This window comes from Mesoplodon densirostris, chromosome 11 (assembly GCF_025265405.1).
Source record: "Mesoplodon densirostris isolate mMesDen1 chromosome 11, mMesDen1 primary haplotype, whole genome shotgun sequence".
Taxonomy (NCBI): domain Eukaryota; kingdom Metazoa; phylum Chordata; class Mammalia; order Artiodactyla; family Ziphiidae; genus Mesoplodon; species Mesoplodon densirostris.
Window position 1 is genome coordinate 84,090,640 of NC_082671.1, and position 72,089 is coordinate 84,162,728.

Below are 72,089 nucleotides of genomic sequence, written 5' to 3' on the forward strand. Positions count from 1 at the left end.
CTTGAAACTGAACCTCTACATGTTCTATAACTATGCTTGTTTTTTTTCACTCCTATAACTAGGCTGACACAATAGAATAAAGCAAAGTAATGGCTTTTATGTTGTTGAGCAAAATAATTCCAAGTGCTATACAATATAAATGCTCAATTGATATTTGTTACCAAATAGTCTGTAAACTGATAAAGATTAGCTAGACACAACAACAGGCAAATACATTGCTTTATATTCCATTCTCAGCATCAAAAGCTATTTCATTGTATTTCTGAATTTCTATATTTGGAAAAAACCCAAAGCTTTCTGAGAATGTGCTGTAAGTGCTCAAGAAGCATTTGGATCTTTATCTGAATCATGTTAGTCACACAACCAAAAAAAAGCCCACTAACCATCAAACAAAAGTCTTAATAAGAAAGCCCAGGAGGTTGGATTATGAAAGAAACCTACCTTTGGCTGAACAAGTTTGAGATTTCTCATTTTGCCTACACAGCTTTGCCGTTCCACCTTGAGCAAAAGTCGACTCCGAGTCCCTTGTGATCTTTGTGACAATGACATCATATCACTGGCAAATTTTTCAATTTAACTTTGCAGACGTAGTAGCAACTTTGTTAATTATGATATTAGCCAGCTGGCAGGTACAATCAGTCAACTGCTGTAAGAAAGCCAGACAAAGAGACATCTAATCATTGCAACCAGAGCAGATAAATTTTGTTCCTTTCTCATACGTGTCACAGATTCTATCCCTTCTGACCCTCTCCTCAGCCATCGACTGTCAAATTTAGATTCCGCAAGCTCCCAGCTTCCCTTTATCCCTGCCTTAGATCTGAAACTCCTGGTTATCAGGAAGACACGCGTCACCAGCTGTCTCGGAGCAGGAAAGCAATCAGGTGAATACTACTTATTATCTTGCATTGCTTTCCGAGAAGTGACAAGATTGATTTGGGACCAAGAATACACTCAGATCTCAGACATGGAGTTCCTAGGGTTTTTAGTTCAAACAGTAGGGTATGTGCAAAGTTGCAATAAGGAGGACTTCAATTTCAACATTAAGGATATGGGATAATAGAATGAGGAGAATTTTAAAAATCTATCAGAGTTCCATTTTCAGATGCCTTTGTATTTTCTTTTCCACCTTTGTGCTACCTTGGTAATGTCTTATGAGCAGATTGTTACCAGGAGGAGCCAGCTTAATGGCTAAATAGATTTAAGTCAACTTATGGAAGCGGTATTCTGACATTAAGAAGTTGTCTCCACCCTTTCCTTTTTCATCAAGAAGAGTACTCTATAAATTCCAACTCCTGGAACATATCCTGACATAAAAGTTCAAATCATATTTACACAGAATAATGAGAAACTAATTTGGGCATCTCTGGTAACAATAGCTTATACAACTTTAGATTGAGAGACAGGTATCATTACATCCTAATACACATTTTCCCTTCTAAAGGTCAGTCTACTGAATCATAGAGAAATGAGTAGATATACACAAACATATACAGAATTTAGTAAAATTTAAATGCATATTAGGTAGCACACGTAAAATTCCTAAAAAATGATATGACAATATCTTTGAAAGTGAAATATTCACTTGGTCAGTGAAGAGCTTGATCTGCTTGGTAACCTTTAAACTGATGTAATATTTACTAAAGAATTATTTTCTCCCATTGAAATGTTTAAGCATCAATGAAGTAAAAAGTTTGCACTACAGTGTTTAAAAAAGAATAATATACACTATAATAATAAAGTTACATTCATCAAGAAATTAGTGGGTCTTTCTGGGATGGAAGAGTTTGGTGAAAAGTTAAAATGCAATTTTGAAGTGCAATTTTACATAGGGATTCTTTATATTTGGTTCCCTAAAGGGGACCAAAATGGTTATCTTGACCTGTGAAAATTGCAGTTCTCATGCACTGTATTAATCAATCATGGTATGTAGCCTAAATTTACATTTTATTTTCACATGAAGATGTTCCTGTAACAGAGGGTCCGAAGTCCCTGCCCGTGGTTTATTTAGGCTAAATTGCTGAAAAGATAAATGTATTTAGATGCAATCTAAAATATATACAATAAGGAAAAGATGATTTAGGGATCCCACAAACTACAGAGAAAGATATTTTCATCCTAAGACAAAGTGTTTCTTCAATATCAGAAAGGTAGGGGAAAATATGGTTTCAGGGATTCTTAAACTATATACATACATACATACATATATATATATATATATATATATATATATATATATATATATATATATATATATCTTTCTGAGAGTTAGATATTCTTTACTCTTCACATCTTGGGCTGATATTAAGAAATGAGTCAGATACCCTAAAAGCAAAAGAACAAAGAAACTGGAAATGTTGGAGAACAAGAGTGTGTTGTAATACAACATCAAGGACAAAGAATCTTAGATGTGGCTTTTAGAAATGTTCTGCTAGGAAGTGAGCTGTGCCCATCACATTCATTGTTGTAGCCTTAGTGACCATCATGGGGTCTGGCACATAGTAGTTTCTCAAGAAATACATGTTGATGAAAAATGAAAACTTCCGTTGCATACACCCTCCCTCAAGGCCTAATTTACTGACTTTAAAAATTAATAATGCAAAAAAAATCACTCCTTCGGCCTTATGTTGATGGCTGTATATTAATTAGGCATATATTCATTCAAAATTATATCTTTAAAATACTGAAAAAGAGTTCATACCTAAAAATAATTCAAAATAGACATTTCTCATAAGATTCCAAAATAAGCATTTCAATAATGCTATCTGCTCCTATGAAAATAATTCTGACTCAGAATTTCAAAGTGAGTCAAAAAGCTCTTTACACTTTGAGAGAAAAAAGAAACTTTTCTTCAGAAAATTCCAAGAGAATAAAATATGTTACATACACAAAGTTTTTCATCACAGTAGTATCTATAAGAGAAAATGCAAACAAACTAATGTTCCCAAAGAGGGAAATTATTAAATAAATTATGGCAATTACTTGTATGCAGTCATTATGTGATAATGAGGATGACTGAGAAAAGCAAATTCTTATGACTATGGTGAATGAAAAAAGCAGAATACAGACTTGTACATACATTGATTACTGTGTACATGAAGACCTGAGAATACATATATTACATATGCTTGACATTATATGGACAATAATCCTAGTTGCAGTACTCTTTGTAATAGCAAAAGACTGAGGATGATCTAAAGAAAATCACCAAAGGTAACTTGTTAAATAAGTTATGTTATATCCATATTTTAGAATGCTGCATGGCATTAAAATGAACAAAGTACTGACATGGAATTATTTCTAGGATACATTTTAAGTGAAAGAAGAGTGGTGCAGAACCATGTGTACTATATGTTATCATTTTGCTTAATAAGGATTTTGTACATAAAGCTTGTATATAAAGAGAATATCTTTGAAAAATACACAAGAAACTACTAACAATGGTTGCTTCAGTATGGAAACTGGGGCTTGGAGAGCAGGAGTGGAGGAAGAACTACTTTTCACAATATATTCTTTGCTATTGTATGAATTTATGTATATATATATTTATTTAAAACATTAACAAATTTAAGACTTAAATTTTTTTTCATTATCCCTACTTGAATATGCAGTCAGTATATCTTTGCTTCTTTACAAAAAAGCCCAGACACCCTCCATTTCCCCATGTTACTGGACACAGTTCACCAGCTTATGTTTGCCCAGTTGATCTGAAGGACACAGCACTGTTTTTCTGAACCATAACATGATCTTGTCAACTTTTGCTTCCAACTCTCATCTCAATGCTATTTTTTCCAGTTCTACATAATTCATTTTTTTTCTTCCAGTTTTATTGGTGCATAATTGCATACAGCACTGTATAAATTTAAGGTATACAGCAAAACGATTTGGCTTACATACATCATGAAATGATTGCCACAATAAGTTTAGTGAACATCCATCACCTCACATAGATACAAAATAAAAGAAAAAGAAAAACATTTCAAGCTATTTTTGATAGCATTTGTTACATAAGTTGATTTTCCTCACCCAGTAAATGCCAAAATGTTGACATTCCTACAGCACCTCCTTTCTCAAAGGATGTCATCCTTATAAAGGATTTAATTCAGCACATGAAAGACAAACTGCATTCCTACATTCTGTACAATTTTAGAGTTGTTCCAAGTAAGGCGTCTTCTATTCATGTTACAAATGTACAATTGTTCGTCCTCAGATAAGCAGTTTGCTCTCAAGGCTAAGTTCCCTAGATGCCAGAAGAAAGTCTACAGCCAAGGGGGCACAAGATGCAACACAGCAGCTACACCCCCCGGTATATAATAGGTTGTGAACTGAAAACCCTAAAGTTTGATGTGGGCTTAAAACTTAAGGCTTTTCTTGTCTTTTCAAATATGCAAATTTGAAAACTCACTGTTAATTAAAAATATTATCTAAAGAAGTGTCAATTGATACCTTCATAGGAATCTTTCAAGTGGCACGTTTTCTCCCTAGTTGAAACAAATAAGGCTTTTTTACTTTTAAAAGGTGATACTACCAGTCACAGATGTTAGCCATTGGAAGGCTTGGATTCACAACAGGGTGATCTTAGGCAACCTTTGGCCTCTACTGCCTCGTCTGTAAAACAGCATCCAACTGGTAGGAGAAAGAAGATGCTTAAATGTGTTATTTGATGTACTAGACACAATGGCCAAGACGTGGGAGCACTTGATAATAGGTGCTCTCATCAGCAGCAGCAGCATGGCCATCATTGTTAATAATAAACACCATTAGATGGTCCACAGCTGCTCTAAGATATGAAAAACTGCTGGTTCTTTTCACTTGTTAATTTTTCTTTTCCAGAGAAAATGTTATCCATGAAATGGGTACGCGTCCATATAGCAATTGGTAATACTTAGCTTATATACCAGCACTTCTCAAATTTCATGATCATGTAATTCCCTTGGCGATCTTGTTAAAATGCGGATTTTGATTCAGTAGGTCTGGGGTGGGGCCTGACAGCCCACATTTCTGACAGGCTCTGAAGTGACTATGGTGCTGCTGCCTGCGGAGTAGCAATTACACACCACTGTGGACTTTACAGAGGGTAAGAATGACATGACAACAAATATTAAACCATATACACATGCACGCAACCAAATGATAATTTTCTTCTTCTCTCTCTCATGCTGACCTCGTAGAGCAGCACTTACATTTCTCAGTCGTGAAATAAAATGCAAGTGTGCAATGAAAGGACAAGTAGAGCTTCCTCTCTACATTAACTCCTGGTGGATACAAGGGCAAGGGGGAAATCCCCAATTATATCATTCATAATGAAAGGATCACATTTATGAAGACTTTTTTAAGTGAAAAGGCAAAAATTTTAACCTTGAGATATTTTAAATGAGTGATAACTGTTATTTTCTTTCTTGTCATAACAAAAGTATAGAGTCATAGTTTATATTTACTCTGGCTCAATGACAAAATAAGGTATTAACAAAATCCCTTTTCTGTGGTCTCTGTGCTTCTCTTGTGTAACTAAATATTCATGTTTCTAAAACAACTACTTAAAGCTAAATGTTCTGATCGGTAAGAATATTATACCCTCAGTGTGCTGATATAGCCTAGCTCTTAACAATTCTGGAAACATTTGCTAAGCTTTCATTATTATTTATATTGCAATGAGCTAATTCATTTGATTTGCTTGAGGTTAACTGGTGAAAAGTGTAACTCGAATATGGTAAAATAATACTTTAAATTCTAAAACCCAGCATACAGGCAAAACCTTACTAGAAGCTATAAGATCCAGCTCACTTTTGGTTTGGTTTGGTTTTTCAGGCTTTAAAAAAAAAAAAAACTGAGATCCATGGTAAAAAAAAATATTTACAGCACAAGCAAGTACCACATATACATTCAAAATATTTTTGAAAACATTTGTTCATGATAACAATACTTAGTCTCATTACATACAACACACTCTAACATTTCTTTTTTTTCTTTTTTCTTTTTATGCTGATTATGATCTACGTACTAAGTTGATCTCAGGACGCACTAATTAGTCATTCAAACTTCTGAGTTGAAAATGACACAGCCTTGGGTAACTTCTGGTTCTCTGGCAATTTATGGGTGCAACAGATATTCAAGAATTGAGGTCATGCAATGACAGTCATAGACCAAAATACATGGTCAGAGAGCCTGTACAAGAGCATTTCAGTGGCAGTTAATAGTTAGAAACCATATCTCCACCAATGCACCTATAAATGTTTTCTTCCCTTCTTTGGAGGATAATGTAAGAAAATCACCTTTCACATTTAGGTAGGATTAACACAGGTCAAATGAATTACCCAATTACTCTTAAGAAGCAATAAGAAAGCAAGTTAATAATTATATGGCTATGAACTGGTGAACGTAAGGAAATGTGCAGGTAGCAATGTAGCGTCTTTCAAATAAATTCTAATACAGTAAGCTGCACTGACCTGAGAGTTACATGGGTGAACCAAATGAACAGTATTCTAACATAAACTGGAACTTTTCAGGACTTGTAAATCACAGAAAAGCATAGAAATAAAGTAAGATTTTGGCTTGTGTCGATCCATTTCATGTGGGCAAGGCCATACCTTTCAGAAGTTCAAGCAGCACAGAATCATTACAATCAGGCATTCTATACCTAGACTAAGAGTGTAGGCATTTTTGTTTCAATTTTACAGAAGAAACAGAGCAATCAGGCATGTGAGATAAGAAACTAAAAGGAATAAAATTAGGGAACCTAAATGAAGTTCATTGAGACCACATATCTTTGCTTGGCTGGTTGCTAGATCTTCTTTTTCCGACGGAAGCATTAGGTAATAAATAAGTAAGTAGGAAAGAAGTAAGTAAGTAAATAAGTAAACAAATACAAGGAAAGCACATCCCAGTTGGCAGTAAGCTAGACAAACTGGTTAGAGGGGAGTAATGCTATCTTTAGTGAGTAGTTTAGAGTAGTTGTGCTTGAAGAAGGATTGAGTAACCTTCCCTACTTCCTTCCTGTACAGTTATTCTCAGATTCCATACGGCAAGTACAAGAATAGCGAAGAAAGAATCCCCAGGCCACTGCTGAATACCACGTAGGGGCTTGAGGGGTACTTCTGAGTGGAAGGAAGTTAGCTGAATATTTTTAAAACAGCAATGTGATAGGGTTACGAGTAGGGATTAAATTCCTTATATACTTTATCTCTAAATACTTCTAAGGGAAATATTTATTCTGACCAATTCACTAATAGTTATTAGTATATTTAGTGTATGTATGTTGGGATAAAGTATATGTTTAATAGACTAGAAGGTCATATCACAATATTCCTCCTTTCGGAGAGAAACCTTTTCATAACTCTCTCAAGGGCTTCTGGCTCTTATGAGACATCAGTTTTTTGCTCAGCTGAAATTATTCTGACAGCTTTGACATGACATTATCATCACAAGATCGTGGGATACTTAAAGACAAATGAGGATTTGTGGGGAATTAAAAATAAAAAGAATTAATACAAGTCTTCAAGATACCAGATTAGAATATCAAAGGTTACTCAGATAAAAACTTGATATTTTCTGGTTCAACTAATCCTACCTTTATATGCTTTAATGTGGGGAAGCAAACAATCCATGCTGTTCCTTCAACATTCCTCCATTCCCACCTCACACAAGTTCACACGTACATATTTCATTTTAGAAATTTGTTTAAAAGAAATGTTATTTTAGCATCCTGTAACCTACTATGATCTTTCCATGTGGATTAGTTCTGATTCTACCTGATTTTCCCTGCAACTCAGTCTTTCAGTCCCATCAAAAAGAGGAATATTGCCCAGCAGGATCTTTATAGTTCTATGATAGATGTTTCTAAGCGAGTTGTATGCCTCTTACTTCAATATAGTCTATTAAGATATTACGCTATCATACAATATACTAAATTGCAAAGATCAGTCATTCTTATTTTCCATGCAAATCTGATCCCACGAAACACATATACACTCATACACACACAGTGAAATACTCTTACGTCTGGTGGTCCCTTACAGAGTAACATCATTAAGTTGCTTTGGGGATTTTTTTCAAGAAAGTTTACTACGACAACAACAACAAAAATGTCCAACGTGAAAAGTGGAGTTTGTAGCTGAGTTTTAAAGGGCAATTTTTATTTGTTTATTTGTTTGTATAATTATCCATTTATTTTAAGAGCACCAGTTAGAATAGGAGTTTGGAAGACTTCGCATGAAGATGAAAAATGAAACAGATGCAATACACAGTTAAGATCAAAGAGTCCCATCAATTCATTCAGAGAGTCAAAATCCAGCTGAGCCTCAGAGCCCTGTCTGCATAATAAAGAAAGGTTGACTAAAACATAAGGATTAAACAGATGAGCTGTCTCCTGCGGAGGCGTGGGAGGGAAGCCCCACTGAGACACTTGTAAGGACACTTTGGAAGCACACACCTGCTCCTCCACAGTCAAACCTACAGGAGAGCAGCCTGGCCAAAGACGTTCCACTTATGTTCTAAATTGCTAGTCTGAAGAGAAAGGAATATATGTCCGATGGACGTCTTTTTATTTGTCAAGATATTTTCAGTCCCGGAAAGTGACAAATTAATAAATCAACTCCATTTTTCCAAGGTGACTTACCAAGTGTTTGCTTTTCAAAACTGAGAAAAAATAGTGCAAATTTTCCTATGTCATGAAACTGTATTAGGAAGATGCGTACCTTGCGATTAAGTTTTTCTTGAGACAATTTTAGATAACACTGGTAAATATATGCTAGTTCCATTTTCCATTTTCAGGAAATTATCGTTTTTTAGTAGCATGAAGTATATCCCATTTCTTTTATGAACACAGTGCTGGGTTATACTCATACCTATGCTAAATTGTATAATTTGGTTCTAAATAGCAAGAATAGAGCACAGAAACCAAATGCACTTCAAGTGCTGTACTTGTGACAAATGTTATATTTATTCTAAAGACCTCACCACAATATTATGTTGTAGCTCCTGATAAGAAACCATTCTGAACAAAAATTAATTTTCTTTTAAGAAAGCTAACCTACTTTAAGAAAGCTAAGACATCTAGGCCTTTAGCAACCTAGACCTGCTGGGATAAAAATTGTGTGGAGTTGCATCAGTAGATGTCACATATAATTTTTAAACTCTGCCTCTGCTATGGATGAATGTTCTCAAGCACTGCATGTAGGGTGATTTAAATATGTAATTAACAGAGCCAAATAAATGGTAAGCATTAGCTTTTGTTTTATTCACCAAAACAAGCAATCCAATTTGAAATGAGAGCAAGGGAGTCTCCGAGGAGTAGAACAAGTTGCAAAATGTCAAGAAGTGGCTTCATGGGGTTGAAGTACATTCTCTGACCTGCTCCCTATTAGTCTAATTACATTATCACTCACTCACTCAACCAGCCAAGCAACACATTTTTAGCATTAGTTATGTGTAAGGCACGATAAGAGATACAGAGAATTACACATGAACCGTAACAATACTACACCGTAGCACCAAATGCATGATGTGGATAAATGCTGCGGAAGTGGACCATTATGGGATGAGAAAATAGAAGTCTTCGTTTAAGAGGTGGGATTAGGTTAGGACATGAGGGATAAGGTAAAGATAGAGGTGAGAGAAGGGAGAGGAGGAAATTGGTTTTCCAGGGGGAAAGAGATACAAGCACAGAGATAGAAGAACCCAGAATCCAGTTTGAGAGAGAGCATGTCATTCAATTGGCTAGAGAGACACTGGCTAGAGAGACATTAAGTGTGAGGTTGAAAAGGTTTAAAAGGTAATTATTAGAAGTCTTTGTTAGTACTAAACTAGTTTCCTCCAGTCTTTCTCAAGATACGGTCTGGAGAATCATCTGGCATTCTTATTGAAAACCCAGATGATCTGACCCACTTCAGACTTTGTGAATCAGAATCTTCAGGGATGAGAACTGAGAAACTGGATTTTTGAACAAGTTTGTAAGTTACGATACTATTTTTAACTGCTTAGAAGCAACAGGGAATACTTAAAGCGTTTGGGGAGAAGTGAACTGAAGGATATATTAGAAGGACTTAAGGAAGGGAAAATTGGGAGACAAGAAGAAAGTCTGGGCAAGAAGTCCAAAACAGAATTTCTTATTTTAACCTAGATGTGTGGTGATAATAATCACCTTTGCTCCAAGTAAACATCGATATTTTCATTTCTCTCAAAAGGCCTTAATCCAAAATCTTATCAGAAATTCCTACATATCAATATTCCAATATGTTTTAAAGACTGACTTTGAAGATCAACTGATTTTGGTAAGACATTACTATTCCCTTAAAAAAAAAAAACTTTTTAAAGTACACTATTCTACCTCTGATAATTCTGTTTTAGGTGCCCATTTTCAGAAGGTCTCACTCAATTCTAACCCTTCAGGTAAATACTAGTTTGGTTAATCCTTAGAGAAATTAGAAAGCCATCTATAAATACTATCATAGTTTTAAAACTAAGAGAATAAATAATATTCATTGTTGATGAAGGTATTGAGAAAAGAGGACTATTACTATCCATTTTGAGAGTTTAAATCGACACACTATTTCAAGGGGCAATAGGTAAAACCTAACAAAATTTTAAATGCCCATACTCTTTAGCAAAAGAAAAAGTGCTTCTAGTAGTCTAGCTTAGAAAACCAACTACAGAGACGCATGAGGATAGATAAATCACACGCACGTGCACACACACAGATACTCATATAATCATTAATATTCAGAAAAAAAGGGGGAGAAAATTTACATGAACATTAATAAGGGAATAGTTACATCAGGTTACATAAGTATTACAGAAAGCTATGCAGTTATAGCTATAAATTCTGAAAATCTATGTTATTGTAGAATAATATTCAAGATGCATAATTTTAAATATAAATTGTAGAAAAATATGTATTAATAATTCAATTTTTAATGAAAAAAGAAATGTGTATTCATACATTTCTTTGCCTGCAGAAAAAGCTCAATTGTGGCGGAATTGGAGAATAGAACAAGAAGTGAAGGGTAGGGCTTTCACTTTTTAATTTACACATGTCTGTATCACTTAGATTTCTTTATCAATGAGAAAATACACTTTTGTAACTTAAAAAATAAACTTAAAAATTTAACTTTGAAGTAGCTAAAAAATACAGTGTTTACAATCTATTAAATGCTTGTCAAGGATTTTAAATAACTTCTGAAAATAGTGTCACTTTTGAAGGTGGTGTGGAGGGGAAACTGGCTTCCTTTCACTTTGATTAATTAATTCTCAAAATTTAATGGAACTGCAGGCTTTTAAAATCATCCAGAAAAGTTACAGATGTACATGCTGACTTCTACTTTACAAAAACCTTTCCATTTTAATTAATCTATCAATCTTTCTACTTGATGGAGGAAACTTTATATTTACATTTTTAAAGAGTATGAAATAAATACATACCCATAATATTAGAGCTCATAGACTAAATTATGTAATTATGCTACTTAATCATTCATTAGATACCTTTCATAAGACCACCTTCACTCATTCTCCAATTTAATACTATTAGGTGCTTAGCTCCCATAAAATATCCTAACTTATATGGGAATACTGAATATGAACATTTATTTTACATTTAAGTGTAATAGCAATTTGTTCTCATAATTTCATCCAACAGATGCTAGTTAAATCATTAACTTCATACTACGTTCAAGAGGGGTTTTTTCCCTACACCAACATAGCAATTTTTTAAAAAATTAACTAATTCATGCATCTTTTTAAAAGTCATGAAATATCTTTGAACTCTCAAACATTATAGGGAAAAACCCCACATAATTTCATCATGAAATTCTATATAGTTAGGTAGATTTATGTATTTCCCAGGTTTAATTTTCCAATTTTTCAGAAATTGGTTTTAATCTGAATTCTAGCTAATTTAAAGAAACATGAGGGGAAAAGTAAAATATAAAATAGTTATGATGTAAAGTAAATCATATTTTTATATATTTAATAGTACCAACGGTACACACGTATCCTTTGCTGGCTGTTATGTTATAGTGAAAGGAACAGCTTTATCAAGCCTATTCAGATAGGAAATAATAAGGAGAAAACTAATTACTGCAGAGTTTTCATAGAGTTTGATGGCAATTAGTAAGTCGTATAGCTCTTATTTTATTTAAATTACTTTTAAAGTCATGTTTTACAAACTGAGAATACTTAAGCAAACACTGAGTTCTTGAACAAAAGTATCCTTTCTGTAAATGTAAAACTGGAAAGTTCAATAAAATAAAATTATAAAAAAGGTTTTCTCTAGCTATATGATCGACTATTGTTGGAGTAGCTTCTGCAGCATTTTGGCATAAATATGTTAAAGTGTAAGATTTCATCTCTTCACTGACCTAAGACTTTTAGTACTTTCTGAATCCAAGGTTACAGTCAGTTTGATACAAAGAACATCTAGAATGGACCAAAAATTATTTATCAACCAAAAGCTTATAGAAGAGACAAAGCATATAGCTATGAAACAATTAGAAAATATTTTTTAAACAACAGTGTTACTATGTGTAGTACAATAATAGAATAAAAGAATGGGCCACAAAAATATTCACCATAATTTCTCTGGTGTTTCCCAAGTCCTCAGGTTCGGTTGTTTTTCCTCATAACTATAACAAACATATAAACACATATGTCAGAATATGCATAAATATTCTTCAGCTTTATCAACGCTAGTGGCTCAACCACTGCCCTGGGACTTAACACCCTGTGGTCATGTAAGAACTGCAAAAATTGAGAATAAGATAGGTAAAGTTCCATGGCACATATTGGTAGCTCGACAAACATTGTTTGCTATGATGATTTTTATTTCTTTCTGCTATCAGGGAAACTTGTTCATTCATTTAACAAATACTGTTGTGCTCCTCCTATGTGCTAGATAGGATGCTTGGTACATTGCTTGCTGAGGGGGAAGAAGATGAATAAATGGATAAGGTTCCTAAACAGACATGAGCTGGTGTCCTTGTTTTTTTTTTTTTTTTTTTTTGCGGTATGTGGGCCTCTCACTGTTGTGGCCTCTCCCGTTGCGGAGCACAGGCTCCGGACGCACAGGCCCAGCGGCCATGGCTCACGGGCCCAGCCGCTCCGCGGCACATGGGATCTTCCCAGACCAGGGCACGAACCCATTTCCCCTGCATCGGCAGGCGGACTCTCAACCACTGCGCCACCAGGGAAGCCCTGGTGTCCTTGTTTTAAAGGTCTTTTTTTCAGAGAAAGTAATTCTATAATCTTTTTTTAGCAATGTTTTCCAGGTCCACCATAGCTTATTTCAACACCTTAAAATACTTACCTTTGTTTTTTATTTCTATTAGCTCTCAAAAAACATAGTTGTACCCTTTACATGCATTAAGCTTATGACATGTGTGCATGTTTTTGTTTGTTTGTTAGATACCTTTTAGGTTATATACAGCAAGGCAGAATAATAAAAAAATTAACACTTGTCCTAGTTTAAGCCTAACCATTAAGAAGCTTAGGATAAAAAGGAAACTGGTTCAATTTTAAATTTAGGCTACATAAGTCATATCAGAAACAACCTGCCCAGGTGTGCTGGGGGTTAATGCCATAGCTTTGGGTTTAAGAACAAGTACTATTAACTTTTTAAAAGGTTTCACAAAACCAGCACCTCCAAAGTAATGAAATTGGTCTTAATTCTTCTTAGTGTTTGTGCAGCTGCAGAACTCTTCATTTTCTCTCAAAATACTTCTACTTCATCAGCAACAGATGAATTCATTAACTTCATTATTAATTCAAATGATTTTTTTCATTTTTGTAAGCCCCAAGGTTGTCTCACTAAGATCAGCATTCTCTCTGTGTGCCATAAAATGTAATCAATCTCTATTATAGGCATGAAAATGGTATTTGTCACTTTGCTGAGAAAAAAAATCAATATATCTTCCAAGGCTGAGCAGGCATTTAATGCAGTGAATTGAAGACTGTGAGAGAAATTTAGCTTGCCAGGAGTTTAGGACAAGCTAATCGAAATCTGAAAAATTCACAGAAGATTAGCCAATGAAATACATAGATATGCCATAGAAATTAATATTTAGGTAAAAGAATAACCTGTCATCTCCAATCCTGATGAGAAAATGGATTTAGACAGGCGAATCTCCAAGGGGTCACCACTTTAAAAAACAAAAGTGAAATCATACACCAAGAAAACATTTCTTGAACATGGCTGATAAATAAGAAAGGCTTCATTCTCTTTTCCTATAAAATTTACCAGGTAAAGAGATACTTTCAAAGTTGCAAAACTGTAAGAAACCTTAAAGGCAAGAAACCTATAGAGATATTCTCATTAGAAATACACTGGCTCTGGGGTTTAAAACATTTTTTTTGTTAATTGAAGTATCGTTGATATACAATATTATGTAAGTTACAGGTGCACAATGTTGTGATTCACAATTTTTACTGCGCTTTTAAATGATTGCAGTGGTTAACTATGGAGCAAAAACGGTGTTGCAGAGTTGGGGAATCAGAAGCACATCTTGCCAGTCTTCCACTCAGAGAGGACCCCTGACACTGATCTGCCAACTTCTGCTGCCTGGCCTTCAGCAAAGAGGAAGCTTGACCCTTGACCACCACTTGTCAACAGAATGACTCTTCTAAATAGAAAATTTGCTGTCTTGAGCTGAAATCTACTTTTTAAAAAACTGCCAGTCTTTGTTTCTAGTCCTATATTTGGAAAAAATGTAAAGTCAGTCTTTTCCTTTCCTTTGAATCCACCCCTTAAATGCTTAATGTCAGCTGTCGCTCCTTCCGGCCCTTTTTGTCTCTGGACATAACCTATCTAGTTTCTTCACCCATTTCTCCTAGCACACCATTCATACGCATGGTTTCAGAAAATTCATGGCATTGTCTTCCCAAGTCACTCCAATTTATCAATATCCCTTTTCATTTGTATCACCAAAAGTAAAGTATGTTTATTTAAAGTACAAAACAAGTATGTTCAATAAGCATAAAATATATTAGAACCCTGTTTACTATAGTTGGAAACTGCAGTATAAAAGCAAATTCCCTCCTTCCTTCTCTCTCACAGTAGCTTCATTGGATTTGTTTTGGGTTGAGTTCATGATCAATTAGAAGAGAAGTTCTACGAAGGCAGGACATCTCGTCTGTTTTGTTTACTGCTCCATCCTCAGCACTGAGCACACAGTATGCACTCAATAAATATTTGGTAAATGAATGTTGTGAACAAAGCAGCCATTTAAAGCTGCTACATCTTTCCTTACTTGCACTGTTGACAAGCCAGGTCCTTTCCATTCTGTACTCATGAAACTGACTTTTAACAATCTAAACATAGAGCTTTGTATCTGGTGAGTACTGTCTTGGTTTTGATCACATCTTGCAATAGCTAACATGATATCCAAATGCATATACGTGAACAAAAGATGACTATAAAGCAATGGCTCTGGTTAGCCTATGAATCAATGGATTCAAAGCCATTTTGTCATTGTCACACCCCATAGTTTTCAACTACAAAGTGGACATCTTTCTATAGGTTACTTTATTCCATTTTTAATCCTGCTATAATTAGTTATTACATTTACTCTTCAAAATGACACTCATCGTTTCCTACATGAGACAACTGAAGCAATTTGCCCTGGTTCACACCATAAGTAAATTCTGGGGTCAGGATTCAAATTCAGGTACCTCAGGACCAAATCCTATATGTTTTTCACTATTCCATGCTCTCCTTCTTTGGAGAATTGAAAGATAACGTGAAAGGGAAAAATGGCAACGAATTTCTAAAGAGAGACCCTCTAGAATAATTTGTATATTCCTGATAACGAGGAGAAGTATGATTTCCTAAAGAGTTTATTATAAGTTCTCAGTAGAAAAAAATTCTACTTAAGATAATTTCCCTTCCCTGCTCTAGAGTTTCAATTAGAGATCAAAATAATAAAAGAAACTTCAAAATTGAAATTTATGTCAAATTTTGAATTTTCATTCTTTATGACTGAAGAAGCTGATAGAGGTTGGAAACAATAAAAAAGTTTACAGGAGGAGAAATAAGATCCCAATCATGGACTCCATGTGAATAATTTGTTTGCACAATCACAAATCAACTGTTAAATTTAACTTTTAAAAATTGTGCATAAAAAAAATTTCACCACATCTACTTGTGTGGTGGGAGTAGGCCAAAATAGACTAGTGATAAATTGAATTTTTTTAAAAAAATTGACCATTTTGGTGGATGTCACATAGAGTAAACACGCATGACAAATATTTCCATCACTTACTGGGTTTCTGGAAGTAACTCCCTATGTAATAAAAGATCAAGGCAGTTTTGACCAATGAATTCAAACAATGCCAATTTAGTGAAAAATATACCCCTTAAATAGGCTAAGATTCTACTGAGACAAACTGGACAATCGTTTGTTTGAATAACGGCATTATGACCATGCAATGTACCAAGCCTTGAAAATTCAGTTTCTTAGAAAATAAAAGCGCATGATGATTTCATCTTCATTTCCAACAAATTTGTGGATACTCAATTCATTTTTATGACTTGTTCAATTACAAAGTAAATAAGTGACTCACAGAAATCACCTATTAGATGGCAATGATGAAAACCAAAGATTTTATTTTCTCTACAGCTTTAGCCTGTCCCTCTCTGTTTTTCATGAATAGGATTTTTTAATGCCTCCATCTGTTGTTGGCACTCTCAGAAAATGTTTCTCATAGTTCAACTGTGACTTTCACCCAAATTACAAAGTTGCTTTATTTCTGAGGTCACCAAACAAATCAAGTTAATTAAATGTATTTCTTTGATTCCCACATGGCAGATGACTAGATCTTTTTTTTTATACCCCCACCTGTTTCACCCTATTCCAGATTATCTTTTTTTTTACATCTTTATTGGAGTATAATTGCTTTACAATGGTGTGTTAGTTTCTGCTTTATAACAAAGTGAATCAGCTATACATATACATATATCCCCATATCTCTTCCCTCTTGCGTCTCCCTCCCTCCCACCTTCCCTATCCCACCCCTCTAGGTGGTCACAAAGCACCGAACTGATCTCCCTGTGCTATGCGGCTGCTTCCCACTAGCTATCTACTTTATGTTTGGTAGAGATCACTAGATCTTAAGAGACAGTTAATCCAAGTCTTCTGTAAATATGTCTCCTCCGTCATAAGTCTCAGAGTATAAATGTGCTCATGTTAACTGAGCTATTCGCAATAATTAATTTACTCAGCAAATCTCTGGTCAGCCACTCCGTGTCAAACACTGCACTAAATTATGGGGATTTGAAGAAATAAGGCATAATCCCTTTCCTTCAGGTAGGTACAGTCTAGTGGGTAAGACATAAACATGAGTGTAAACTTTCAACACAGCGGGGTAAATATAGCATTACAGATAATCATTTAAGGTCACAGATGTCACCGGTACCCAGAAATGTGACTATTGCACAGTAGGCACTCAATAGATATTTGTTGACTACAGGAACACGTGAATGAATCAGGTTGCACTAGGAACAAAGAGAAGAGTCACCTATGTGAAGCTAGGGCACTTGTGCTGGGGACTGGAGTGATGCATAAGGATGAGATGCTTGATTCAACTTATATTTGCTTCTGTAATATTCTAACCTCATTTAGTAAGGGGGGGAGGAGGAAGGGAAAGGTAGTGAGAGAAGGTAAAACCATCTTAATTGTCCATCTAAGAGGATTTTATTATAAGATGATTTCTCCTAAATTTCAGGCTCTCAGCCTGAACCTTGGAGGAAAGCAGTTCTTTTTATGCTGATTACATTGTGGCCCTAAGATATGAAGTAACATATTTGGATTTAAGTGGTTGAGAGCAGAATCAGACCAGCAGGTTCAGTATATACTCCACTTGGTCACACCGCAGAGAATGTATTAATGAAAGAGCTTTTTCTATTTGAAGGCAGACTTCAACAAATTTCTGTGACAGTAAATTGAAGGTTTGACTTAAGATGCCAACAGAGAGAGGAACTCTAGTATCAGCTGTATGCCTACAGTGGAATCTTCCTGAATAAATTTATAATTATCCTTTCTCAAAGATGTATCTTTATTATCCCTTACTAACTAGAATGCAAGTGAGAATTCAAGGAATTTCAAAGATACCTGTTGAGACAAAGTAATGATGGTCTCCTGGTTAAAATCCTATTCAAAGGATGAACTTTCTGAGAACTCATTTTACTACAAAAGCTCAAGAAAATTAAGCCAATGAGTCTAGGTTTCCTCCACTTATGCCACCTTACACAATGATGAATCTAGTAAAGAAGACAAGCTGATTCCTGTCTAAATATTTGTCTTCTTTTAAAGCTGAGTTGAATAAATTAAGTCTTTCTGCCTAAACCTCCAAGATTGTGGTAAAAATAGAAGCAATGTTACAAATCTTGATTATTTAGTCTCTCCCACCCTACATAACTACACGACCGCCTTCAGACTTCTATAATTTGCCCTACTGTTCTTCTGTCATAACCCTGGATCAATTTCTAACTTTGGGTAATTTAACTAATAGCTCTTTCTCTATTCCTGCTCCAAAGCTAGTCAATGATGCTCAAAAAACTTACAGCACTGGGCAGATTGATGCCACTACAAAGGGATGACTTCAGAAACCCCGTCACTTACACCTACTCACCTCTCTGTCCTAGTCCTCCAGGCAGCTGTTAAAAACCTTTACTACTCTTCTTGTCAACTGTCAGCTGACTACCTTGCTTCACTTCCTAAAGAATAAAGGAGCCAAAAGGTAGAAACCTCTTAATTTTACCATTTGACAATTGTCTTGAGCTTCTTTCCTCCTCTCTGGGAGGAGAGAGGTATACATTTTCCTTTCCAAGGTCCCTCTTCCAGGTGGATTGTATCCTCTTCCATCTCCACCAGGAGTTGCTCCATTAGGTAATCTGTCTCTCTTTCATTACAAATGTCTCTCACTACAAATGTTCTCAAATCCCTTACTTTCTCAAGAGTCTTCCTTTGATCCTACCAGTACTTGTAGCTACCATTCTATCTCCCTCCCTTCCTTCAACACCAAATGTGTAGAAAATGTAGGCTGCTTGCCTTTACTGGCTCAACTTCCTCAAGTCATATTTATTATTCCACCCCTTATAATATGGCTTACATTCCCACTAATTCAATCTTTTTGAGATGACCAGAAACTTCCTTATTCCCAACCAAAGGCTGATGCTTCATCTCCATACTACTTGGCAGCTTAGTGAAATGTGGCACCCGTAGGATTCCCTTCTGATCAAAATCCATTCTTCCCTAAATCTTCCCTGGCTTCATTCTGTCTCCTTTGACAGACTCTTCCATTCTACTCATCCTTTAAATGTGAGCCAGTTTGCTAAGTTTCCAGCTGTGGTACTCTTCCAGGCTTTTATCCCTTCCCCTAGACTGGGGGTTTGGGGGAAAGGTACTCGCCTGTTACATAAATACTACAAACACTCCCCTGCCTCAAAAGGTACAAGTAAGAATGAAACAGTCACAGTGCTTTTGAGTTCCATACCCACATTACTAATCTCTGGAGATCTATACTAGGATTCTTTTCAAGTATTTTAAATTTAATATCTATTTCCCTCCCCATCCCAGTAAATTTTTCTCTTCCAGTATTAACCGTAATGGCATTATTATCCATTATAGTCTTCTAAACCAGAATATTCAGTGCCATCCTTAAAGGTTCCCTCTCTCTGTCCCATCACATTCAATTGGTCACTAACTTTTATCAGTACTAACTCAGAAAAGTTTATTGTATCTAGCCTTTTTTCTTCATTTCATCATTATGCTTAAAATCAGCTCTTTATTATTTGGGCATCTAGAAAATGATAAAATCTTCCTTATCTTTCCCTCTTGTTTATCCTTTTAGCCAGTATATGTATTTTTCCACAGTTGGCAGAGTTAACTATCTTAAATATAATAGTAATAATAACAACAACTAAGCATTTCAAATCACAAGCCTGTTTAAAAAACAAAAATGCAATCATATACATTGGCTGACTATTTTCTATGAGATTAAAAATTCAGATTCCTTTCGTTTGCATTCAAAGCTCATCGCCATCTGGCTTCATCACATCTTTCTAATTCATTACCTCTCTTTCTTCACATGTACATACACTCCAAGCTTCACCATATTGAAATTCCCACCAGAATTGTGAGGTACCTTTGCAGGTGTTATTTTTTCTCTTCCTAGAATGCTTTCCCCCCATGTTTGCATTCTGCATCTTTTAGTAAATAGCTTGAATTTCATCTTTTCAGGTAAAACCTTTCCCAGTTACCCCACAGAGTTACTGAAACCAACTAAACCTTCTCTAATTCTTTGTGTGGCAATGTACCCATTTTCCTGTCACCCTGACTTGACAATGAAGTCCTTTAGGACAGAGAATTTATCTCACTCATCTCTGTATCTCCAGACCCTAGCAGAACACCTGGATTATAGACAGTAGTCAGTAAATATCAAGTTAATAAATTTTTTGATACATACATGTTTTACATTAATCACTGAAAAAATAATGATGGGAATTCAGATAGGAAAAGAAACTCACCATTATTTTCATTTCAATATGTCTACCATTTTAAACACAAAGATTACTTTTACAAATTAGGTAAATAGCTTATAAAGACAGTAGATATTTAAGCCATTTTATAAACTATATTTATGGGACAAATTTGGACAGTAAACAAGATTGCTTGATAACAAATACATCACTGTCAATTATATTACAATATAAAATCTTATGTAGTCATATATGTTTATATTTTTCAATCTACCTATCTAATGTATATATATTGAGAATATAATTTACCACTAAATGTATCCACATTTAGTATAACTATAATGGCCACTTTTATTAAAATAAATTTTTTAGTAATAAAATGACTTCATATATACAGAAGTCAATAAATATTTTAAATGGTTCACACCTTCATGTATTAAATTTATTGTGTATTTATCCTCTTGACGATGTATAAGAAAATAAACTGCTTTTCAGGTACCTAGATCATACAATATTTTCTTTCTGTCCTATCAGAAAATTTACAAATCAAACTTTTAACTTTTTTTGGCAATAAGATCTATATAGGTAGAATTATTCTTAAATTCATTTCAAAAACTCATCATGGCAGTGATATCAAAACTCAAATCCAATTCTGAAATTTTTCTTTGTATTATATTGAAATCTCTAGAAGAATAAAAATAAGTAATCTTAGTAAAATGGGAGCCACCTATGTATTATCCACCCATTATCAATGTGCAACAGCAACTATGTACATTTTGTTAGCTGATGGGTCAAAAGAATGACAAGGTTAGTAATACATGGCATTGTCACCATATATACTTCTGGTTTTCATGAAAGGAACCACAGTAAGAAGCTTGAAATATTCATTACTGTAGAAGACAAGTATTACTCTCAGTTTCCACTGTAAACCTTTTCAGTTTTTGTTGTCATATCCAAGCATTTGCTGTATTACAGTAGAAGAAATCCAAACACAGGCCTATGCAGATGTCAATTTTTCTTTAAACTTTTGACAAAACCTGAATTCTTTGCAAGCATTCATTTAGAAGATTTGTATTCATCACTGATTACCTAGGCATTCTTAACTCAGACTGTTTCTACACTAACCTGTGATTCTATAAGCATAATAATGGAGTTAAGTATTAATATTTTCCTGATTGTTTGTTGAGTACCTTAAGGAAAACCATTACATTGATTTTGCCTTAGACACCTCTAAATAATTTGCACAATCTGACAACTAAATGTCACCTATTTCAAAGTATAAATCCCAGAGAGAAAATGAGAACCTAATATTTTCCAGTTAAAATCTTTCATAAGGCATCAACAGCAAAGTGAAATAAAAATGAACATAACACGAAGATTAAAATGAGATGCTCTCAAACAGGGGTGACCAAGGTTTCCAGGAAGGTAATCCTTCTTATATTACTTCCTTTACCATTTCCTTCTCTAATCTTAGCAAGTAAGTCCAAGGGTCATTTGCCATGTTTCCAAAGGGTAGAACTCAGTATAGCACTAAGTGAAAAGAAGGCACTTGTTTTCCCTATCCTCATATCTTGGATATAAAACAAATTGAAGTCTGAAACCATATGTATTAGGATATCCAAGATACGGTGAAAATAAATATAAAAATAAATATAAGTGACCACTTTTAACAAATGTAATTTTGTCTAAGAACAATACTCAGAGCCTTTTTTTGGGAATACAAAAGCCACAGATAAAAACTGGGGGTTTATGATATCACACCCATTACACATGAAGATTATTGTGCTAATAATACTTTTAGGGCAATATTTTAATATTATAATGAAAATGCTAACATAAAATAAGAAGTATATTTTAGGAAATGTAGTCTTTGAAATTTGGACTAAACCAAATCATTAAAGTGTATGTGTCTGTGCCTTCTTAATCAGGTATTTACATCTACTTTCATTGGGCTTGAGATTTAATATAGTTTAATAAGACAGGGCTATACTAATAAATGATTAACAAGATCCACATTTCTTGCTCAGCTTAAGAAAATTTCTGAAAGTCTATTAAAAATAACTACAAGCTGTGCAATTGCATATTTGTGGTTCTAAAGAACACTGAGAGCTGATAGTTAATAAAATGGGTTCAGGAGGCTCAACGTACATGGAAAAAGGCAGAGCTGGCTCTTAGTAAGATGTAAAGAATAAAGAGTAGAACAGAAAGAAGGGATCAGGTGGGATGAGTGAAGAAGAAGACGAAACAAGAGAAAGTAGATTTTGAGTTTGATGTATGTGATGGAACTACCTGAAGATCTTGAGCAAGAGAGTGACATATTCAATACAGAAGTCAGGAAATATGACTCTGAAGGCTGCAGTGGGTTTTACAGAAGGGAAAAAAGATGAAAGACGAAGCAAATTGTCTTAGCAGTCTAGTGACAAGGAACATAAAGACTGCCATTTATATCATTCAGTATTCTAGCGTAGTATTCTTTCTTTGTGCACCAAAGAATATGGCTAACTTATATGACATTGACATTAATTTCAGATGATTAGGGATGTATTTACTCTCCATTATTCATTTAAACCTGATGTCACAGCCCCCAGGTCAGAATTCACAGCTCTTGTGTGTGTGTGTGTGTGTGTGTGTGTGTGTGTGTGTGTTGGAGGGGGAGGGAGTGTTGTTTCACATTGACACACAGGGGACCATTGTTGAATATTTGAACTAGTTACCAACTAGCTTCACATAAACATCTGAATTTCCAACTTTACAATCAGATGATCTTTAAAAATTTAGAAGTTAAAATTGAAAGGCCCGGCATTGCTGTATTTTTATATAACAATACATTGTCTTGGATTTCAGACAGGGCATGCCTTTTCCATTTTGCTGCAGTTCCCACTATTCTATATCATTGCCCTGACTGAGCTCCCTTCAGTGTTAATGTGAAGGGGTGGCTCATTTGAGTTCACAAATCTTAGATCTAGATCTTCCAAAATGGATTTATGTTTTGAAACCATTTTTCCCAAATAGTTTCTCTTGCCACAGAAAGTACTAATCAACAAAGTCTATCATATATATTCACTGTTTATAAAGAATTTTCATATATTAATATGATACACACAGTCATCCCATAAGCTAGGCAAAGTATCGATCACATCCACCATTTTACAGATGAGAGAAAAGAAGTTGTGAGAAACCAAGAAACATACCTAAGCTGACCCTTGGTAAGTGTCCGAGTTGACATTAGGTCTTAGATCTTTCATCTTTTATAATTGGTCTTCCCACTCCTCCAAGCTCCCAGGGGTATATTCCAATTCATATATTCTGGCTTTTACAGAATCTACCCTATTATGAAACCCACTCCTATCTCTCATATTTGCTCAACATTTTTTCCCCACTCCATCCTACCCCCGGACTCCACATTTCACCCAATCTTAGCCTCTATTCACAACTGGCTAGCTTCAATTGCTATTTCAGCTCCAAAATAAACCTCATTTCCCGAGGAAATTTTCTCAGATACCCCAAGTCTTGGATATATTTCCTCACTAGTTAGACCCATTATACCCTCCACCTACCTTGTTGTCACATGCTTAACACTGGATGAGTATCTGTCTCCCTGTCTGGACCTTAAGTGCTACAGGATAGGAAGTAGTGTTTCTCATTCACTGCCATGTCTCTAATCCCTAGAAGAACTGTGTCTGGCACATGTAAAGGCCTGGTGCCAACTTTTTGGTTTTGTGTTTGAAAATAGTGCTTTAATTATATCAGTCTAACTTAATAAATGAACAGCGACTGACATTTATCGCATTTTCTACCAATTTCTTCAGATATTCAGATGTCTTTATTCATGTCAGAACAGTAGGATTCTGGATAGGAATACAGTATGTGTCTGTTCAAGAATAGGATACTGGGATTTCCTCTGGCCACTTGACACGTATAAGGATGTGCTACCTTCACACTTTAGCCGACATATACCGTAGTAGTGGCACCCCTTATCAATGACCCTTAAAGTCTGTGTGGCCTCACCCAGTGTCTAGTTTGTAGCCAAGCATTCTGAGGCAGCCCATTTGGCTCACTTGGGCAAATTTTCCTGTTGTTTAATATAATCTTTTTTCTTTGTTGGCTTTGTCTAAATTGCCAGTTAGCAATGCATGGTGACAGTCTTTATTCTTAAAAGTGCTTATTTACATTTTTAAAAGCACCACACTTTTCCCCTGGAATTCTCAAAAAAAATTAAAAAGGGCGGGGGTGATGTTTTAAAACATTCTCTAATCTCCCTATGGGTTTACTCATTTTCTTTTCTTTTCTTTTAAACAAAAGCCTCTGTTTGGTCAAGGTTCCCATAACTAAAATTGATTAAGTATAAGCTTTTTTTTTTTTTTACATTAAATGTTATCTTAGGTATGCTTTGTCTCGTAGATCTTTGAGGCAAGGCTAAAGTCCTATTTAACAGTTAGGAACTCATTAACTACTAATGAATTTTATCATAGGGGAAGAAGGAAATAAAAATCATCAGCAGATGGTGAGTTTTTGAAACTAGAAGAAAGCTGCTGGCAATCAATATGGCAAAGACAATCAGTAGGGAGATATTGAAAGCATAAATAAAATGTTGCTTTTAGCCACTCTAACTTTTAGCTATTGTCCAGACACAAGGAATATGATGTGGAGAAGCAGAGAAACAACATAAAATACTCCATAAAAACTGGAGTTCCACTGGGAGACTTATTAATAAAGAGTCCTAAGAAAACATGTCATGGATGAAAACCCAAGGAAAGTCACACTGCACAAAAATATTGATATAAGTGTTTACCATTATTAAATTTAAAACTCTTCTTGATTTTTCCATATCTAGGCTGCACATCACTCGTTTTGTGAAGCACCTTCTGATTCCACAGCTCGAGTTTGTCACTTCTCCTAAATTCATAGGCCAGTCAATCCCTATTTATTGTAGCAAGTGCTACAAGGCTCTAAATCTATCTCTGCATCCCTGTGCATCCCCAACCAGGCTGGAAATTCTTTGAAGGTGGAATCAAGTCTTCATAAATGTATATCTCATAGGACCTGGCACATGGTAGGTACTCCATAAATGAATGATCAGTGTATGAATGTTTGCAGCAAATCTGAATAACAGATTAGATATCAAGGTAGGGCACTGCTTAAGGACAAGAACGGAGCTTCATTTGAATTTCAGGGTACTAAGGTCGCCCATGCCATGGTCAGCAAAGGGCTCCATTATAAGGACAAATAAAGGTCCTCTGTATGTTCTGCCATTATTTTTACCTCTACTGATTGCAGAGAGATGGTAACGCAATTTACCACAATGATTGATCCAAACAGATCCTCGAATCTAGCACCTCTTCTGAGAAGTTAAAGCCCAATTAAGATTAACCATAACCAGCACAAATACCATGTAAACACAGCATTCCAAACATCAGTCATATGCTTGGAGGGGTGGGACAGGACTCAGACAAAAGCTAAGCTTTGTCTTGAAATCCGGGATATGATGATGCTAAACAAACATCAAAAATAGCGACTCTGACATTTTCTGTTTATTAAGCCTTTTCCCCTCATCTATTTCCCGCAGATACTTCTACAGATGGCTGTGGAGACAGGCACCTGCTGCAGACCCTGTTCTCCCCTGGGAAACATGTGTTCACTGTTTTTCATGGCCATTCTATTTTAAGACTGGCTTTCAGGAATGCCAAGAAAGGGACCGCTGCTAAGCTAACTTGCTCTGCCCGGCAAGAAGCAGGTGACAAGCATTTCTCTAGTCACTGTGGGAACTAACCAGAAATGTTTGCTTTGCTGGCTTTGTTATCATACTTCTTTTAATTTCTTTCACCTACTTGAATACAGTGGGAGAGAATATTAATTAATCAATACAACAATGAACCTGTCCTCTGGAGAGAAAGTGATATACCTGCAATATAGTGTTATCTCTATTATATCAAATAGGCTAATTTACAGTGGGCTACATTTCTCAGTTATGTAGGTTACAAGAGGATAGGCCTTCACATAATAGCCATATTCTACACAAAATTAATTTAGTTCCCGTGGGTACATTGTTAAGACGTTCTATTTAACTTCAGTTAGATAAAAAACACAAAAAATAGGGCCCCTGACTTTTAACTTTTAACTGTGTTTTAGTATATTTCCAACATGGGTATTATTCAAGGCCTCATGGGTAAATATTGAAATTAAATCTATGGCTACAAGATTTTTGTTAATGAGTGAGGACACTGCCTTATCTTCATATTCCAAAGGCCTAAAGCAGCACTCCTCAAAGCACTGTCCATGCATTGGTGCTGGCATAAGCAGTTTTTTTATTGGTCCACCATGAGATAAAACAGAAATTGTGAGCCAGCATTTAGAAGCGCCTATAGCCATGTGAGAGTAATTTTATGTTTGCTGAATCTAATAATAAAAAATTGTGTTTTATATGTCTTTTCTAATTTTATTTTTCCAGTAATTCAATTCCATCCTATTTTATGAAAGTACTAATCCACATCAGATTGTAAATTAAGAAGGGAAAAAAGGTCCTTTTTGAGAATGAGTACACGCAGAATGGCAGGGATGCCTAGTGTGCAGGGTCAGGCCAACCTGGATGAGATTCCAGCGCTTCCACACAGAGCCATGGGGACAAGCTGTTTCAACCCACTGTGTCTCAACAGCCTCATCTGCAAGATGCATAGCATGCTGTTTATATACCAGGATCTGTGGGAAAATCCAAGAGCACTGGCTGTGATATCAGAGAGCCCTCAGTTTCCTCAACTGTAAAAGGAGTATAATAATACCAGTGTCACAAAGTTGCTGTAAGGATTAGATAACTGGGTAATGTCTGTAGCTCAGTGCCTTTTGGCATCCACCAAAACCCCAAAGTTATCAGTTATTATTATTGAAAGTGTTTTTCTCACATAGTAGGTGCTTGATAAATATTAGTCTTTTTTCTTTTCTCACTTGTGTAGAGGGTGTTATGCCTCATGGGTTCAGTCCAAACTTCTGAGTGAGCTGGGAGCGTCTCAGACTGACCATGCTGCATACAGATGCTCTAAAGAACGATCTGGATCCTTTGAGAAAGAGTTTGTGGATCTAGCCCATCCATACAGGCCCCTTCTGTTTAACGGTAGACATTTCTCCTCTTAGAGTTTCATCTGAGAATTTCTCTCTGGGATGCCTCTGCATTAAATGATACAACGCTGGCAAAAGGCAACTGACAGCAATACCACAAGAATACACAGAATAGCTATTTCAAGTAATAAGGGAAAATTTCAAAGGGAGAGAATCCTATCTCCTCTTTCACAAATTACTAAACACGATGTGTCTGTTCATGTCCTCCCTTAAAAAGGCCACTGGAGGAGGTAGTCATAATGGGTGAAAAGACCAAAAAACCTCTACTCCACTTTTGAGTTTACAAAACACTTCAGTTGATTCATACAACACCAAGGCAGAGCTCTCTCTTCCCCCTTCATTGACCAACTAAAGCTAAGAAATGAAAGGGTTTTCCAACCATACGTTGCCTGTGTAGGCATACCTGAAACATGAACCCAGTCCTTCAAATCCTCAAACCTGGGCACAGAAAATACAGGTAAAGTAGTTACAGAAACGAAGAAGACGATTTCAGGAGCATGTCTCAGAATAATAGTTGGATGTGTGAAAAACTTTGAATCATGAATACAGGTCTTTGGGAAAGAAATACAATGGATAACCAAGAACGAATATGTGGATGGGATGTGGGTAGAAAAAAATGGTTGTATATCCCCAAATAAAGAAGAGAATTAGGAAAAAATGTTCAAAGGACTACCGCTTGTGGTCTAAGGCATCACTAGATTCAAAACCCACAGATACAAATGGAAAAAAACAAACAAACAGAAAAGCTGACAGACATTCCTAAATGACCCCAGGCTTAGAGAGAGGCAGCCTTTGAGGATGTCAGACAACCCCCAGAACAACCTTACCCCTTGGCCCAGTTAACCATTCCCATGCTGGGGAGACTTCCAGAAGGCAAGGGAGAGATCACATCGTCAAATTTCTCTAGCTGCTGTCGGATGCCAGCAATCTCATCAGCTCTGTATTTGATCTTTGATAAGAGGTCAGTGACCTTTACAAGGGCAACAGCTCAAGTGTTCTCCATCATCTAGACCTTTGTGGGGATAAATTTCAGGTCCTTACTTGAAAGGAGGTTTTACTCTGAAAGGCAAGAAGAGAGGCAGGCACCAGGCATTCAAATGGAGGAAGGAGAGAACGAACCTTCTCAATAAAAGCTGGCAATGCTGAAGGTGGATATTGATTTTTCACAACTTTGCCTAAGATTAGCCATCATTCTCTGAATAATGCATCATTTAGAAAACTGCATATACAGGGTATGTGTGTATCTGCATTGACATGCAATAAATAATAGTAATACTAAAGATCATTGTTGGTATTTATTGACCTCTTACCATCTACCAAGGCTTGTACTTTACACTCATTATTCCATTTAATCTTTACAGCAACCAAATGGGGGTGGGTGTGATTGCTTTCCTCATTTGATAGCTGTTTATACAGATAGTAAGTGGGAGAGCAAGAGTTTAAACCAGTCAATCCAATTTCAGTTTAATCTCTTTGTGCACTAAACTTAAGCTGCAGTGTTTTCATCATAACACACACACACACACACACACACACACACGCACATCAATATTCTAGACCCTGTAGCAAAGAAGCCAGAGCCCTCTACCCACTGCGTTTTTAATCTCCTGGTTTAATAGGCACCAAGTACACAAAAACTGGATTAAGAAGGAAAAGAATGCAGCAGTTCATCTTCAGAAAAGTTGGGAAACAAGGAGGGAAACAGTGAAAGTGGAAGGACATAAAACTATGAAGTGTGGAACATTTGTCAAAGTAGAAATGGAAAATGAAGAAGAACTTTCTGTATCTCTGAAAAACAAACACTGAAAATGTAAACTTTTAAAGTGTGAAGGAACTGCTTTAAGTTCAATGAAAACCTACAGATTCCACGAGGCTTTCTGCTAAATTCTGACAATGCTCATCTAAAATCCCTGGGTAGAAAAATGTGCACAGTATTAGTCATTATGGTAGTTTACAATTCACCTATCAATTGCCAATTCATCTGTCTCACAAACTTGTAGATCTCTATTCTGTGTTTTTCAAACTTGAGTAGGAATAGCCAGGATATGTGAGAGTGTTGGGGCAGGGGGTAGAACAATGCTTGGCACATAGGAGAAGCTCAGTAATCGTTCTCTGAATGAGTCATGAAAGGGTAGACAGGGCACTCATCTCGAATATCAGTTTTATTCAGAGGTAAGCAAATTAAAACTTTCTTATATAATAAAACAATCACAATACATAATGGAATAGAATGCAAAATGTAAGTGAATTTCTAAGCTAAAACCCAAAGCTGCAAATTAAAAATGGACTTGTTTTGGCACCTGTTTAGGGCTGCACCTCCATTCCCCAGGGACTCCTTAGAGAGACCCTGTTCTCTCCCCTCCACCATTTTTATTACTTGGCTGAAAAATTTGGACAAGTATATACATATGAATATGTGTGTGCATATATTTAACCTGGATCATGGATCACTGACTTTCATATTTAAAACTGAATTTGTTTAAGGGAACTGTTATCTTTATGTTACGTTAGAGGGAAATGGTGCAGCCTTCCTCTTAGCTCATTAATAGCACAGTGGCCCCTAAGAACCATAGTAGCTGAAGGGTAACCACTTCTTTCCCTCTCTTGTCACCATGACAATTATACTGTGATTCACATTTCATGCAGTTATTTGATCCAAAACAAAAGAAAGACATTTTATCTTCCAGAATAAAAAGACATTTTATCTTTTCATTTAACAAGTTAGAAAAAGAAACACAGTAAGAAAAAAAAGAGAAAAGAAAAAGAAACACAAAAAATTCATCCTTATTCCCCACGCCTCTACCCCACACCCTTGGCCACGACTATCCTGGGAAAGGGTTTGGAAAACCAGAAAGCACTAACTAAACAAATGTGAGGGAGATCTCATGCTACTAGACAACCAGGAGGCCACTTCATCCACTAAAGTACAATGGACGGTAGCCATGTCGAGTGTCCCAAAGACTTTGGCTATACTCATGACAATGTTGCTTTAGTCAAGCAAAGAATTGCACAGTGACTTTGAAATATTTTAAACTTATTGATCCTGAACGTTTCTTTAGAAAATAAATGAGTATCAGAGATTCTTCATGGACCCCAATCGACATTTATAAATAGAAAATCTTTGTCAACTTGAGGCCAAATTGGCTAAAGAATTTGTCTAATGGCTAAAATAGAAGGGACTTCACACTCCTGAAAATATTCCAGGTACAGTCATGGTGTGGACATCCATTGGCCTTTAATCATTCATATATATGTGTGTGTATACATATATGCACACACACATATATATGTATGAAAACAATATATTTATATATTGTTAACACTTTAAATGTTATTTTGCCATTGCACCCTCTGTTAACTTTTGATCCAGTCTGATAAAACAAAACAAACTAGGGTTATACTTCATGGTAAGAAGATACATGTACAGGCTCTAACTCTAGTGAAAGAAGAGGTTTTGTAAAATTTGTTTCAATATATGGCATGTGGGCACCAGCTGAGGAATATTTTGATTTATTCATAAGATCTGCTATGATATTATCAAAGTATTTGCATGTATCTCAAGAGTGCTAGTCTTCCCACCTTAAATGTATATTACATTTATCCCTCCTAGATGACTCTTACATAGTGCTCTTAAGCTTCCTTAAAATATATATTCAGTATAGATGCAAAATTACACTATTCATCCCAACTTCACCACTCACAAGGAAATCCCCTCCGAGGAGACAACTGAACAGCCCACTGCTGCTCAGGCAGAAGGACTAACGCCTTTCCTCATGCCTTCTGCTTCCTAGGCTCTCCTCTGCAAGGACGTGAGAAAAGGCATCCAACGTGGCAGAGCGACAGGTCAAAAGGTCAAGGATCAATACAGTGATGTGCGTTAGGGTATTTACTTGATTAAGTGAGCTTCATAAAATATTTAAAGAGGTTTATACTTACCTCTTAGGAAATACTAATCATATTAATAGAACACAGAGAATTCTCAATTTCTTGTTCTAATAGAAGCAAACAATAACATGTAAAATGTACTGTTTGAGGACCTTCACAAATACCTATATATATATATATATATATATATATATATTTTTTTTTTTTGCAGTACGCGGGCCTCTCACTGTTGTGGCCTCTCCCATTGTGGAGCACAGGCTACAGACGCGCAGGCTCAGCGGCCATGACTCACGGGTCCAGCTGCTCCGCGGCACATGGGATCCTCCCGGACCGGGGCACGAACCCGTGTCCCCTGCATCGGCAGGCGGACTCTCAACGACTGCGCCACCAGTGAAGCCCACAAATACCTATATTTAATGGGAGTTTTCACCCTGCACATTTAGTTTCTGCTAACCCAGGAGTTACTATTAAAACTACTTGGGATTCCTCCACTACATCTTATTTAGTCAGTGGTAGGAAGTAGCCCAATAACATGCTGAGTAGAAGGGGATACCCATCTGGATTGACAAAATGCACCAGAGTTAATCCTCGAAAGTGAAATTTCTGCATCCTATAATCAAGAGTTGCTGGGCATTTGATTAAATACCCCAGGCATTTGGTCCTCAACCTACTTTTGTTTCTCTCCACAACTGGCAAACAAGAGAGATTAGACCAAGAACCTGAAGAAACAAAGTTTGTACTTTAATACAGAAATGCTTTTACCTGTCATGCCTGCTGTGAACGAAGTGGGCTGAGCTTTCAAAATGTTAGTCAGCTTAATTCCCAGTTGGTGGCACTGGGAAAATGTAGCCATGCAGTCTTATTGCTCTGTTTCTGTTCTTTAACTGCCAACTAGAATACAATAGAGGAGTCAAAGGGAAACAAAGGAGAGATGGATCCAAAAAGAGCCCGAAGGATGACAACAAAGCACGCAAAGAAAATGCTAATGAGTCAAAGACACTGCTCACCAAAGTTGGCATCCCAGACTATTTTCACACTAAAGATAATTATGCTTCAATTAATTGCTACTTTTCCCCTCAAAAACTCATGCTTTACAAACTACAAATTATCTAGTGGAAATTCCTCACTGCAACGCTTCAGGAAAAGTCACAGAATGTGCTTAACCCAAAGAGAGAATGGCTACTACCATGTTGCTCAGACATGGATAAGATACATTTTACATATTGTGGGAGATTTTGGTATAAACATAAAGGGTAGTGATGCTGAACACACTAATATTTTTGGAGTACAAAAAGAGCTCATGAGCTCTTTTTTTTTTTTTTTTTTTTTTGCGGTACACGGGCCTCTCACTGTTGTGGCCTCTCCCGTTGCGGAGCACAGGCTCCAGACGCGCAGGCTCAGTGGCCATGGCTCACGGGCCCAGCCGCTCCGCGGCATGTGGGATCTTCCCGGACCGGGGCACGAACCCGTGTCCCCTGCATCGGCAGGTGGACGCTCAACCACTGTGTCACCAGGGAAACCCCCATGAGCTCTTTTTTGATGGAAGACAGTATCTGTACCAAATAAAGGGGACTAGATATTTGAGAATTCTCACATTGTATCTACAGGCACCTGGAACTTTCCATATGTCTGGCTCCTCCATCACCTCTCTGTTGTCTTTTGTACTTTTTTTCTTCCCATGCAGACGTTATATTATTATAACAGTAAATGCAAGGCTGTCACTTACCATGAAATCTTTAGTTTCCATTTTACTTTTAGAATACTTCAAAGTATTCCATTGTCTTTGGTTTGATCACATTTAAGAATTCACACATCAAAAGTTAAACTTCATCAAATGTTAGAGAATCGTATGCCTTTCCCCCACAATAAGAATTATAATGTACTTAATTTATTTTTATTTAAATATGCATGATACACTGAGTTATAATTTACTAAGCTGGAAAGGATGGAAAAACAATAAAAAGAATGTAATTTATGCATAAATAAAATACATTAAATAGCCTCGCTTTAAATGCCTCAAATTGGTCACAGTTGAGACAATGCATATAAAGCTTTATATTATGGGTTTCTGTGTCAAATTGAAATCCAAAACTTTCTTTGGGCTGGGATAATAATAAATAAAATTAAATGTAACCTCAATTTATGGGACATGACAAAATCTTACCTCATTAGATGGGACATCTAGAATGTTGCACTTTCCATGTTATTTTACTAATAATGCAGCAGCAAACTTCTAATAGTCTTTCTTATAGAACATTGTTCTTCTGGGTAATCAGAGTCAGGGTATTAACCAGATGATCCAAAATTAGAATACAAATTATAAACAATTTTTGTTGTTTCTATTGTTTCAGCCAGTCTGAAAGTTCAAGATAAGAAAAAAAGTGTTAAGAATTTTCCACTGGATACCGAAAAGAAAAAAATATTAAGGTAATTCTATATATTACCACGAACATGCTAGCATTTCATATTTTAACTTCTTTATAATCAGTTTTTGATCCCACAAAGTATTAAAACTCAAATTTTGCCTACCCCCAGACATAGCAAAGTGGTGGTAATGTGGCAATTTTCTACTTGGAGGCATGAATTATCTTCCTGGATCATCTGCTGTGCTCAAATTCATTATAAAAATGACCAATTTACCACCTCGTTTCACATGAGGAAGACAATACTACAGAATGTGGGTCCCAGGGTAGAACACAAATGCTACCTGGGGACAGATGAGCAAGCTAAAGCGTGTGTGAGTAACTTGAAATGTTCCAGTTACTCTTTTGCTTATAACACAATTTCTATACTCCCCATTAGGAGCTCCAAAAACACACACTTGGAAGCAAGAGCCATGAGCATAGGTCATTTTCAACTGCCGGAAGCCAACTCACAATATATCGCTTACCTTGTAGAGAGATGGAGCAGCACAGGGCTCATGATAGGATGAGTGATGCATAAGATGTTCTTCAGCTCACTTCCCCTGGGATTTATGCTTCCAAACCTAGGAACACCATCTGCCTGCATGGAAGGAATGCTAAGCAATGCGGTCAAACAACCGACGCATTATGTATAGCTTTTCAACTTTGCGAAATCGAGAAGAAGCTGTAAAATAAGTACACAAATAAGCAAGTATGTGTCTAAAAACCATGGCACAAATTTGCTGGACGAACACACAGTTTAAATAAGGAAGATCAGGGCTCATATTTTCAAGTGATGGGCTCATATTTTTAAGTTTCTGTGAATAATATGCTTTTTCTTAGAAGCTGAAGGACTATTGTCTTCTTGGTTACAGGTTTATGAGAGAGATTGTTTTGTATTGTACAACACAAGTATTCCACAAGGAAATCACTGGATCTGAATTACAGATAAAATGTTGGTCAAAGAGTCAATTTTTTTCCAAAAGTACCCAAACGAATAAAGAAAAGAAGTGAATCTAAGAAAAATATATGAGAAAAATGTATATGCTCACATTCTCATTTGACTGCCTCATTTAATTTTTTTGAAAAAAATATCACCAGTTTTGTAAAGGCATAGTTTCAAATCAGACTTGTTTCTAGTCTAAATTTAGCCTCTGTACCTTGTGTCATATATCTTCAGGCACGAGAAGAAAAATCAATGCCCTTACTCACCTTTGGAAGAATTTCACTGCCAAGTCTCTGTGGCTCTATGGGATCCAATAATCCGTGGCTCAGTATCGATTTTTCTATGACACCTGTAGAAATGGCCTCTCCTTCCTTTCTAACAAAATATAGCAACAAAAGTCGTGTAGTTTCTGAATAAACTAAACAGAGGCTATTAAGCACAACTTCATCCTACAAGGAAATGTGGTTTACATTTTCTAAAAAAAAAAAAAAAGTTACCTTCCCTTGATTTTTCTGAGCCACTTAACAACTTTCTAGGGATAACATGAACATATATGTTAAAAGATAGTTTGAACGTAATTTTCTTAAGTATGTTGCAGCTAACTCATACATTACAACTAGCACTTATTTTTCTAAGAAAATAGACAATGGTAAAGCCTATCAAACTTCAATTCCCAATTTTAAAATATCTCCAAAATCAAAACCCTTTTTAACTATGAGAAACCACAATCATGTCTTGAAAATCAAAACTTTTGATAAAATAGAAGACCCTTCCAGGCAGTGCAGTAGAGCATATCAAATCCTAGGAGAGAGGGTGGGTTATACTTTTGGGTGTGTTTTACAGCATTTTTTTAAAAGAGTTGGGAGAACAGGCAAGAGTCATCACTTTCCTTGAGAAACATAAACACAAAACCGAAATCAAAACCCAAGAAGTCTTGTTTCCAGCATTCTTCACACACCTGATATATAAACCTCAAAGGTACTTGTTTCACCCTGGGCACAGTTCTCTGGGCATATCTTAATACATTCCCCACGGCCATTCTGCACCGAGTGGAGTAACTACGGTTGGCAACCCACTCCATCTCTCACTCCGTCAGCCTGAGAATCTGCAAGTTAAAAATGCAGTGTTAAAAAAAATTCCTTTTACCTTTGCTTTTTCTCGTAAAGTTTCTAGAGAAGAAAACACAAAGCAGGTTGTTTCCCACTGTATATGTGACATGTGATGTCTTGGTTAAAAGTGACACAGCCATGTGGCACTCTGACAGGTCTAGTGTTAAGACCTGACAGATATAAACCTGCAAGAACAACCTCCCTGCCACAGATATTTAAGCTCATGTTCAAACTTTGACTTGATAGTCGCTTTATTAGCTTGCGCAACAGTGAGTGCTACTGCCTTTCAAGTTCATTATAAATTATGCTATTCTTCACATTACTGTCAATGTAAGCTCCCGTTTTACTAAAATGCAGGTATTTTAACCGCTCATCAAACCTGTGCACATTTTTGAGTTAAAGAATTAGATCAATCCAAACTCCAGCTCTCAAGGGAGAAGTTCCATTGTTTATCAGGCCATGTCTACACTGGCTGAGCAAAGCGCTCGATTCAGAAGGAGAAGCGCCTTTGGCAGCTAGAGTCCACATAGCTGACCCATGGAGGCTCGGGTGGAGCTTCTTCACCTAATTACACAACAGCAATGAGATTACTGAGCATTCGATGAAAATGACCCGTGTTGTTCTAATTCATTTACATGGTAGTCATTTAGAATGTAATTCAAAGAACCTATAATAAGAATGCTTACACATCACAGGAACGATGAATGTGAGTATTGAAATACCTGATAACTCAACATCTGGTTTAACCCAATCATATTCTTCCTAAACAAGACAATGGTGGCACGATTTTAAAATGCAATACTTTTTTTTTAACTGGTCTAGATTAAGCTTATAGCTCTGATTTTACATTTATGGAGAACTATCTTCAGAGTTCAAATAATTAAAAAGATTAGTTCAATCTCACAAAACAATGGGTCGAAATGGTAATTGATATTTTGGAGGAAACATTTACACTCTTCCAACTTGCACCACCAACATTTAGTAACAACCGGGGTGCATTCTATTCTGGGGACAGTACAATGCCCTCAGATCATCTTGAACATGGAGATCCTTTCATCAGTTTTTAGAATAAAAAGAGGTTTAGCAGAAATGTTCTTCTACCAGCTCTGAAATTATAGGCTTCCCCCTCCATCCACCCAAACCCACTCCACCCTGTAAAATAACAGATACAACACTAATCACATTTGGAATTTTGCCAGGATTCCCCCATCGGTGAGCAGGCAGAGTTGGACCAAATTGTCCTGAAGGAATAAAGCCTCTCTCACTCCCATGGATGCCCTCAAAGGGTGTTAGGGAGCATCCATTCCAACCCTTTGAAGAAAGGAGGAATGTGTGGGAATTTATCAGAACTGTGCTCCTCGAGCGTCACTTTACATTGCCCCGAAATAAATTAGCTATGTTTATGCTACGTAAACTCCAAACCCCAGTTTCCCTAATGCAGGTAGAACTACCTCCCATTTTTTTCTGCTATTCCCATCTTCAAATTTTTGAGGATAGGGGGTTAGTCTCTCTGTTTAATAATCATTCAATTTAGATGCTAAAGTCCCTTTGTCTGGGAGCAAAATCCTACCTTCAGACTAAGTCATGGAAGCACACTTGTTGGCTAACTTATAAATTACCACCCAAATTCTAAAACCAAAATAAATCTAGGTGATCTAAGAATCGCTTTACATAGCCAAGTCTATCTAAGATAAATTGAAGCTAGTATCTTCTTTTCCTATGTGAAAGCCCTAAGAATGTCTAAATATGAAACCACTGTTGATATCTTTGCCACATCATGTTTGAGCAACTCGGGATGAGGATGATGTTGATGATGATGATGATGACGACGACAGAGCAAACACCCTTATGGTACTTACTATGTGTCTGGCACTGTTCTAAATGCTTTATAGACATGAACTCATTAAACCCCCATGACAACTCTGTAAGGTAGGTACTATTATCTCTCTTTTACAGATAAGGAAACAGAGTCACAGAGGCAGCAAGGAACTTGCCCCAGATCACCTGGTCAGGAAGTGGTAGGGCTAGGATTTGAATCCAGGCAGTCTGGCCCCAGAGTCCTTTTCCATTGCTTCCCTTCTCTTTGCCCTGCCACGGTCACCAAACCAATGTCATTATGGATAGAGATTTATATCAAAACATGGTTTCTATACATGGGCTCTTCCTTTCCTATATGACTGGAATTAATATGCCTGGAACTAACGCTTTACCCTATGAACTTTTTCGGGCCCTGGGCTTGTTTATCTGCTTTTTCCTCAGGCATTTTCTTCTATGTTGAGCCAGCATCTCCTTCTTTCAGAATACGTTCGATGCACTCAGAAGCAAAACTGATTCTCACTAATCTTTGTTTTGGGATACCATTTATTCCCTGAAAACTGAAATCCTGGAAGATGCTCACTGGATGTGAAAATAAGTCAGAAAAGAGCTGCAAGAATAAAAGTGATTAAGTAGGGCCTTTAGTAGAGTAGGTACCTAATTGCAGCCTAATGGAGTTGGGCCTCCTGAGGTCAAATCCTGACACTACCTTTCGCAAGTTGCACAAGTTATTTATGTCTCTATGACCTAATTTCCTCACCTATAAAATGGGAATAAAAATGGTACTACCGCTGAGGGTTTTGAGGATTAAATAAACTAATCCCTGTAAAATGCTCAATGTACTGCATGGCACGTAGTAAGCACTTAATAAATGTACACTATTGTTATTATTAGATTTAGTTTGTATAGATTAGACTTGAGCTGCAACTAAGCACTAACCGTCAAAAGTTTTGCCATTTCAGTGTAAAAGCATTAATACGGATTTTGGGGAAATTGGATGTGGTCGCAGGAAATTCTTTCAGCCCAGGGACAATTTGGCTTTAGAACTTCACCATGACATAGCTCCACAAATCATTTCATTCCCCTCTGTTTGGTGAGAGCACAGGCAAATTACAGAAGACGACAGAACTGCCTACAAACTCATCAGAGCTTACAATGCTGTCAGACACCCGCCTCGAGAGCCAGAAGTAGGTATTCCTATATGGTTATGTTTTAAGAAACATAAAAGGATTACTTGCTTAATTGTTTGTTTTTTATATCATAATCCAGATTTCTGCACAGAGTTACTGAAGAGACATTGACCGGGGCAGCACAGATGCAATTTTAACAACTGTGCAATTCAACAGCAGGAAAACTGTCTACACCCCCAGCTTGTCTTTTCTTTCTTTGCTTCCTTCCTTTCTCTATATTCTAAAAGCTTAGGCTTATGCTTAAGTCCCAACTCTTTGAGGCCAAAAGGGACATTTAGAAATGGCTGCTTAGGAACCTGAAATAGAAATTTCCATCGAAGAGAGAGTAATATAAGTACTAGAAGAAGATGACTCGCTGAATGCCCACTAGCATTGAGCTCTTTGGTAAATGTTATACAAAGAAAAAGGAACAGATTGAAACCTTTTTTCCTTTCAGTTCTAAAATGGACACAGTCACCAGAGAGAGAAAGCAAGAAGCCTGGAGGGCCCAAAAGAGAACTACGGAGAAGCTATTCTAGGTAAAGCTCACACTTTTGCCTGGATGTTCCCAGGACGCTGAATTGCATTTTTGTGGTCTAGGTGCCATGGGACTTGGGGACCACTTGCTGGTCCCCAAGGGGCTAGCAGTGAGCAGGGGAACATTTCCCTCATCTCCCAGTGCCTCAGACATGGGGTGCTCTTTGACAATCCTGAGGGGAAGAAAATATTGATGTATAAAGTAGTACCCTAATCAAGAATTAAAATTTTGAATAAAGGGGTCAGTGTGTAGCCTCATCTGATACAAAGAGAGTAGACAGAAAAAGGAATGGTGAGACAAACACAGAAGGTGTTCATTTTCATCCTACATTTGCACCTGTGAAAGCTCACCACCGTCAATCTTCAGAAGGCTCAGACTTATCAACACACAGACGAGCAGACTTTCATTCTGAAATGAGATTTTAGCAATAATCAGGTTCCAGTTCTCCAGATAAGGATAATGTGTCCCAGAAAGTCACCAGCCTAAAGGATCATTGAGTGAGGGGCAATTCTAGGATTAGAACTCATGGAGATAGAAGAAGGTGGCTGAAGTATTAGAGAAGAAGTACATTTCCTGATAGCAATTGTTATTCCAAAGAAAATGGAAAGGCCGGGAAACAAACGTCTTCCACTGGCAAGAGAGGTCAGCAGCCTCAGCTGGGAATTATCTACACGAATGACAGAGGCGTGAAGAGGAGATGCTGTACTCGGCATCCTGTGACCAACAGGATGTGGGGAACAGGGGCGATGAGGAGTCAAAGAGCATAATCTGGTTTCTTACTTGAGATGCTGAGCCGTCCGGAGCAAAGGAAATGGACCGTCTCAGCAATTCTAGGGGAAAGTTATCCTATACTCAGGCTTTCTATCTGCGAGCATCAGTCAACGGAGCACTGTGCCAGGCACGAAATTCTTCTTAACAAATAAAATTCTCATTTGCATGTAGCACTGTAATTTTTTTCTTATTGCCACATATGAGGGTCTCATTTAAGGCCATTTAAATCCTCTAACTTGAGTGATTTTATAAAGGATGCTACTTATTTCATATCATATACAAATGTCAACAAATGACATTGATTTTCCAACACCAGATAATCTCCAAACACCAAATGGGAAATTTTAAAAAAAGGAAAAGAGAAAAATCAGATCTGCCGAGTGGTCCTCACTGACCACTCTGCGGACCCACTGTCATTTCTCATTAGCCTTTTTTATGATTCCCCACACAGATTCAACCCAGGTGATTTGGTTCTTAGCAGAACGAATGTGAATTAATTCTGATCATAAATTTTAATGAGACAACACTTCTCAGATGTTCCAAATGCAAAACTTATCTTTTTCTGTGGTGAAACTGGAAATTCTTTTCTTCGGAAACCTTGGTTGTTTCACCTCTGCTATTTTGTCTCAGTGGAACAACCTGCATATGAGTAAGGTTGGATGTGACAGAAGTGGAATCTCAAGCTTCCTGTATCCTTACCTCCATTCCATGGTTACATATTTCTCCCTCCCTTTCATTCACAAGTTTTATAATTTCGCAGAATTACAAGTCGTACAGCATGACATCAAGCTTGATCTTGCCATTATGCCTGATTGTTCAAAATTACACTAGTCCCAGAATGTTGACAGAATTCCTTTCAATATTTTCTCTGTTGGTTTATGAAGTGGCTGTGTCAGACTTACAGAAATAATCATTTCTGGGGCTACTCGTTCAATTCTTTGAAGACTGACATCATATTAAAAAAGATTCCCCCCAATCTTCTTCTCTTCTCTCTATCCCAGTATATTTCACATATCAGAAATAATTAGAAGTAGCTTAATAAATACAGGAGACATTTCTCTTTACTATTCCAGGATGAATGAATATAGGAAAGCTTTGTTATCAGCTTTATTTTAGTTGGAAATTTGCATTCAGCATCAGCCGTTATCTTATGAAAAAGCAGATGCCCTAATGTTTCAGATTTCTATTTCTCCGAATCCAGCCCTACCTCCCAGGCACTGTTTGTTCCTTAGAGCTAATTATTAATGGCGAAGGCACTTTTTCCTCTGAAGTGTCCCTCGCTTTCTCGTGCCACTTTTCATATGAGCAAGTTCAAGGCAGTGACTTTTCTATGTCACTTTTTAATATCAGGGCAGCTTGTTTCAAAGCAGGTTTCTGATTAGAATGGAAAAAATAAAACCAGGAGGTGATGATAAAACCTTGCGTTCAGAGCTCTCTCTTATTTCACACTCTCTCCTTAGAATGGGCACCTCCTGTCCTTTTCATCAAAGGCAGAAAATCTGTTTTGTATCCAAGGTAAATGGAGAATGCCCACATCTATAGTTCCTTTCAAAGCTTACTATTCTCATATATGGTAAAAAGCTATTACAAAGGGTCCTACTTTATCACGGTCTTGGTTGTATTGTTGGATAAATAAAGTCATCTCTCAGCAAAATGATGCATTCTATGCACCTCTCTAGGTGGATGGAATGCAATCTAACATTGGGGACATTATCCCTTTTCACTGATAATTACACCAAATTTTCTGAATCTCGGATTTGTTGGTTGATATTAGCTCCTCTGATGAGCTCTAAGAAAAAAACTCTGCCAGATGGGTTTACAAGGAGAGAGGCCCATTCTAGCTGAAATCTCCTGACACAGTTCTGGGAGATGAGTTTCTGGGATAGCTGTGGTTTGATGGAAAAAATTCTTGACTTGGACAGATGGAATTGGGTTTCTTCTCTACCACTTACTAGCCACGTGGCTTTGAGCAAACCACTTAGACGCCCTGAGGCTTACTTTATAAAACGCTGGTAATAATACTTCTTGAAGCTTATATAATAAATTGGACAGTGTATATGACAATGAAAACACTGGTTCCTAATAAAGCATCATACAAATGCTCAGGATTATTTTTTCTCAAATACCAACCGAGGCCTAGGAGCAAATAAATCATGGACACCAAACAGAAATCTAGGGGGAAAAGTCACATAAAATATAATCATGTTTATTCAACACTAGGAATAGGGTTTTCTTCTAAAAAATATTACCATTTCTAGGGCTTCCCTGGTGGCGCAGTGTTTGGGGGTCCGCCTGCCGATGCAGGGGACACGGGTTCGTGCCCCGGTCCGGGAAGATCCCACATGCCGCGGAGCAGCTGGACCCGTGAGCCATGGCCGCTGAGCCTGCGCGTCCGGAGCCTGTGCTCCGCAACGGGAGAGGCCACAACAGTGAGAGGCCCGCGTACAGCAAAAAAAAAAAAAAAAAAAAAAAAAAAATATATATATATATATATATATTACCATTTCTAAAATTTAATCTTATGTGTATATCATATATACAGGTGACCAATTTTCAAAAAATGATAATGCAGTAAAATACTCTAAACGACATACAGAGTAGACATAAATGAACACTTTTTAATAATTTGGGAGGCATTTCATTGTCTTAGCACACCTAAGGGTCATAATTATGATTATCAGTGGCTAAATTACTGGAGAAATGGAGGGAATTGAAATGACTCTATGATATAATTGAGAATAAATTTTAGAAATTAAGTCATGCTATCCATTTTTAATATTGTCATATGTCTCTATTTCAAAAAAAGTAGCATCACCTCAGTAATTCTAAGTTATCTGACCTGAGCTTTTTAGTGATGTGTGTTCTCTCTAAGGGGATGCTAACCACAGCAGAAATTTCCACATTCTAACATGTCAACAAGCACGTTGCCCAAACATAATGACTTCTAGGTGCTGTTTAAGGCGGGAGCTCTACCTCTCCGAATGTGGTGCGTCAGGCTTGGAAAGAGCAGCAGAAGTAATCACAGAGGTGGGAAACAGGGAGGAAATAATAAGCTCTGTCCTGACTAACTGATGGGACTGTCAAAAAGATGAAATGAATTCAAGTTTGAGGAAGACTTTGTAAGTTACTGGAATAGACAAATGTAAGGTAAATTGTTATTATAATTATTACTATTAATAGTCTCACTCAGTTTACAATGGATAAGTTATATATAGCTTGAAAGAGAAGAGTTCATTTTCCAAATGATGGTACGTTTATTCCTCCATCATCCAATTCTTTTTCTCAGCTTATCTCTCAGCCAACATGAGTGACATGTATAGTCTCTTCTTGTTTCCTTCTGTTTTTGGTATAGTTTGACACAGTCGGAATAGATGGGAAGATCTTGCAGAGAACAGAGCTGCAAGTGAATTTGGAAATTTTAAAAATAGCTGCCTGTGAATAGTAAGGTATAAAGGTTTCTTCTATAGAAGGTTAAAGATGCTCTTTTTTAATATGGCTGAAAGCATGTAGCAATTATTATAGGATGGTAGAATATTCTGAGGCTCAATATCTACAAACTGTATCTGTTAGGATGCCATTGTCACAAAAGGCAGATAGATGTCACAATGATCTCTACTCTGAGCTTGGCCAACTGAATTGTCTCCTTGAAATTAATAAATCTGCATTATGTGCATGTGTGTGTGTTTGCAGGCATGGGCCCTTATAATTGTATAATTATAAACACACAGTTACACAAAAATATGCCACAGTGAGAACCAAGGCCACATTTGGCACACAACTATCAACGATCATCCGTAAGCCAATTAAAAGTAAAACTAGATGAATAAAAGTAGATATTTATTTCCCCACCATGGGAAGGACTTTTTCATCTCTTTAATTAATTAACACAAGCATCTTTGAATACTGCTGTAGGCACAGCACAGTGCTTACCTGGGGAGGGGAGAAAGTATACAGTGGTTTTATAATGGGCAGTACTTTCATAAACAGAATGAAGGAGACTTACATCAGCTAGCATGGAATGGTTAATATACATACTACAGGTTTTTTGTAATTGAGCCTACTACTCCATGGTGGTCACCGAGTTCTGTGGAAGAGATATTTTTAATTGATATAAGTAGCACCTTCTCCAGCATATGGCCATTTACCCGTCACAAGTACTTCCAAAGCTTCTCCCAGGACACTATGCCCATGACAACCTCAAATCTAAGGAGTCAAAAATACTAGTAAATCCATCATGCTTGTCAGCCCACATTCACAGCTAAAAGGTTTTCCTTCTTGTTTGTAATGGGGCAGATTTAAAGCACTAGAGAAAAAGTCATACCCTACTTACTACAAACCTATCCATACCTACTTACCATAGAAAATCCCCACAAGCTTCAGAACATGGGCTCAGCTGGAAGCACACACTGCTTCCCCTCTGCCAAGGGCACCATTCTTTATCCCATTATCAGTGCAGCTAAGCTAGGATCCTTTGAAATAACGGAGCACAAAGAATTGAGAGTCTTAAAAACTCGGTCTGATATTCTGTCTTCAATATGATCAACCTGACTTATGAGTTGGCCCTAATCATTATTTGTTCAAAAATATGCCTGTACCATGACCCAGGCACTTTGGTCAAGGTGAGAGCATAAGATGAATTATCATCTATTTACTCTCCTCCAGAAACTTACAGTTGTATAAGCAATAACTTCAAATATAGAAAAGATCTTAAATATTAATCTTTTCTCACCTTTGAAGAATTCATGTGTTTGCTTTTGATATAACCTAAATTTTATTCATCATAGAAGTGAGCATTAATATCTATGTCCACAGCTTTAGAAATTAAAATAAAAGAGTTAGGGGCTTCCCTGGTGGCTCAGTGGTTGAGAGTCTGCCTGCCGATGCAGGGGACATGGGTTCGTGCACTGGTCCGGGAGGATCCCATGTGCCGCGGAGTGGCTGGGCCCGTGAGCCATGGCCACTGAGCCTGCGCATCCGGAGCCTGTGCTCTGCAACGGGAGGGGCCGCACCAGTGAGAGGCCTGCATACCACAAAAACAAACAAACAAACAAACAAATAAATAAAAGAGTTAACTAACAGAGGTAGTGAGTTAAATGGCGAGTTGGTAAACTATGACCAGCGGGCCAAATCCAGCCTGCCCCGTTTGTGTAAATAAAGTTTCACTGGACCACACTCATGCTCATCTGTTTATATATTACCTATGGCTGCTTTTGAGCTACAACAGAAGAGGTGAATAGATACAACAGAGAATATGTTAATTAAAATTGGATGGTGTGCTTAAAAAATGGAAGGTACCTATTTGTCTATTTTCCACTTTGGTGTGTTCTTTTTGGGAATCTATTTCTGCAGGATATTCTAAGAGTGACTTCTTAAGGAATGTGTGTTTGTTCCCTCTCTGATACTAGAAAGAACCAAAAAAAGATGGTGGATAAGTAGTATTGTAAGACACAGGTAGGGGGAACATAAATTAGAAATGAAGGGACTTTACAAGCAATGCTTTTAAATCTCGACTTTGCCACTTCATTCACACCCAAATGGGTCAAGTGCTGAAGTTCTGGTGCCTGTGGTGGGGCTAAGAAGAAGGCTGGAGTTGAATAATTAGGACAATAATGGCGTTTATTTAACCAGTCCTTAGAAATGTTTATAATGTGTGAGAACTGCCCCAATTCCTGAATGTCCCAACTTTATCCTGAAAAGAAACTGGCAAAAAAAATTGCTTAAGATAAATTTTTGCAAAACTTTGCATGGATGGAGCTACGTAGCTAACTGCCAAAGATGCTCCAATTTAATTATGCCCGGCAAGTTGGCTGGGCTTGTCTGGCATTTCATTAGCAAAAAATAAACTTCACTCTTCTGCCTGAGAAAATAGCATTTGTCATATTTTGGGGGACAGCAAAGCTCAGTGTGATACTTCTTGGTATGAAAAATAATATGTCTGGAATGTGCATAAATAAAGCTTTAAAATCTTTTCTCCAACATGGTAACTAACCACCCCGGAAAATCCATGTTTTAGGCATGTGACTGAATAAAGATCACATAAAATATACCTTTAAATGTTGAAAAAGATCACAGAGAAGCAATGTCATAAAAGTAAGAGGACTGATCTGGAAATTGAGAAAATAGACTCTTGTGACACTTCTAAATGAATTGTGGTGTTCTGTGCAAGTGAATAACTTAGTCTTTTTTGAATTGAAGCTTTTTGGGGGAGTAAAATATAGGTAAACTATGGATGTTGGGAGAGAGGTTAAAGATACTTGTATACTGGTGACTCAGTTACTGTTCAGAAGGAAAAGTAAAATTAAATTAAAGACAATGTATATAAAAAGATATATATATATATGTATATATATGTGTGTGTGTGTATATATATATATATATATATGTATATATTTAAATGATCAGCTTCCTGACTCAGTTGTCAGCAGTGGAACCAACTGTTTCTGTACCGAATTCTTATCCAAAGATGTCTGAATTTAGTTGAAGGAAATAAGTAGCTAACAAGTTGTTAACAGCTATTGGTGGACTATGCAGCTCACAGAAATACAAATTAGAAAATGACAGTTAATTCAATGACTGGCATATGCACAGGGTACTGATAAGAATAACTGGGATGGAGGGTGACAAGACATATAAAGGAAAGATTCTTGGAGGAGGTGACACACTTGTGTTGACTGAAGAAAGATTAGGAGTGGGCCAAGGAAGAGGAGTGAAAAGTGACTCAGAGGCCAAGGAGTCTGTAAAAGCAAAGCGATGATATGGCTTATACCTAGAATTCCCAGCTATTGTGTGCTGCTGGAGAGCAAAGTTTAAAACAGGAAATTGTTCGAGATAAGACTAGAGACAGGCAGGAAGTAGCATATTTAGGGGTAGAAATTAAGATGGGACTATTTGGGGCTTTATCCAGCAGGGCAGGAAAACACAAGAGGGTTTTAAGCTTGCAAGTGGCAGGTTGACTTTGGGTTGTATGTAAGATGGATTTGATGGTGACAAGGCTGGTGGAAGAAAAGCCATCTAAATGGTGCAGATGCCCAAGCAAGAGATAAACCACAGCAAGCGGCAGTAGGTCTGAGTTACAACAGTGGTAGCAATGATGGGCTGCACAGTCAGATTCAAGAAGTATTTCGGATGGAAGATTAGCAGGTCCTGGTAATGGGTTTGATGTGAAAAACAACAGAAGTGGGGAATGAGAAGCCAAAAATGACCCTGGGGTTTGCAGTATGGGTGAATGAGTAGACAGCAGTTCTACAAAACTATGCAGAGAGCACTGATGGAGAAACCAGGTTACGGGAACAATGGGGAGGTTTGTTTGCACATGTTGGGCTGGAGGGTACCCAATGGACAGGGCAGGCAGTTGGATATTCGAGTCTGAATTGCAGGAAAGAGATCCGAACTACAGTACATTTAAAATGTCTGAGTAATTGTAAATCATGACAGTGAATGAGAGTACAAAAGGAAAGTGTGGGGAGTGGGAAAAGCAATGGGCTGAGGATGAACCTTGGGGAAGAGGAAGAAAAGAAGGCCATGAAAGAGACAGAGAAGGAACAATTAGAGGATGATCTTGCAGGTATGGTGCTGTGGAAGCCAAGGGAGCAGGGAACTTTAAGGAAGATGGAGTGATTAATGGGGCCAAAAGTTCAGAGAGAGCCAGGAAAGACCCCAAAGTCAGTGGATTTAGCAATCCAAGAATCATTAGTTCCATTGTGAAGTGAAAGCAGGTATCAGATGCTGGGAATTGTAAAGTGGAGACAAAGCAATGTGCAAAGCACGTATAGATCACATTTTCAAGAGGTTTGAGTGAGATGGGGAGTAGAGAGATCGAAATGCAGATGGACAGGGGCCAGAACAAGGGAGAGGACTTTTAGGACAGGGAAAACACAGGGATACACTTGAACAGATGACCCGAGTCATCTCAGATGCCTGAGTGACAACCGAGACCACAGCAAACTCAGCTATGAGTCTGTCAATGGCTGTTCCACCCACTTCCCTTTCCTCTTCCATGGGTCCTTTCTGTTCTTCTACTACATTCGCATTGAGAAACTTTCTGGTCAATTAGCCCTAGTCCTAGGATGGCAGGTTCTTTAGCAAGCAAACACGAAATGAGATAGGCGGATTCATAATTTTCTTATGACATCTCCTGAGGAAATCAGAGAAAAGATTTTCTTTCTTAAATAATTACTGTTTTAAAAAAATCTCTTCCTCAACTCCTATTTAAGTCCTGTCAGTCATTACTAGAGTGCTTATACTTTACTTTATAATAATTCCTTTGTGATAGATGTACAGACACATTATGAGACATTGAACATAAGATCTGATTTATTGGTCAATGGCAAATACATGTGCAGTTAGTTTTCTTCAGTTTAGAATCTCCTACACTGGGAAGGGATGGCACAGCATAAATAGAGGCTCATCTGGATATAAACAGAATTGAGATTCTCCTGGCTTTGTCACCACCTAGCTCCTTGACGTACACAAGTCCTTCCTCCAAGTTCAGCCTTCATTTCAACTATGTAATAAGATGCTTCCATCTGATGGTTTTTTCATCCAGAATTTCCAGGTAAAAGAAAACTATGATCCAAACTCCTGTTGTATTTTCTAAGATTTAGGAAGTTACATCAAATATGTTCTGAAGCAAATATTAAACAGTTACAAGGTCATAAAATTATGGCATATATCATGGGAGAGAAATACCTACTGGAAATAATTAGAAAAGATAGTTTACACACAGTCTTTTCTTTTTTCAAATGAAAAGCTCATTTGAATCACACAATATTTTTCTTCACTTTCAAAGTCCAATATCAAGTGTTTGATGAATCAAAGCAGGATTGTTCCAGACACAGTACACATGAGAGTGTCTCCAAAAGCAAAGTCAGAATGACAATTTCTGGAGACAAATGATTCATTTCTGTTTCGGCTCTATTCACTAGAACATAACCACAGTTGTGATTCAATCTGAGGTTCAGTAATACAAAGTCTATGCCTTTGCTTACCACACAGACAGCAGTTTCCCTCTGTAGTGTCTCCCTAGACAATGCCGAATGAAATGACCTCAAAGGACTCTGGTGTGTGGGAACTAGGAAATTAAAAAATGCTTTTAGCTCTATATAACTTCAACATGTTAGTATACGTTACTGCTTTGTGATCCTGGATTTAAAATGGAATAAATCCAAGTGCAAAGAAATAGCCTTCATTCTCTTTCTTCTTCATTCCAGAGTCAGAGAGAAAAACATGCAGTAAGTATGTTTGGCCCTCTTTCTGGAATTTATTATATACCTTCACTCAGTCTTGCTCTACTTGTAATTCCCCCATCAAATAAGAAGAACCTTTGAACAATTTCTAATTCCTTTCTCTCCTTTACTGTTTGTGAGTTGTCCTTCTGTGGTGTTGGGTTTTGTTAATGTTGTTACTCTGTATGCTCATTTCCTTCACGTCTACGAAATTTCCCGCCTTTTTATTTCACATCACATTGACAGGCCCAGTCCAGGACCTGGCAGTCACTCGCCCGAATTATTATGGCCTCTTTTATCTGGTCCCCTGATTTGTGAAAATTAAAACTCGTCATCTGCCTTTACATGGCTTTCAAACTTCAAGAATAAGCCTGTGGTCAATACACAGCAGAACTGCTAGGGTTGCTTCCCTATTTTCCCTGGACCTCATCACTTCTACTTCCTCCACAGAAGAAAGTTTCAGGTTGACACTTTATTCTGGAGGCTCTCCTAGCTTCACAGTCCACAGGGGCACCTCACCCTGCCCTATCTACTCTGTCTCTTAACCCTCTCCATTCGGCCACATTCTTCTCCAGCAAGTCATCTCGGAGCCCAAATCATTCAGCCATTCCTCTTTCATTACTAAGCCTTCTCCCAAAGTGTGTCCTGAGTTTGTGATGATGTCTTCAACTCATCCACTCTTCTCCCTTCCTTCCCTCAGCAATGCCTGGCTTTAGCCTTCTGTAAGAAATCTACCTTTGTGGGCAATGTCTAGAAAGCAAACATACCTTAGTTGTAATTTCTCAAGCACACACCACTAGCGACACCATCCCTTTTTTAAATACCTAAAATTACCCTAGGATTTGCATGTTTTATACCTTCATGACTTCAGTGGTATTTTCTCACTCCAAATTTATTATATCTGTATCTCCTTTATTAGACACCAAGCTCCCCAAGCGCAGAAATTATACAACTATAAGTCAACCTTTTTTGGGTACTGTCCAATCATCATTTAAAAAATAATTTTAATAGTGACAATAATACAGAAAGTATTATGCAAATTTTCCTGTTCTTCCAGGAGGACATAATGAACCACAAGCTATGTGGTCTTGGTAACTACACAGCTTGGCTCTAGCAGCTCCCCAGTGGGTTCTGAAAGCACTAAGCCTGTTTCTCACCTTGCTCCCAGTTCTGTGGAGCTAATCCAACCACAGACTTGTCTTTGAAGTCAACTGGAACATCATGCATGGGTGAGCTCCAGAGAGCACACAAAAGCAGGGAAAGAAAACTGACATGTTATTCTTAACCAAAGGGACTGTGCTATTTCCGTGTTTCTATACACACTTGGGCATCCCACAGACTTCAAGAGCCTGCAGATGAAGTAGGAGAAAAAACTGAAGTTAGCAGTGTCTTGCAAATGGGGAATGGGCAGCAGATGAAGCCGCAACAGAATGAAAGTTTTAAATATCTAGTAAACAATTCTCATTTTTTTTTTCTTTGTCCAGGATCATACAAATCACACATATAAATTCTTCAAGGTAGAAAACTCTTCCCTGAGAATGTCAACGTCTTCTGGAAATGGCATTCACTCTTTTTCTTTTTTTAACATCTTTATTGGAGTATAATTGCTTTACAATTGTTGTGTTAGTTTCTGCTGTATAACAAAGTGAATCAGCTATACGTATACATATATCCCCATATCTCTTCCCTCTTGCATCTCCCTCCCACCCTCCCTATCCCACCCCTCTAGGTGGTCACAAAGCACCGAGCTGACCTCCCTGTGCTCTGCAGCTGCTTCCCACTAGCTATCTATTTTACGTTTGGTAGTGTATATATGTCCATGCCACTCTCCCACTTCGTCCCAGCTTACCCTTCCCCCTCCCCGTGTCCTCAAGTCCATTCTCTACGTCTGCATCTTTATTCCTGTCCTGCCCCTAGGTTCTTCAGAACCTTTTTTTTTTTTTAGATTCCATATATATGTGTTAGCATACGGTATTTGTTTTTCTCGTTCTGACTTACTTCACTCTGTATGACAGTCTCTAGGTCCATCCACCTCACAACAAATAACTCAATTTCGTTTCCTTTCATGGCCAAGTAATATTCCATTGTATATATGATGGCATCCACTCTTAATCTAAGATGTAACAATTGCCTTGTAGGTGAGCATTCAATTCCATGCAACAGCCATTTATCTAGACTATTACTGAAAAGGAGTTGTGCTCATTAGAATGAGAGGCACCATCACCATCTTCAAGAAGAAAAGCATAAAGCAGCTCTCATAGCATATAGCCGTCCACGGCCACTTACAGAGTGCACTCTCAAACAGCATCAGTCCGCGATACGGCAACATGGTGAAATATAAATTACAGCTTTAACATTGCTTCTCATAGTCAAGCACATGAAACTAAATGACATTTTGAAAATTAACTAAATTTATTTTGTACCTGTCTTTTGACCCTGCAAGTCCTTGCCTAAAAACAAATTCTACAGAAATAAAAGAAACAACAAGAGGACCTAATACCTAACAACTATGTATGCTTAAGCGGGTTTATTTTACCTCTTCATGCCTCAGTGTGGTAATTTGTAAGCTGTGGATAATAACAGTACTTCCCTTATAGTCATGTGGGTATGATGCCTGGCATGCGGGAAATGGTCAAGGAATGTTAGTAAGGTGGGTGTTGAAATCCTTATTTTTCAGAGAAAGAAACTGTATTTCAAAGATGCTAGACAATTGGTCCAAGATAATACCAGGTCTGGGATTTGAATCTAATTTGGTTTGATTCTAAGACTCTACACTTCCTGCCTCAAAGGCTGCTGTTTAACCTAGAGTCCCAAAGTGAACAAGAAAACGTGACATCAGCTGAGAAGATTCTCCAAATTCCATCCCGATAATCATTCTAGGATGCCTGTATTCTAATAAACCTTTCTTCCAAAAGTGTGTCTTCAAATATTACAATATTAGACTTTCAAAAACCATTCAAGGTCCTCAAATCACAGAGTACTAAACTCAAATGTAAAAAAGACTAAAGCCATGACTAGTCAATATAGCCTAAAACAAGAACATAAACCTGAAAAATCTGACAATCGTAGATTACTGACAAGATGTGGATTCACAATAGGTGCAAGAAAAAGGTTCTGTGCTCCTGGACATAGATGCAGCACTCTCATTCCAATTTCACCTTTAAATATTTCCAGATGAAGCATAAAAAGTTATATTTGCCATTAGAAGTATCATTCATCAAAATACTATGGCTACTTTATTGGGAGAAATAACAGTATGACAACGAGCAAGTTATGCCAAAGTTAAATGAAGAGTGAGCATGCAGGAGATGGACTGAAGAGGTATGCCATCCCCTCAAACAATGAACAAGGTGAGGATATCCACACTCAAACTTATTTACTTTTAGACGTGTGATGCTGAAATTACATTTGGAGAAGACAATGGACATCATGATCCAGCAAGTGAAAATGAAAATCGGTGAATCTCTAACTCAACAAAAACTTGATCTCTTTTTTCCTAAATGCTTTCTTCTATTTCTTCTGGTTCACAAATTTAACCATTTTCCATATTCCCTGATGTAGAATTCTTTGGCCTTCTCAAGTTTTCCTTTTTATCTGTTTCATTTTTCTTCAAATGGTATGAGCCTAAATGTGTAGTTTTAGGCTAGATAGACTGTCTCTAAGTCTCTGATCTTCATGTTCTCAATCCTACTGGGGAGGTAGAGAGAAATTCTACTGGGGAATTTTTCAACCATAACTTTTTACATTGTGTTGAGTTCAAAAGTGCCTATTGCAAACGGCTATCAAAATGAAATGCAGCTCAGAGCAGACAGCAGTGAGAGGAATTCCTTATTTGGGGACAGTGAAGTCTTTCACAAGTCACAGGGAGGTGTGTCATGTCTCTGCTCTCATTACCTGTTTAGACAGGTAGATGGTGAACCCTGCTTCCCAAAGACACCAAGAATCGAGAACTGCTACATTCTAGAGAGGATGCTCCTATCTAGTCTCCAAGTATCCTTCTGTGTGATCTTCCCCATGATGTGTCTGTTATAAGTCTGTTCACACGCTAGGATACGAAGGAGAATCAGTTCGTTGCTGCCCCCTCACCCAGCCCCTTAAAACAGGACATTTGTCTTCCCTGCTTAGTGGCTGCCATACACTGTCCATAGGAAATATCTGGTGGGATTGGGATGTGCCTTTTTCTACCCAATTCTTTCCTTTCCTGAGCAGAGAAAACAAAAATGGTCAAGGCTCTTCTCTCTATGTCTACAAAATACAAACTCCTCATGATAAAAGAAGAGAAATGATTAAGTTATCACTGGGCTTTTCAACACAGTTCTCAATGTAACTAAGGGTAAACACTTCAAGGCTTGTTAAGCAAAGTTTAAAAAATTTTTGGCTGACTAATCTTTGGCTTTGGAAGATGATAATCAATATGCAAACAAAGTTTTGTTTTTCCTTAAAATCTTGAAAATTCATATTCGAGATAGAAACTAAAAATTGAACTGATCCCAAAGCTCTTTGCTTAATGTTAGACTTTATTTGGAATAGATTTTTAGCTACGTGGGCGAATGCTGTAATAGTTCTGTCAAGAGAGCAAAGCTATGGGCGGGGCTTTATATGTACAGGGATGTTGTTAAAGGCAGCTTTGAAAAGTTTTCCATTTCATAGAATATGTTAGCCTGTCTTCTCAAGATAGCAAGAAAGTTGAAGTATTTCAAAAATATTTCAATTTACATTTGTGTCCAAATTTTGGAAGAATATTGCAAACTATAATTAAGGTAATGGTAAACTCCACCTCCCCACACACATATTTTATTACAAATCGTCAATTAAAGTAAGGCATTTTTAAGTTTTGGACAGTTGAATTAATGACTAACTAACCATGCAACACAGTTAATATTTTTTTAATCCTCATGAAATGAAACTTTTTTTGCTGATGAAATCAATTGAAAATTGTAAAATCTATTTTCAAGAAGTAGTCTTTATTCTAAATGTTCTCATTATTGTTCTCGCTACAAATAATCTGAAACAATATTCTGAGCCCAAAAGCTATATTTGATTGTCAATACTGTTTTCCACCTGTGAGAAAATAGCTTCTCCCTTCACAGTACTGAAGCATGATTACTAAAAGTAATTTTATTATATTATCCAATTAGTTCTTTAGAGTTCTTTTTCTCTCTCCAATTATACTATAGTTGATGAGGGAAAGATCACAGTTTCTCCTTTTATAAAATCCTCCACAGTGCCTTTAGCAACAATGGTCAGACAAGATAATTAAGGGAAAAAAGCCAATTGAATAATTGAGTAAATAAATGATTTGAATTCTTCCCAAATTTATGACAATAATTATGATTATTGAGTAAAAGAGAGACCAGTTTAGTTAGAAAGATCATATACTGTACCAACTTTTACCCAACTTGGAATGGAAAAAATAAAATGCCCTAAACCATGTAGAAATCCTGAACTTCATAAAATAGATTGTTTTGCAGTAAAGAACCACAAATTCTTTGTCATATATACTGACATTTCCTAATGTATTAACCCGACCAAAAAATAAAATAAAATAAAACCACTAAAGAGATAACTTACCAGAGGAGGTTAAAATTTTTATAAATATTAGAAATTCAGTGAGCAACTGGGTGAACTGAAGTGGATTGGACTGGGTGGCATTGCAATGAATTTGTAGGATTAAAGTACAATGAAAACTAAACTCTGGATTCAAATCTTTCTAGCACTTAGAAAGAACCAGCTCTAAAAACAAAACGAAACAAACAGAAAAATCCCAAATAAACGAAAAAAAAAATCCACAGATCTCAATCTTTAAGATGATATGCTGCCCGTTTATACAGATAATTCTATTCTTATACCATTTTCCTATTTGTCAAAACTATTTCCCTGGACTGCGTATAAGCACAAAATCAGATGGAAGGCAAGGTATGTGTCATATTTCCAGTATGTAAGTATACACACCTCTTGGGTGAATTTCTTGTCACTTGCAAGTTATACCATTCTTGTTATTTCTTTTAAAATTAAAATTAAAAGCTGCTAACATGAAACTATTTTTGTAAATGTCACCAAATGGAATTTCTTCTAAAGATCAACAGCATCATCATACGACACACCTAAAAATGGAATGGTATTTATTCGTGCGTCACTTAGAGCCTTCTACATATTAAGTCCGCAGCCAACAACAAAACAGAGGACTCAAGGAACCTTAAAAACAAAAATCTTTTGACCAAAATGAGTTATTAACTTAGCACATTTTAAAATATCTTCTTTTTGTTTGTACATTCAAACTGATATGCAATGTCCCCAAATTTATACAGTTCAAATTTGAGAGGGATCCGAAGGTTTTACCTGAGCGGTGACAAAACAACCAGTTAAGTCAGAGAAAATAAAATCTTCAAAGCACTCAACTGATTGAAACTGTGTAGAGAAGAAAACTGGCTGATTAAACATTTCCCTTTCCAACTGCATGTGGTGTGTTCTTATGGTAAATCACAGGGGCTAAATATTGTTCTCCATTGTTCACCCAGGTGGCAGCGAGACACCAACAATTACACACTGTAGCTAGGTGCCAAGGTTCATGCCTGAAATTAGTGTCAAAATGAAAGGACCAAAGAAAGTTAGGGTTAAAGGGGAGACAAGCTCATCCTCTACATTTTACCACCATCAACACAGCATGCAATAAGCAGATAAGCATTTGGAACACAGCTTCATTTTTGGAACTCTTAAGGACAGTTCAGCTGCTACTGTTACAATACTGACTGCAGAAATATTCCTTGTTTCTTTTTTTTTTATTGGAGTATAATTGCTTTACAATGTTGTGTTAGTTTCTGCTGTACAACGAAGTGAATCAGCTATCTGTATACATATATCCCCTCCCCCTTGGACCTCCTTCCCAACCCCACCCCGATCCCACCCATCTCATTACCCATGCTTCATCCTCACTTATCTCAACTAGGGATGCCCAAAGAATGGGGCTGCTTCAGCAGAGGACCCCCATATAAATTAGAGTGTACACATACGCTATCATGTTCACTGGTTCAGTGTGCAAACTTTCCAGGTTGCTTCAGCCAGGAAAATTAGTACATGTTACATATGTATTATGTATTAGTAATACCTCCTTTAAGTAAGCCCTATAGTCATATCTATGTATACAAGTCATGGCTCTTATAGTCAATAAAATAGCTCCATAGCAGAGGTCAGATGTAGTAGTTGCTTTAAGAAATATCCACCTGGATTCTCCTACAAAGTAAACTTTCTTCCTTAAGCATTGATTTTGAGAATCCATAAAAATATAGACCTATATATTTCCCTTGAGATTTCAAGGCTACATTTTTTAATATAATTGAGTAAAAACATAAATAAAATTAACCAGAAGAGCTGCTAATTGATATAGGAGATTTGCACTAGGATTTTGAATGCTGAATTTGAATTTTATTGAAAAAAAATCCAACATGAAGTATTAACTAATAAAACTTTATGATGGTTAAGAGAATGGCTCTTTTGTGGGGAGCAGTGGCCAGCAACTTCTGCATCGTGGGCCTGAATAGCGATGGAAAACATATACAAACAGAACACAATTGCATTTTCTCTTAGAAACACCAGAAAGTTCATTATATGTCTCATGTATTAATATTGATGAGTGACAATTTATTCTCAGAAGAAGCAAAAATATATTTGAAAGTAAAGATTATTGTGTATATCTATACATCCCTTAATAGGATCCTTGACCCTTATTAAATATTTAAAGATCTTTGAAGGCCCTGGGCTATAAATTTAGGAATATTATTTTCTTTTTCCCTGTGAACTTTCTGTCTGTTGTCCATCTCTCCCTCCTTGGGTCCTCTCTTGCCCTCATCCCAGCCTCAAATGTATATTAACTATATGATCTATGCCAGGCGCTGTACCAGGCGGTGGGGCTCCTGCTTCCAAGCCTTCCAGTCTTAGATTTTTTACTTTCTTATTTTACTGTTGATTCTCTGAACTCTTGCCAACATGTCAGTTGGGTACATCTACAAACATTGAAGCAGCTGGTACACAGGAAATATGTGAAATGTTACCCACCCACAAATCACTTTGGTTGTTGCAAATGTCACATATCAACACAGATAAAAGAATTTTAGGATTTCATTTCTAAGACAGGGCTTTGACCCAGACACTGAAGCATGAGAGGCATTGAGAAAGCTGCGGCAAAACTGTTTCAGTTGAAGGAACGATCAGAGAAAATGCAAGGCAAACCTTGTGGGGGCAATGAGCAGATCAGCCTTCCAGTGCAGAAAATTCCGGTTTAGAAATAGGCAATAATGCGATCGAAAAGAAAGACTGAAGCCAAATGGTGAGAAGTCTGAAGAAGTTTTGAAATTTGAAAATGTTATCTAATAGGTTCTGGGAAATCCATAGATGCAAAGGAAAATTACATAACAAAAGTATCAAAGTCCTTGTGAGTATCTGTTCTAAGGGCAGAGACTTGCCTGTTAGAGCCACTTCTTTTTCTCTAAACATCTTGAGCAGCCTAGGCCATCATAAATGCTCAATAATATTTGTTGAATGACTAGAAGAATGAATAGAGTCTGAAAGACCTGGGGTTTAAGTCATCTCAGCTGCTTACTAGCTCTGTGACCTCCAGGGAGTTACTTAACTTCTTAAAGCCTCAGTTTCCTCATCTGCAAGGAGGGACAGTGATACTACCTTTCACATAATGTAATTGAAAGAATCAAGGTGAGGGCTTAGCACATTGACTGGCATATAGAAAATAAATGTTAGTCATTAATAATTAGAATTAGAGGTCCCTTAAAATAGTATAAGGAGCTTTGGAAGGAAGCATAAAAAACAGTAAAACCAACTTAGTGTCTGCTGCATCGTGGGTCTGAATATCAATAAGACAGCTTATTAAAACTCATTGTGATTGTTTTGCCAATATATTCCTCTAAATTGGTATGTATGCCTAGAATATATTTTAAGCCATTTAAAGAATAGGCAAGAGAAATACAAGTTCCAAAATGATGTGGATTGTGATGTGATTGATGATATATGAGTATCTGGTAAGTCTTCTATAATCTGCAAAATCAGGCAAATAATAAATATTAAATCAATGGTGAATATTCAGTTAAGAGCTACAAGAATAGTATCTGGCACAGGGCAGGCACTGAATAAGTATTTGTGGAATGAACAAATGAATATTTTCTAGATCTGTATGGGAAGACATTGTTGTAATTTATTTGATGTCTATGTTTCAAATTTCCAGCAAACTGAATTCTTCTTCAAAGATTTCCTGAAAATCCAATACTTTTAAAGATGCCTGCAGTTAACTATGTTAAAACGCTTGAGATTGTGGTAATTAACTATACACCATATGTTCCTGACCATGGTAAGCTACCTTGTCTTCCTTTCTCTAAGGACACTCCTAGCCTTATGGTATATTTTAGTCTTTGCTTTTGGACTGTGAACTCAATTGTCAGAAAAATACAGGAAATTCAAAGATGTATGAATCATCGTGCTTAAATAATGCCAAACAACATTAAGAATATAAATAATGGCTTAGAGATATTATTAAGAATGTAAAAAGGTTCTGTTTACTATATAGTACAGGATGATAAAGTCTAGCGCCTTTAGAAGGACTTGGGTCATTATGAGTCTATATAGGCCATCTTTTGATTAAAAAAATTATAGACACCATTAAGCAAATAACAATTTTCACATTTTAAAATCTGAACAAATTTTAAATGTTTCAATTAATTATTAGCGAGTGATAGAGTATATAGTTAAGCTTTTGAGAAAATTTTTATTTTCTTAATTCATTCTGGTATCATTTAAACAAAAGTATTTGACTGATGGCTATGCAAATTAAAATCTGCTGTTGGATCTCGGAGGTGATTAAACACTAAACACCAGTAGATAAAACTTTACCATGTGACCTTGCCACCATGCTAGGATAGTAAGTTGGGGCAAATCCATTAGTTATCTAAGAGGTCCCCTCCTCTGCCACTTCTTTCTCTATAATAAATTTTCTAGAGGATGGTCAATGTAATTTGAGGTTTGCCACCTGGCAAACTATTTTGTGGAAAATAAACTAACATAGCTGAAGGAAAGATTTTATTGAATTACGCAAGTAACTTGCCACTACTGGGAAAACCCTGTATCCTAATATCAACCACTTGAACAACATCCCAAGGCCAACTCCAATTTTTCAGCACTTCATATACAATTTCTAATAAAACAAGTTTGGGTTTTTTTTTTTTTTTTTTTTTTAACCCCAAACTCAGACAAATAGGTCAGACAATTACCTTCAAAGTCAATACAACTTTCTAGGTGACAGATAAGAATAATGGTACACCAAAAAGACAAAAACCAAAACTATAGGAGGCAGAAAGAAACAAAGAGTAACCAATTACTCTGCAACACTGGTATTTGGAAAGGAATATTCATTACAAGAAGAAAGCAAACTTGGGAAATTTTAGTAAACACATTAGGAGAGGAGAATAATCTGATACTAGAGCTTAATTTTACTTTTATTAAAAAATGCACTTGCGGCATGTTAATTCAGCAATAGTATTATATTCTGTCTTTAAATATTCACTACCATCAAGCTAAATTGCATAAAAATTTTCTAATTAGCATTTAGAACAATGCAGTTTGGAAGCTAATGGCTTTGTGTAACATACACAGAAAAAATGATTTAAGGATTTCATTTTGACTTACATGAAAATTAATATGTCACAACTCCAGTTCCCAAAAGATTTGATTCTTTAAAAGCTATGTGATTAACTTTACTTGTGCCTATATCTCCTGAAAGAATTGAGGTGCAAAGATGTGTCTGGTAACATTAGCTGCAATCAAATTAAGTTTATATATCTTCACCTACCTATTCAATAAAGATAGATATAATAACTGCACATGTATACACATATTTTTTATTTCTTAGTCCATTTAAAAATTTTTTTAAATACATGATACCTGGAAGAAAAGTCAAGTCAATTTTGTCATAGTGTATAGTAACAGTATCTATTCCTTCTGTTTTCTCAGCCCCCCCTGACTTACATGAACGACTGTTGTTTTCCTCTTTAAACCACAAACTATCATATGGAATATTCCTCCCTTTAAGATACACCTAAATCTTGTAAGGAATTACCAAATTAAAATAGGAGGAATCTGGAAATACTCACTGTTTTATCTCAGGAGTTCAATACAATTGCTTCAGCTGAGATAAATTCGTGAAGACTTTTCTAAAATACTTTTACATAGGATAAAATGATTTCTATGTAAGGAACAATTACCAGCCACACATTATTATCACCAGAAAATTGTAAGCTAGAATGAGCAATAAAAACATTGTATTTGGAATGAGATATTAGAGAATAGCTATTAAAATATTTTACTCAATTTCTATTACACCTTAAAATGAAAGTCATCAAATTGTCATTACAGGCCTTTTCCCCAGATTCTTCAGAGACTGAATTTAATCATTTCAGGAATTTGAGTGCTACCCAACATTCACTTAAATCCTTTGAAATAACAGTAAAGCAAAATACAGTGTGAAATTTATAAGACATTTTATATTACAATATGTCCGTATACACACATACATACATACCACATCCCAGGGAATATTTGTCTTCACATACCTGGAATTAAATATTTCTTGTGAAAATAACCACTCATATAACGTATTACCTTCAAGAAGACCTAAGTAAGAAACCCAAGTTAAGAAGCCACAATTAAGCCTTGCAAAACCTCACTCTTAATAAAGCGCTAAAGTAGCAGTTTAAAAAAATACCTTCAAAAATCAATTTTCCGTAAATTACCTTTACCACAATTATTACTTGTACAACAAAGCATAGAACTTTTAACTGCTGTTCAACTAAAGAGCTAAACATTAGTTGAATTAGTCCAGTTATACTAATAAAGGACTAAAATAAACCTTAAGTGTATTTTCAGAAAACTAGCACTCTTTGAAGAATTTTTAAGCCGGAAGAGACCATCCATATCAGCAAATCCTGTTTTTTTAAACCAGTTCTAGAAATAAAATCTACATAAAATAGATAAAGATCATTTTCATTGATCCCCCAAATGATTTTTTTCTAAAATATAAAAGTCTGCTTATTTTCAAGGCTGAAATTAAACATACAAAGTACCCGATTCTATTTTGTTAATAAAACCTAGTCAATCTTTAGCAAAGGACTAACAATAAAATTCCCTAAGATAGTTTCTTCTTTAAACCTTTTATGTTAAGAACAATAGTTTCCATTTTAAACAGTTTCATTCAGAAAGCAGTTTTCTAATGCTACTGGCAATAAGTACATGAAACGTTATGAAAATTGCACTTTAAAAAATGTTAGATTTTTACCTTTCAGTTCCAGGAGGATGCCACTTCTTAGGGAGCCCATTTTTCCTGGAGATACTCAGTGCTGGCCGATTTAGAATAAAAACCATTAGAATATTACTATTAAAAGAAAAAACTACACTACAAAGCCGCAATCTCTCTTGGATGGAAGCTGATGGCGCTTATAAGCAATAAATGCCTTTCCAGATACCTATTTTGTCATCATCGTCTTATTAGCAGAGTGTGTGCTCCCTGCAGCATCAGTTAAGCAGTTTTTAAGGGAACGGGGAAATGCATGAGGGCTCATCTGCTAAGCATGGCTGTATACTCCACAGCCTCTTAATCACCAAGGCTCTTTTTAACAAGGTTCTAGAATGCAAGGACGTCCGGGGACCATTAAGTAGCACACAGGCAGAACATTCTTGGGAGTCACCAATAACAGATACAACTTTCCCTCAAAGAACCGGCAGGAGACTGAAGGCAACCGAGCCGTAGCACACCCGCCTGTTTATGCCTCAGCTCTTGGCAGTTGTAAAGCGGAGGCCAACCCCATCACAGAAACTACTGCTGACTTCTTACTGCCCCAGCAGAATCCAGGCATCTGAAGAAGCCCTGCTCCTGTTTCACAGACAGCCCCCACTAAAGAGAAAGGAAGGAAATGGAAGGGTTACCCTCTCGTTCTCTATCCACCTAAAGCCGCATCATCCGAACCACAAATGAAATGCTAATGGACAAGAAAGTGAACGCCAATTTCCTGCACTTTGCTCCAAGTTTCAGAGGCCCCTCCACAATAAAAGATAGCCGTATGTGGACGCTGCCTTGTTCCATACCATTAACTCAGAACAAAACATATTTTTAGTGGGACAGCGGTGTTTACTTGTAAGAACTGATGAATTGTTCGCCATTTATCACTTGCAGACAAAGACGTTCAGCCACAATTTTGGACGTAAATCAAGGTACATGCTCCTCAATAAAAAAAAAAAAAAAAAAAGACTGCTTAAGTCCCCCAAACCACAGAGATTGAGGTCAGACTGGCCATAGCAACCAAGAACAGGACTTGGGTCTCCAGAAGGACCTAGCAACCGATAAATGAGTTCAGATCTCTTTTCATCTCCACTGGTGTGAAAGCCAAAATTAAAAAGATTAGATCACCCTGCACCCATTACAAAAGGCGCCACAATGAAAAAGTCATTTCCAGCCTTTGAATCACATCAAATAAATAACATTCATCCCTGCTATAATGAACAACTTTCAAAGTAAATTGAATCTCCATAGTACTGCTTTCCCTGGCTGCACAGTATTTACATAACAATATATCACAGGAAGCTCAGAATGGGTCTTGTAAATGGGGAACTCGGGATAAAAAGCATCTTTAGCCCCGATTACTGTATACTCAGACAGCTTTCCAATTCCGTTCTTTTAAACAATGTGTTGTATCAGAAACACAAACAATGTTTTTAAATTGTGGGAAATGAAAGTTTTCAGTACATTTTTAAATGACTGGACTCACCCATTTTGTGGGGCACCGAGAATGTAGAAATCACTTAACCTCCTAAATCCATGCCCTGGATTCATTTTTGTGACAAAGAATACTCATCTATGTGTACACTTGCTTCTTTGTTCCTGCCAACAGTTTTTTACCCTAAATATCTCCTGAATTTTTATATATGATGAAACCAATCTGCAGATCTTCTTAGCATGTGTCTCATTCATTATGTGTCATTTCCTCGAAAGTATAAGGTATTCTCCATTGCCATAACAATAATATCTGTTAAGTTTTAGCAATATCTCCACACAAAATACTCATCTTCTACAGTCTAATTTTGACAAAATTTCTCCGGTCATTAACAAAAAAATGTTAAAGACTAATATCCCCAGATACTTAAGCTTCCATAAACTATTGTACAATTAAAATATTTCAAATGGAGTGCGTGCAAAAAAGACAGTTAGATCTACGTTAAAAATATACCAGCATAATCTTATCTTTTTGTGACAGCCCACGTAGGCATTACTATTTGAACTCCACAGGGAATCTCATTAATTTTTAAAACTCTCTGACCTCAGTACAGTTGAGTGTAAAAATAATTACAAATTAAGAATGAAAGAGCATCACTTGAATTCTACACGGCCATATGCTCGATGTTGCCCAAAACATTGCCAACTATCATCAAACAGCATTTTTTCCAGATATGAATTTAAACAGCATGATAAATGTCACCAGACAGATATAAAAAGCAACTCACCCTGCTGCCCAGCCCCTCTCACACCTCACCTCCGATGATTCTAGTAACACAAAGCCCTGAGAACACAGGTCTGCAGGCAAGGGACAGCAGATGATACTCTGAGGCAAATATTTCCCTATCGAGACTCGCTTTCTATCTCAATGTCTCAGCCACCAGGATGCAAAAATACAAGAATCGGGGCATAAACATTTTCTTACCTAAAACTTGTCAGAGGGACGGTCCTTGGGTCCTTGTCATTACCGTCACCTCTGATGCCCCTCTCGCCATTGTAGAAATTGGCTGCACTGTGTTTATTGCTCTGTGCCTCAGTTACAGCTGTAGCACTCATCTGCCTGCATACAACCTATGAGGGGAAATGAGAGAGAGAGTGAGAGAGTGAGAGGGAGGGAGGGAGTGGATGTGTGTGCTTGTGTGTGTGTGTGTGTGTGTGTGTGTGTGTGTGGGGGAGAGAGAGAGAGAGACAGAGAGAGGGAACGGGAGAGACTGCTGACTTGAGACTAAGAACCTGAAACCTCCGGCCAAGACAAGCCTGAATAAAAATGATCAAAGCTCTGTCCTTCATCAGGAGAACAGAGAGATATTTTTTTCTCCTCCACTGAAAAGTAGAGCTGTCATTGGGGATTCTCACCAGGAAAGCGCAGCCAGAGGCAGACCTTCTCCAGAGTGTTAGCGCTGCCCAGTAGTCCGTGCAGAATACAGGTACCTATTGTTCCAGAGACAGATATGTAGCCAGCCAGTCAGACTCTGACAGATCTCAGCAAACCAGTGAGCCTGCCTTCATTTTAACTCCTTATTTACTAGTGCTTTTTGGTCAAATGCAAAGGTCTTCCCAACACCCACGAGAAATAAATGGAGATGATACAGATGAGCTCGTGGCAGGAACTAATCCTGTATCTTTTACAAAGAGGGACTTTTCACTGCTATTACTGAAATGCTGAATTTGAAGCAACTATCTTATTTTTCTGGGGAGAAATGAAGCATTAGATTACACGGGGAAGACAGCGAGTAAAAGAAAACCCTGATATTCCAGATGAACAGCACAGCCAATTTGAAAAAAGGAAGACAGCAATTGGGGCTATGGGAAGCACCCTAGACTGTGAAGGGGGTTACCTGAGCCAAAGGGGTCCCAACATTTTTGCAGAGGGGTGTGGCACACGGAACTCCTTCTGCACAAAAAGCTGCCCCCGTAGACCTCTGTTTTCCTAGAGGTTGGCGTCTTTTTGGTCTCTCTCTTTCTAGACCCCACTAGACATCTCAAGCACCCCCCAAACATCTCCCTTCCTCAGATCCTCACAAGTGTTCTAATTATACCTAAAGCAGTAAAACAAAATTAAGGAAGCTCAGAGAAAAATAACTTGTATTCTATATTCTCCCTGATGGATCCTGAGATCCAGAGAGTACATTTGATTCTCTACATTCCTGGACCTTTCTAGATTACAGTGGGTTTCTAACCTTCATCTTCATGTATTAATTGAATAATTTTCTTCTAAGGAGTGAAAAGAAGGCGAAATGCCTTGCATTTGATTGTCTAGCACTATTAGAAGACAGGGAATAGAAAAAACAAAAGAAAGAAGTAGCTTCTCATTGAGTTAAAGTAAGAGATAGACTTATACACCCTACAAAGCCTTAATCTACCAGCACTTTGGACTTTTTTCCAGAATGAACATGAATTTCATTGATTGTTAACATTTACCCAAGAAACAGTGTGCATATTCTGATATGGTAGGTGTGCTACCAAGTCTATAAAATGGTTATGAAATTCCTTGGTAAAACCCACACTCAAGCATCACTTTACAAAGCCAGAGGGGAAATACTCAAAGCTATAGGGGGAGGTTTAACCATGCATGGCTCTTAATGGTAATGAGACATACAGTATATGTTTATGCGCTGCCCAGCAGCTTCTTCTAAATATCTATAGAGTTGTTTTATTTATTTTTTTAGGAACCAAATAAGAGATGACATCATGATGTTTCAAAACTCTATTTAAAGAAAAGAAAAAAAGACCCAGCAAATACAGTTCCCTCCTTTCACACTGTCTCTTATCTTAAACGACAGCATTCTGAAACCAGTACAAGTCATGCTAATTTACCTAGAACTCTGTGCAATTAATATAGAACTCCTTTAGAAGTTAAAATTGCTTGACGCGGTGACTTCTGGAAGTCTACCTTGTGCACTGTCCTCAGGGAGAGCTTCTATTATGCTCAGAAGGGAAAGGATGTCCAAAGACTTTACCCAGACAGGGAGAAAAGTATACAGGGTTTCTTACTAAGCTCATCTTCACCTATGAGACAGCAACAAAACAAGAGAATCCTGTAGCCTGCTTTCTCTAGGTGGGATGAACCGATTTTTTTCAAACCCATTTTAAAGAACATGCATATCTTTGTAAGCTTAAGGGATAACCTAAATTATCATGGCTCTCTTAATAGCAAAATAGCAGGAGCCCATTCAGTGAAAGAAACTAAGATAGATTCTAGGTATACATATAGAACAGAACTGGATCACAGGGGAGGGGACAGCTCCCGGGCAAGGCTCCCACGACTGCCTCTAATGTTGCAGTTTAAAAGGGGCATCTAAGCCTTGCTCCTGAGCATGTGATAAGACTTAGGTGTAAGTACATTTAATTAGAGCATTACCCAGGCCGCATCCAGATGTCATTATCTTTTACGGTTTTTTTTTGTTTTTTTTTTCCCTATTGATCTTTCTGTCCAACTTCTGTTGTCTTCAAAAACCCAAGCCTGGCATGCCAAACAGATTTTATATATTCAGCTCTTAACATGTTTGAATACAGACAGTTCTCACAGTCGGGGTCCATTATTTTCTGGAGGCATGTGCACAGGGTTATCAACGTTAATGAGAGTCATGTGCACATGGAAATAAAAAACAGAGGATACGCTCAGGCAAAGTGTGTGTGTGTGTGTGTGTGGTGTGTGTGTGTATAAATGGGAATCAGTATTTGAGCAAGGTACACATTTTTGTTGTTGTTGTTTCATGAGTGGGGGAAAAGATCATTTTTTTCTCAATGAAATTCTTTGTGAAAACCCTAGTAGGATGGCTTTGTCCCTAGAACACACCTCTGAAGCCTATTACACAGCCCTAAGTTTATAATTCACACTTCAGTCCCCAATTTGCCAAATAATTCATGTCAAGCAGAAGTCCAACATAAAGTGCCAACTGTTTCTCGAAAGGAAAGGAAAGGAAAAAAAAAACTGTTTCATGTGCTGGGTTTTTGAGGACTGAACACATGAGGTTAGGGGCACCACTCATTAACAGTAGCAAGGGGCAGGCTAATTCCCCTGGTACTCCGCTCGTAGTTTTCTCTTTTCATCCACATGGCTTGGACTGAGAGACATGAAATTAGGCTTCCCAGAAGAAATGTGAAAGGAAAACAGAATATCTTCATGATATTACAGACTATTCCAATTTTTATAATCCCCCCCACCCAGGGCTTGCTACAAACACATTCAGTTGCTCATTCACACCATGAACCCCACGCTGACAGAACCTCTAAGAGACACCCCGGGAACGTTGCAGGTAACCGGACTCCAGCAAAGTTAAAAATAGTCTCTCCACCAAATTAAATGCTGTCTAAGTTCTCCACACAGTTATTTGAATACATGGAAGATCACCTCTGTGCATAATCTATAAATGGCTTGGAGTACACACTAAAATTCTAATTAAAAGTTTTTGTCTTATCTCAGTTGGCCGATTTGAGATTAGACAGTAAATTCTGGTTCAGAGTGAAAGCTCATGTGGGATTGAGATTTCTGACGGCTGCAAGCTGGCAACTGATGGCAGTATTACAAAGTCTTTCTAATGGGAAGAAAATAATACAAAACTATGAGCACCTTCGGAAACCACCTTTAGGCCCCGCGTACTTAGTGCCATAAAGAGATTCCCTGGGGACTTATTCCACAGAACTTTACTTTCTTGAGAGTTGGAGAGAAAGAGACACGAGAGATGAAATTTCTGTGGGGTGTGGAAACATTACTCTATTCAAAGCCAACATTATAAATCTGATCATGCAACTGACTGATTAGAAAACACACCATGGAATATATAAATTTTCTGAATATTTAAGACCCAGGATGGAATAAATGCTCTTTATGTTTCCATTTAATTCACTAAGTGAAAACACTATTTCTAGGAGCACTGTTGTGAAAAGTCAGGGAAAATTTAACGGAAAATATTAGAGGCTAGTTTACAACATCCAAATGCCTGCAATATTTAACAGTATGGCCATTTGATAATTAATAGAGGGAAAAGTACGCATTTTCCCTAACAATCCCCTCACTGAAGCACAGTAATACATATTTTATAGAGTCTACCTAACCAACTTCCTGATATAGAGTTTAAATTAGATAAATATTTGGTTTCAGAAAAAATCAGTGAAATATTTTACTCGTTAATTAGTAAGTAATCAGATATTTTGAGGTAATGGTATTCTGTCTTCCTTAGTCTACAATAGCTGCTGGAAGTCAACTCTGAGAACATACATACAGAGAACAGAATGATAATATTTTGAACAGTAACAAAGGGAAAGTATTTGCATTGTTCCACGTGTAAATGAAACAATATGTTTTCCATGTTTCCATAAATGTCCTCTTAAGTGGTCTCAGACATACAGCACCAATGGAAAAAAAAAATTAACATGGAGCTGATTGATGAGAGTTGATATTCAACACAAAAGCATTTGAAGAAGTTGGGAAACTCCCAGAGGAAATTAGGCAGAAAAGTTGGTAAAGATTTCCTCGCATTTATTTTGTACAGCATTTAAAAAATCACAGAATATTCCAGAACATGAATATTTCTTGCAAGAAATTACAAATGGAAGTTTTGTTAATATTACCCTGTATCCTGTTCTTTGAGTGAATTAGGACCTTACCTGACTTCAGTGGCTGTTTCCAGAGCTTCACAAGAAGTGGGAGAGTGGCTGATACATGCGTAGCTTCAGCTGAAAGTGGTCTTCTCTCCTGCTTCTGTCATGTGCAGTCTTCCCCATCCAAGTCTTTTGATAAAAGTCAGGATAAAGCACGATTTATTAATATGGCAAAGTCATTACAATCCTGAGCTAAAATGTTATTGGAGCTTTCCCTAGCTACTGCCGTTTAAGGAAGTCTTTAAAAACCAATTTAATTTCCTTCCACCCAGTCAAGTTTTCTCCACAGATAATTGGTTTTCATTATATGCACAAAAAGCATCAGTGAAGTCTGTATGGATGAGGCATTTCAATATTTTCAAATGAAAGTCTGCATGTATTTATGTTTGGGTACCCAAACACATACTTCCATTCGATTCTATATCACTGACCATTAGCGACACCCTTCTAACATGAGAGATTGCACTGTGAAAACTGTAAAGGCCGCACAAACAGCCAAGTTAGTCATTAGTAATAGTAGAAGTTCAATAAAGTTAGAATGGTAGATGTCATATTCTTTTATTTTAAACAAGTATATTATTATAAAGCAATGTAGTCTCCCTGCTAATTGTGCTTAATTTTTGCATGCTCACAACTAGAATACTCCTGTTTTTATTTTCAAAGCCTTAATCATTTCACTGGGGAAAAAAAAAAGAAACTCTAATTTTTTTCTAATCATCATTTACACAACAGCCCTTTTAGGATTTATAGAACTCATCTCAATATATTTTTATCATCAAAAGTGTGTTTGAGATGCTAGTGCAGTCACTAATTGTTCATAAGTACCTTGAAACATTAGATTAACAATGTTTATAATTGTCTAAGTACAGCATGAGATATGAAATCAATTACCATGCACATCAATCTTTGACATTTCAATGCATTACAACTGTAGTAAAGTTGCCATAAACTTTTTTAAAAAGCCACAGTTTCTATTGCCTGAAAATCTAACTAATGAAGTAGTATTCAACTGCAAACATTGAAAAGATAAGCATCTAGCATATGCAGTTTACTGGTTTACTTACTTGAGTATTCATCTTCCTCTGAATTAAGACTACTCTCGAATTTGCAGAATTTCACATGTGAGAATTCCTCAGTGTCCTCTTGACCTCATAGTCCCTCTTCCACAGGTGAACTATTATTAAATAAAAACTTCCCTATTTTGATATCCATACAATTCTTTTAAAAGTCATTTAACTTCTGAGAACTGATGAGATATTCTGAAACTTCTTCCTTGACACAGGTGTCTGTTGCTGTCTGTTGTCAGATCAAATTCATCAGAGCTGTATAGTCACGATCTCCTTCCTTTTTTCCTCCTGAGGGTCCAGAGTGCTGAAGTGAGAATGGCTTCTCCCTGGTATTTATTCGCTTTTTGATTGGAAGGAGAGGGTTAGCATTTTTTTTTTTTTTTCAATTCGAAAGCAAAGACAGACATAGTTTTCTAAGTTGAATTTGGGTCTGAGATTTGCTCCATCTCTGAATGAAAAACGAACCAAAATAAAACACAGAGCAGAACAATTCCGTGTGCCTGATTCCATCAAGTCACTGTGATTTAAAAGAAAAAGACAATCAAATGAGAAAAGAAGGGAAACATTCTAAGCAAATTAGTTTCTTCGCTCTGTCCCACACTATCCCCTTAAACTCCTGACCTCTCTGCGTCTTCCTCCTGTTGAATAGTGACTATCTCTGACCAGATAACACTTAATGAAGCTAAGGTCAGGCTGCTTCCGAGTTGGCATTTGAAGTGATAACAAATCAGAAATGATAGCATCACACAGGTTTATGAATTTTTTACCCCTGCAGTCACAAACATCAGACGTTTACTTTATAAAGAGAGCTTTTAGATCCTTCCTGCAGTTTCCATAGTGATTTCATTTTTTTCCCTTTTATCACAGATTGGCTGAAGAGCCGCTACCCTTTGTGCGTTAAAAGGCTTGTGCTACCAACTGTCGATATAAAAGGTAGCTGAGGCAGAGACGCAATATATATACTGCCAAAAATAATTGAAACAGAGACATGTTGGTGAAAGGTTCCAGAAGAATTTTTTTTCCTGTATCAGTGTGATAGTACAGGAGAAAATAATTTTGCCTGAGTTCTCATAATTACTTTGAGTTAAATGTAGTTGTATTTTACGCTGTGTACCATACTTATATTAAAACACTCATCATACAAAACATAATCCTTTCATAAAAGGGTTTAATATACTTTACACTGTTCCAAGTGTCTGGGCTTGTTAAACATAAAAGTTCATTATGGAAAACATTTTCACTTCAGTTACTTTAGTTTTGGCTGCAATGTTTATTTCAGTGTTTATTCTTCTCATCTCTCAGCTGATTCAATTTTTTTTCTGTTAAGAAAAAGTGCACTGCATTTTCAAATTAATCTAGACTATCCTTAGCAAAACAGTAAAAACCTGGGGAAGAAATTCATGCATTCCTTTCTAGCTTTAATAAAGTAAGGGCTCAGTACTTAATTTGGTTGTATACTGTTTTAGGTACTTCTATTAAAATTGAGCAAATGAATGTTAAATGTTACACTGGTTTTTCTTTCACCTCTCATATTATTTAATAATGTTGGCACCTGAATAATCCTAGTCATAGGTTGCTATAATCCTAGGAGAAATGTCTGCTCTCTAACTACTTATTAAATATATTGAATTCTTGTCACGATGCTATAGATGTTTTACAAGTAAACTTTTAGCTCTGAATATGTTTTTTAAGACTGTGAGGAAAATAGCACCATTGTCAATTACCACTCAAGTACATGTTCTATTTATATATATTAAACTATTGAAATGGCAATAAATATAAAAATAAGTCACTTTAGAAAAAAAGAACATTTCTATGGAAGTACTTAGCTATTTAATATAATACATTTATAATACATATATATTTCATATTAAAACCTTTGAATTTCTATAAGATCTAGAGATTTATGGGCTCTACCCTATGGTTATTACAATATATACTTTATTCCATCTCATTTTTTTAATATCCAAAGAACATATAGCCTAAATAGGCTAGCTATTTCTGAATTTTTATTCAGTGTGGACAAAATTACATACTGTAATAAGATTTCTTCTTCTCCTTTTCATCCCACTTTCATCAGAGAAAATAGCTGTAACGTGGATTTTGAAAGAGAAAAATATAAGTTGACTTATATGGTGAGAATTCTAAAAGATAGTAAGGTAGGTA